The sequence below is a fragment of the Dipteris shenzhenensis genome, chromosome 14 (assembly GCF_047967505.1).
Source record: "Dipteris shenzhenensis isolate YYH24624 ecotype China chromosome 14, Dip_SZ_1.0, whole genome shotgun sequence".
Classification (NCBI taxonomy): Eukaryota; Viridiplantae; Streptophyta; class Polypodiopsida; order Gleicheniales; family Dipteridaceae; genus Dipteris; species Dipteris shenzhenensis.
This window is the reverse complement of record NC_141609.1, coordinates 22904534-22976622: the sequence shown is the minus strand read 5'-3', so window position 1 is coordinate 22976622 and position 72089 is coordinate 22904534. Positions and strand designations below refer to the sequence as shown.

At 41.1% G+C, this 72089-nt stretch overlaps 1 protein-coding gene across 1 annotated transcript; it reads right to left on the bottom strand.

Annotated features, from left to right (window-relative positions):
* Window positions 1–28892: 28892 nt before the first annotated feature.
* On the bottom strand, window positions 28893–30174 carry LOC147894345 (uncharacterized). Its single transcript, XM_087385096.1, has 2 exons — window positions 29906–30174; window positions 28893–29769 (listed from the first exon to the last, which is right to left on the bottom strand). The coding sequence occupies exons 1-2, from the start codon at window positions 30042–30044 to the stop codon at window positions 29084–29086; spliced, it is 825 nt and encodes a 274-aa protein (XP_087241222.1). The 5' UTR covers window positions 30045–30174; the 3' UTR covers window positions 28893–29083.
* Window positions 30175–72089: the final 41915 nt, after the last annotated feature.

The window sequence follows — 72089 nt, the reverse complement described above, 5'->3', positions numbered from 1 at the left end:
GCATCCTTTAGAGTGACCTCAATTTCAGCTCCATCCACTATTGTAATGACACCTTTAATCTTTGGTACTTTCAGGAGGGCTGTATATTTGTAACATGACATGTAGAATACTTTATCAAGCTATCTAGAAATTTTGCCTTCCTTACAAGCTCCACAAACAGACTCATATAGATTGGAATTAACATCATGGACTGTCAAAGAACCTATAACCTGCAACAAGTTGAGTTGAAATAACAACAAAATATCTTAGAATATTGATAGTAGCTCTAGTATATGTTGAAGCATAACTTTATTGAAAGCTGGAACAAAGGACTTAATAAAAACACTCACTTTCTTGAATGAGTACACACCTGGTTACCATAACCAATTTGCTGAATGTGTGTAAGAAAAACCCTTGATAGCCTAACTATGAGAGATGAATCTTTAATTGGAGCTATTATAGTAGCATCCAACATGTTAAGGGCAATTGGCTGTGTGTTCCTCTTGACACCCACATTTCTTAAAATAAATTGACACTCTCCAATTGTCTTAAAACGGTCAGCAACCTTTAAGTAATTTGACCTTCTATTACTCCAAAAGGTAAGCTAAGACAAGATTCATTGAATAACAAAATTCAGAATAAGGTATAACAAAAATTATACTAATACACCATCAAACAAATCAAATCACTTATTGTGATAAGATCATCAGCCAAAGCTTCGTCGCCTATTATGAGCTCATCTCTTTGCTTGAATGAAGTTCCCAACTTGATAATAGTAACAGCCAAAGTCGCTAATAGCAACTGATTTCCTTCTCCTTAGTGATCAAATCCTTGCACGTTTCCTTATGCTTAGAAATAGAATGCTCAGGAAGGAAATATGGCTCAACAACAAAGTTTGGAATTCTATGAAGATGGGTACAAGGATCAAATGTCAATGTATAATCTGATGTCCCTCCATCATTCCTAACATTCTTAACACACACGAAGAAGTTTACTACACGAACGCAATCCCCTAAATTCAAAGTCTTCACAAAATCCACATAGTAGACTTCATCTATATGGAGAGTTATGCACCCAATACCCTTCTTATCCACTAAGTCAACTTTGAGGGCTTTTGGGTAGGAGACATCTTGTAGCATATAAGTACCATACTTATTTAATACTTTCCCTTCAAAAACCCCATTCTTAATGCACAAATCTATATCCCGAACAAACAATGGCTTCTAATTGGGAGGCAAAGCAGGCAAAGGTTTCTCATCCTCAATCCAACCAACTCTAGGAAACGGGTCTACATGGCAAGTAGGATTGGATGCTTCCCCCAAAAAGGTAAGTGTTTTTGGCTTTTTATCTTCATTGACAGACTTATCTAGGGAAGGCCTCTTAACAGATTGTTTATAATTGGGAGATCCTCTCACAGATGGAGGTGGGGATGCAACTAAAAGAGATGCAACACCATGCAACATAGAGGGACTAGTACTGTGATTTGTAATAGGAGATGTTTCATTGGTCAACAAAGGAGTTGCTTTTTCCTCAACATGAACCTGATCTACTATGCAAAAAGTAAAGAGATTCAAAAACTATTCAAAAACTATTTACATTTTTTAGAAATACTTGCATATTTTATACTCTCAACAGCTACATTACAATCTTACTGTATTTTTTTAAAGAATATGTAAAACATTAAATTAACAATGCTGTAACTAACTTTACAACTGTGAACTTGAAACTTATAAAATTACAATTCTCTTTAATGTTTAGCATCAGCCATAAATTCCTTCCACTGACTTTATAGCAAAAATAGACGCTAGTAATTGCAGTTAAAATTGTCTACTGTCTTAATGAAACATGACAGTTATCCTAGTTTATACTATTTGCTGCCAAAAAATATAACAAACATCTATGTAAATAGAATGAAATATTTAAAAAGAACCACTTTGCTATCTAATCAACCCATCTTTCAATACATTTATAATTAGACACAAATTACCTATGATATATTAATCAAATTTCAGAAATGACAACCTAAATAAACTTAACAGCAGTGCTTAGAAGCACTATTTTAATGCTTAAAGAAAATAAGATATACTTCGAAAGGGAGAGATGAGAGTATCACTCTGCTCCTTCCATGCTTCATAAGTCTCATTCAAAAGACCTATGTACAATAGATTTATTAGCCAGTAGATTCCTAAAGAAAAAAGGATTTCTTTGACCACATTAAAAAGAACACTAATAGGAGATGTCAACGGATAGAGACTCTCCTTAGATGAAAGGAGTAGAGCAAACACATAAAGAAAGACAATTTCTACAAAGGACGAAAAGAGTGTTGTTGCTAAGAAAAGAAGAAGAACGCACGAAAGTGCAAGCAATACGAATGACAAGAAGAGGATTTGAAACAGAACTACGAATAGAGCGAACCTTCTGAGTCGGCCATTTCAACGTCTATGTCTTCGAAAAATGCAATAGAAAACATAAGCTGGGAATACAAGGAAGATGCAGACTATTCATATTTATAGGACTCCATAGGGATAGCATTAAACATGCATGCCCACTAGAGGAACATGTTTAGAGCACAGTTCAACATTAACTAAGGCCAAAGAACACTACTTGCATGCCTAGTTGTATAACAAATGACTCTTGTTATAGCTTAATAGACGAACTCAAGAGGTGAAGAGTAAGTGCCAGAGAGCATGAACCGAACACACAGCATAAGGAGGTACCCACGATGTCTTCCTTGCCAAGGGAGAATGGGTAAATAAATAAAATAATGCAGATAGTAAAAAGAAACAATGAAATAAAGTAACACAAACCAAGGGGAGGATTTTCGGTCTGATAGAAAGATCTCGTTGCAAGATGAAGCCATCACCATTCGGATATGTGCTCCAAAGATCTTGATGTAGAACCAAGCCATAACCGTTTGACATGCAATCATCTTCACGACGAGGCGGCACAAGGACCTGCAAAAGAATAAATAGTGTTAGTATGCTAAATAGAAAGTCCGATGTTGTAAGGGCTTCATCAGCAAGAATTAGAAGGATATAATGATTACAGATATAGCTTGCAGGAGAGGGAAAACCACCTCTTCCACCCATCAGAAGCGGTCGCCATGAACAACCAATAACGGACGGGAATAGCTCGCCACCATGCTCCAGCAAAGCAAGCATGCAGATGCTCCTGCATGCGTTGCAAGCCTTCATGCCTCATGTTAGGGTATAAGGAGAGATAAGGGAAAGTAGAGGCAAGATGCTGCCGTTAGAATCCGCAAACGACCAGAAGGGAAACAACATCGACGAGAAATGAGACAATGAGAAGGAGCGAGATAAAGACCAGAGAAAGGAGCACAAGAGCCGAAGATGCCAGACAGTGAGCAAGAGCCACACCAACACTAGAGAAAGGAGTTGGAGAGCAGGAGACAAGCAGGAGTGCTAGAGAAAGATAGAGATGGAGCTCGACGAGGAGGGAGATGGAGCTCATCGACAAAGTAGCCCGAACGGCTGACTAGGAGATAGAGTAGGAGATGGAGCTTGCCATTGACGAGAAGATGGAGCAGTAGATGGAGATCGCCATGCCAACAAGAACATGGAGCAATAGTAGGAGATGGAGCTGCATCAGATGGAGCAGGAGATGGAGCTCGCCGTTGACAAGGAGGTGGAGAAGGAGAGATCTAACATGTTAGAGATGCAACTCCTCTAAACCTAAACTAATAAAAAAAACGTAACCTAACTATACTGACAAACCTAACCACACTGATAGGCTACCTAACACACTCTACTAACGTTACCTCTAAACACTATACTAACTAAAATCATGTCTAACAACCTAATTAAACTTTATAATCAATTGCTAACCTAGTACCTAATTTTTTGCACCTGATCTTAATCTTTGGGGAACTTGCACTGGCCCCTGGACATGGCCCCATGGCCACTTGTCTGCTTTGAACTTCTTTTGCCTCTCCTCCCTTGCAACTGCCTCTTCAAACTCCTCTTCCTATGTCTGGTGGGTCCTTTGAGGTGGCTTGTCACGCCTAGGGGTCCTCTTTGTCCTTGGTCTCTTTTCCTTTTCATGAGGCTGTGAGATAGTAGGCTGAGGCTCTTGCTTAGCTCATACTAGAGGCTCCTCATATGTGATAATATTATCAAGGCACAGAGGGTTGATGGTGCTTTTCCATGCGGTCTGCTTGGTTGGAGGATTGGGACCAAGGTTCATTATATTTGCAAGCCTACCAAATATTTCCTCTTGTTGTAGCCCCTTTAATCTCTCCATCTCCTCTCTTTACCTTTCTTGCTCCCCTTGTTGGTCTAGATGCTCCATGCCAGGACCCCATGGAGGAGGGAGGGGTAGTCGATCATGATTGATTGGACTATTTTGCCCCTCTTAGGAGACCTCTCTACTTCCACAGTTAGTTGTGTGGAAGGACTGGGAGACCCCTGAATGTGCTGGGATTCCTCATGGTGCTGAGATCCCTGAGATCCCCCATGAAAGTCAGATGGTGGGGACTCACGTTGCTTGGACTCTTGATGATAAGAACCGCCTTCAGATCCTTGTTGATCATTGCCCTCTTGGCCACTGGGGCTTGCAGTGTGTTCGGAGGCCATGGAGTTGTGTGAGGAGGAGAGTAGGTAGCGTCTAAATGGCATCTAGTGGGTCTAGCAGTTTGTTTAACTAGTGCCATAGAAATGAGGGATTTTAGGGTTTTGAAGTGATTTATAGTCTTTTTTAAAGCACTTTAGGGTTTTTCTTTTAAATTAGGGTTTTCTGAGTGCACCCCCTCCACCCCCAGTCTTTTGTCGCCAGTTCGGTAATACTTAATCTTCACCACCCTCCCTCCCAACCCACTCACCCCTTTGCCCTGCCATGTTGCACATGCAATTCTCCAATTTCCAAACAAATTTGTGAATTTTGGAATCTATAATTGACTCAAAATAGTGTTAGCTTTATTCATCAAACATTTTACATTTGGGGTTCTCTTAGGACCCAATGCCTCCCCTGTCTGACTCTATGTTGCAACCAAAGTGCAACCCCTTGGCTCCATGTTGAGGACTTCCAAGCAACACATCTCCTTGTCTTCTTGACATGTTGAGCCACTTTTGCCAGACTTGAGACCTCAACACATCTCCTGGCCTCTAGACATCATAAAACCAGTCGAACATTTCGTGTAGTGCATTGCTTTGCGTGATACCACCCCCATGCCTTGTATTCTTGAAGTATGCTACCTTTGCTCTGAAGTGTGATTTCTCCATTCCTTGAGTATTCCAAATGGACAGAGGGCCCCATTGCTCCACAAACCATGGTGCATGTGCGTAAAGAATATGTTGTAAAGAAAAACATTATATTAGAAACATAAACTAACTCAAGTTTAAAGCACAAAATTTCAACCTAAGGAGGATTACCATGTAATGTGTAATATGTGACTCCCCCCATGCTTCTACCATCAATGATATGAATTCTCCCAATGCTGTCCTGAATCTCTTATAATAAAGCTCATATATTTGACCCTGTCTAAGCAACTTTATAAATGCATCAATCTTTGTCCACAGTTTTGCTCTCAAAGTAGCAATTCATGGATGTGAAGCTTGATTTGTAGTGCACTCACACAAATCTTTCTAGTACTCCCAACCTAGGGTGCTTTGACCGAATGTATGTTTTTCTTTATCAGCATTGTGGTTGGACAAGAATCTCCTTGCCTTTCCTCCACCCATGGACACTTTAGCATGAAGACACGAGAAGCTAGGGTTCATCATTCATTCCAACATAGCGTTGAACTCTGAATTCTGTAGCTGGATCATTAGATAAAACAATTGTTGAGTCTGATCCTCACTCTTCCCTGCTTCAGTCCCTCCTTTAGTTTTCTTTGATATGCTTGTACCATAATGCACTGTACTTTTTGTACTGTAAAAGAGCATCATTAAAACAATGAAGATGCACCTATTTTATAGCATATATTGCCACAAATAATTACTTAATTACATCAAGAGATAAGAAACTTACATGCACCATACATCCAGATGATAACTCCCGCTCGCGCTCGTTTATTGTCTCTCCATCACGTTCGGCTTTACGTATAGCTAGTTGTAGCCAATCAAGTGACATGTGAGTAGGGAGAAGAGCCAGATCTCGTGGATATGGTTGTGATCGCCTGTACATTACTCTGAATCTCGTCCTTGCATTTATTCTTTCTGCTTTGGCCACTTCATATCTCTCAATCCACTTCTGCATCTCAGGGCTATTGAGGATACAAAACTTATTGAATTTCTCCATTTGCTCTTCGCTCATCTTTCTTTCAATCCCTTTTCCTTGGGGGACCTCGCCAATGATGCGATCATCATCCTTGTTGTGCCAAGCTTGCGGCATATCAGGATCCGTGGATGCAAGAAACTCTGTGATATATACTAATGACTCTTGCACAAGCCATCCCTCTGCCATGCTTGCTTCTGGTCTTGCTCTTTGTCTTACAAACCCCTTTAAAGTTTTCATAAACCGCTCGAGAAAAAACATCCATCGATTATGAACGGTACCTGCTATAGCCACCTCATCAACTATGTGCACAAGCAAGTGGACTTGAGTTGTCATAATGCTTGAGGGAAAGTGCTTCTCAAGCAAGCATACGGCTTCGATGGATTCCACCCTAGCCTTCTCGATGCTCGATATAGAGATCTCTTTTTGAGATATCCACCTATTTCACATGTCCATGCATATGTAAGATATTTGAGATATCCACCTATTTCACATGTCCATGAAGAAAATAGATAATGCGAATTGATAGTAAGCATACCTCACAATACCACAGATCTTGAATATAGCATTTCTAACATCTTCTTGTAAGCACCCTTTTATTGTAATTGGAAGGATGAACTATCAAAGCAACAATGAAATCATGTCAACAATATAACATAATAATAATTACGCTAATGCATCACTATTATCGGTACACTAATTCTACTTAGAATACCTGTAAGACCTTGTGCCAATCATGGGACTCGAGGCCACTAAGCTTATTGTCCTTTGAAAATGCTCCTTTCAAGCAACGCATGTACCCTGTCGGTGTTTGAAAAGAGGCAATGTCTGCCTTGATCGCTGCCTCCTCCCTCGTAGAGAGGATCCACGTTGCTTTCGGGAGGACAACTTTTCCTGAAGCATGCACTTGGGGCCACAAACGAGACATCCTATTCATAGCACGCAAGTCTTCTCGCACTCCTCTCGAGTCCTTGGAACCAACCAAGTGTGCCCAAATGGTAGCCCCCACATTCTTAAAGATATGCATGGGATCCAAGAGATGATTGATTTGTAACTGACCCCAATAAGGAAGCTCGTGAAAGATCGATAGCCTCTTCATACCAGGAGGAGGTTCCTCTCCATTCTCCCTCCAAGCTTGAATCCAATCACTTGCTTTTAAATATGATGGTGGTGGATCAAGCTGACCTCCACGTGCGAGATGGTCGAGCGGAAGGTATCGAGCATGACCTTCATAAACATTTTTCCTCATGTGTTTGGAGTAGCGTGCAAGCGATTTCAGAGCGGGTCCACAAACAGGACAAGCATGGTACCCACTTGTAGCAAGCCCTGCACGCGTGCATGAATATGTTAGTACAAGACATGCGTGCAAAAGAGAGTAAAAAAAGCATAATCCCTCATTGTACATGTAAAGACATAACCACGTACCTGCGCACTCTCCATATCCTGGGTAGTCATGCATGGTCCACATCAAGATACCCCTGACGGAAATATCATTGGTATGCCTAGGAGCTCTGGAAATATCAAAGACCTGCACTCCTCTCCATAATATCTGTAACTCCTCTATCAAAGGTGCCATGTACACGTCCATGTTTCTTGCCTTGTACTTTCCTGGCACAAGTAGTGCAAGCATGAGGTGTCCCTTTTTTATTGTTAGCCATGGTGGGATATTGTAATTCACCACGACTATGGGCCATGTCGACCAAGATGTCGAGCGTAACCCGAAAGGATTCACGCCGTCCATGGCTAGCCCAAGATGTAAGTTGCGTGGCTCTCTCGCAAAGTCCGGCCACTGATTATCTATGTGCTTCCAAGCCGCACAATCTGCGGGAATCCTCAATGTGTGATCAGTGGACCGATGAGATGCATGCCATGTCATCAACTCCGCTATGGATTTGCATCGAAACATGTGTTGTATTCTTGCAATGATGGGAAAGTGTCTTAAGACCTTTACCGGTATCCTCTCACCCTGCAAGTCATCTCTATATCGTTGTTCCCCACACTTTGGACAACTAGCCAAATCTCCATGCTCACGACGAAAGAGAATACAATCATTACGGCAAGCATGGATGGTATCATAATCCATACCCACCATTGTTAGCATCTTTTTCGCTTCATCTCTTGATGCGGGCATGGTATTTGGTGCAGGCAACATCTTTTGGAGCAACCTATGACAAAGACACTATCCAAATGATGATTCTCAAAACAAACAATATCCAAATAATGAGTCAATCAAATTAATGCAAGGGCTAACCTCATTAAGGCCGAGACACTTGTATCCGACCACCCATACTGTACTTGTAGATTCAAGATTGAGAGACAAGCATGTAGTTTAGACATCCTGGCACCCTCGTACAATTGTGTTGATTGCAACTCTCGCATTTTCACCTCAGACTCTGACATCACGTGTACGTGGGATGTAGTGCCCCTAAAAATGGAATCCATCATGTCGACCATACCCTCGTCGTCATCTGGGAGACTATAGTCTTGTTGAAAGTGAGAAGGTATATGTGTACCCTCGTCACCCTCGTCATCCTGTCATAAGCTCATTCGTGTAAATAGAAGATCTTCTAATTCCGGGTATACAATAAGATTGCGAACTTAAATAGCTTTGACTTACCGATGATCCATCAACATGTGCAACACCAACGGGGGGTACTGGTTCCGGCTCCTCCCCATACATCCGCAAGTGGCGCATGATAATACGACGTTGATGTCGTACTTCTCGCTTGCAATGAGTGCAATGACAATATAACCTCTCCGTAAGCCACTTCGTGCTCCCGGGCGTTGGCGCATCATCGGATGAGCTTCCACTCATCCCTTCCATCTACACTTATAAAACCAAAACATAAGCATGAAGAGGAGATGTACACAATTATGAGCATAGCATGTTTAATTTGAGCTTCTCTTGAGGCTATATAAAAAGAATGACATCGCTATATAGTAAGGATTGAAACAAAAAATCTTATATAGTAAGGCTATGTAGTAAGAGGAGATATTGACAATTATAGGCATAGCATGTTTGAGTCACAAGAGGCCTCATTAAAAAACAAACAGTAAGCGTCGCTATATAGCGACGCTCTGTTCCGTCGCTATATAGCGACGATTTTAATTGAAAGCGTCGCTATATAGCGACGTTTTCAATTAAAAACGTCGCTATATAGCGACGAATAAGCGTCGCTATATAGCGACGCTGTGGGTTAAAACCCGAAACGGCGAAACCCGTGGCGTTTTGCTCAAAGCTTTCCTAATCTCTAAACTAAGCTCTCCAAAATCTCCTCCCACCTATTTTCACTGACCTCCCATCTATTCCAAGCAACCTCCTACCCTATTTCCCACTCCTCACCCTCCTCCTACCTCTTGTGCACCCTCTCTCTCCTTTTTCCCTCTTTGGTTTCCAGAAAGAAAGTTCTTCAAAAGGTGAGTTTTTTTCAACAATGCAGGTTGTTTGTTTGTTAGCTTTGGTTTTGTGAGTGTTTCTACTTGTATTGCTAAAGTTTTAAACTAGTTTTCATGCTTGATTAGAAAGGATTCAAACAAAAAACGAAATTTCAAGAAAGAAAGAAAGAAACTCACCTCTTCTTTCTGTATTTCTCTTCCTTCTCTTCCTTCTCTTCTCCTCAATCTCCTCCTTTCCTTGTCTCCTCAATCTTCTCTTTCCTTGTCTCCTTTCAAGAAGTTGCTTTTGTGATCTCCTCTTTCCACTAACATCTTATTTGAAAAAATGGGTTGTTTTCTCTCTTTTGTAGGGCCAGTCCACTACACCGAGCGGGACATAGTCTCTCTTTTGTGGGCCCAGTCCACTACACCGAGCGGGACATACTTTTACAGGTAAGTGCTTCCTCTTCTTTCCATTTAAGCTTTTTGTTATTTGCATTTGCCTGCAGCTAGCGCCTTAAGCGCTAGCTGCAGTGATGGGCGTAGGAACCCTCTCTTCCCCCTTCTCTTTTTCTCATTTTCCCCCTTCTCTTTTTTTCCTCTTCTCTTATTCTCTCTTTCCCCCTCTCTCTTTTCCCTTCTCTCTTTCCTTTCCCCCTTATTCTCTATTTCCGCATCCCTCTTATTCTCTTATGCTTATGCTTCTCTCATTCCGCATAAGCTCCTCCTCTATTTCCGCATGAGCATAAGCATGAGCTTATGCTTATGCTTATGCATAAGCATAAGCATAAGCTCATGCTTATGCTCATTCATGAGCATGAGCTTATGCGTAAGTTTCCGCAAGAGCTTATGCGGAAATAGAGAATGAGAGAAGCATACGCTTCTCTCATTCTCTTTTTCCGCATAAGCTCCTTCTCTCATTCCGCATAAGCTCCTTCTCTATTTCCGCATGAGCTTATGCTTATGCTTATGCATAAGCATAAACATAAGCTCATGCTTATGCTCATTCATCCGCAAGAGCTTATGCGTAAGTTTCCGCAAGAGCTTATCCGCAAGTTTCCGCAAGTGCTCCTTCTCTTTTTCCGCATAAGCTCCTCCTCTATTTCCGCATGAGCATAAGCATGAGCTTATGCTTATGCTTATGCATAAGCATAAGCATAAGCTCGTGCTTATGCTCATTCATGAGCATGAGCTTATGTGTAAGTTTCCGCAAGAGCTTATGCGGAAATAGAGAATGAGAGAAGCATATGCTTCTCTCATTCTCTTTTTCCGCATAAGCTCCTTCTCTCATTCCGCATAAGCTCCTTCTCTATTTCCGCATGAGCATAAGCATGAGCTTATCCTTATGCTTATGCTTATGCTTATGCATAAGCATAAGCATAAGCTCATGCTTATGCTCATTCTTCCGCATGAGCTTATGCGTGAGTTTCCGCAAGAGCTTATGCGGAAATAGAGAATGAGAGAAGCATATGCTTCTCTCATTCTCTTTTTCCGCATAAGCTCCTTCTCTCATTCCGCATAAGCTCCTTCTCTATTTCCGCATGAGCATAAGCATGAGCTTATGCTTATGCTTATGCTTATGCTTATGCATAAGCATAAGCATAAGCTCATGCTTATGCTCATTCATGAGCATGAGCTTATGCGTAAGTTTCCGCAAGAGCTTATCCGCAAGTTTCCGCAAGTGCTCCCTCTCTTTTTCCGCATAAGCTCCCTCTCTTATTCCGCATGAGCATAAGCATGAGCTTATGCTTATGCTTATGCATAAGCATAAGCATAAGCTCATGCTTATGCTCATTCTTCCGCATGAGCTTATGCGTAAGTTTCCGCAAGAGCTTATGCGGAAAGAGAGAATGAGAGAAGCATATGCTTCTCTCATTCTCTTATTCCGCATAAGCTCCTTCTCTCATTCCGCATAAGCTCCTTCTCTATTTCCGCATGAGCATAAGCATGAGCTTATGCTTATGCTTATGCATAAGCATAAGCATAAGCTCATGCTTATGCTCATTCATGAGCATGAGCTTATGCGTAAGTTTCCGCAAGAGCTTATGCGGAAATAGAGAATGAGAGAAGCATATGCTTCTCTCATTCTCTTTTTCCGCATAAGCTCCTTCTCTCATTCCGCATAAGCTCCTTCTCTATTTCCGCATGAGCATAAGCATGAGCTTATGCTTATGCTTATGCTTATGCTTATGCATAAGCATAAGCATAAGCTCATGCTTATGCTCATTCATGAGCATGAGCTTATGCGTAAGTTTCTGCAAGAGCTTATGCGGAAATAGAGAATGAGAGAAGCATATGCTTCTCTCATTCTCTTTTTCCGCATAAGCTCCTTCTCTCATTCCGCATAAGCTCCTTCTCTATTTCCGCATGAGCATAAGCATGAGCTTATGCTTATGCTTATGCATAAGCATAAGCATAAGCTCATGCTTATGCTCATTCATGAGCATGAGCTTATGCGTAAGTTTCCGCAAGAGCTTATGCGGAAATAGAGAATGAGAGAAGCATATGCTTCTCTCATTCTCTTTTTCCGCATAAGCTCCTTCTCTCATTCCGCATAAGCTCCTTCTCTATTTCCGCATGAGCTTATGCTCATTCACGAGCATGAGCTTATGCGTAAGTTTCCGCAAGAGCTTATGCGGAAATAGAGAATGAGAGAAGCATATGCTTCTCTCATTCTCTTTTTCCGCATAAGCTCCTTCTCTCATTCCGCATAAGCTCCTTCTCTATTTCCGCATGAGCATAAGCATGAGCTTATGCTTATGCTTATGCATAAGCATAAGCATAAGCTCATGCTTATGCTCATTCATCCGCAAGAGCTTATGCGTAAGTTTCCGCAAGAGCTTATCCGCAAGTTTCCGCAAGTGCTCCTTCTCTTTTTCCGCATAAGCTCCTCCTCTATTTCCGCATGAGCATAAGCATGAGCTTATGCTTATGCTTATGCATAAGCATAAGCATAAGCTCATGCTTATGCTCATTCATGAGCATGAGCTTATGCGTAAGTTTCCGCAAGAGCTTATGCGGAAATAGAGAATGAGAGAAGCATATGCTTCTCTCATTCTCTTTTTTCGCATAAGCTCCTTCTCTCATTCCGCATAAGCATAAGCATGAGCTCCTTCTCTCCTTCTCTCCGCAAAAGCTCCTTCTCTCATTCCGCATAAGCATAAGCATAAGCATAAGCTCCTTCTCTCCTTCTCTTATCCGCAAGTTTCCGCAAGTGCTCCTTCTCTTTTTCCGCATAAGCTCCCTCTCTTTTTCCGCATGAGCATAAGCATGAGCTTATGCTTATGCTTATGCTTATGCATAAGCATAAGCATAAGCTCATGCTTATGCTCATTCTTCATGCTTATGCTCATTCATGTCCATGAGCTTATGCGTAAGTTTCCGCAAGAGCTTATGCGGAAATAGAGAATGAGAGAAGCATATGCTTCTCTCATTCTCTTTTTCCGCATAAGCTCCTTCTCTTATTCCGCATGCAAGTTTCCGCAAGTTTCCTCCTTCTCTCATTCTCTTATTCCGCATAAGCTCCTTCTCTATTTCCTCATGAGCATAAGCATGAGCTTATGCTTATGCTTATGCTTATGCTTATGCATAAGCATAAGCATAAGCTCATGCTTATGCTCATTCATCCGCAAGAGCTTATGCGTAAGTTTCCGCAAGAGCTTATCCGCAAGTTTCCGCAAGTGCTCCTTCTCTTTTTCCGCATAAGCTCCTCCTCTATTTCCGCATGAGCATAAGCATGAGCTTATGCTTATGCTTATGCATAAGCATAAGCATAAGCTCATGCTTATGCTCATTCATGAGCATGAGCTTATGCGTAAGTTTCCGCAAGAGCTTATGCGGAAATAGAGAATGAGAGAAGCATATGCTTCTCTCATTCTCTTTTTCCGCATAAGCTCCTTCTCTCATTCCGCATAAGCATAAGCATGAGCTCCTTCTCTCCTTCTCTCCGCATAAGCATAAGCATAAGCATAAGCTCCTTCTCTCCTTCTCTTATCCGCAAGTTTCCGCAAGCATAAGCATAAGCTCCTTCTCTCCTTCTCTTATCCGCATAAGCTCCCTCTCTTTTTCCGCATGAGCATAAGCATGAGCTTATGCTTATGCTTATGCTTATGCATAAGCATAAGCATAAGCTCATGCTTATGCTCATTCTTCATGCTTATGCTCATTCATGTCCATGAGCTTATGCGTAAGTTTCCGCAAGAGCTTATGTGGAAATAGAGAATGAGAGAAGCATATGCTTCTCTCATTCTCTTTTTCCGCATAAGCTCCTTCTCTTATTCCGCATAAGCTCCTTCTCTTATTCCGCATGAGCATAAGCATGCGGAAACTCATCCTTCTCATGCTTATGCTCATGCATGTGCATGAGCTTATGCTTAAGTTTCCGCATAAGCTCATGCACATGCGTGAGCTTATGCGGAAATAGAGAATGAGAGAAGCATAAGCTCATTCTCTATTTCTGCATAAGCTCATTCTCTATTTCCCACTCTATTTCCCCCTTCTCTCATTCTCTATTTTCCCTCATCTTCTTTCCCTCTTTCCTTTCCCTCTTTCCTTTCCCTCTTCTTTCCTTTCCCTCTTCTTTCTTCTTGCCTATGCCTATGCCTATGAGAATGCTCATGTTTGTTTATTTGTTTTCTGTTTTCGTGTTTGTGTCTATGTTAGACATGGGATCACGTCGCTCATCGGACGAGTACGGACAGCCTCGCAGGAGGAGAGCTCACGATCTATATGCTCCAGAGGACTTTGATTCCTCTCAGGCGACTACCCCGAGGACTACCCCTGGTCCGACTCCTCTCGGTCCTAGCACTGTGACTACCCCTGGTCCGACCCCTCTTCCACGTAGCACTGCGACTACCCCTCAGGGGACTCCTTTGCTAGCCGCGCATGGCTTTGTTGGGACTCCCGACGAGTTTGTAGCGCAGATGAGCGATGAGGAGGCAGCGAGATTCTTCTCTCTGCTCTCTCAGAGGACCTCCGCAATTCCTTCCCCTACACCGACGGGTGGACGTACAGCCCAGCCATCCCCTCGCGCCCCTTCGACCGCGGGATCATCACCTGCGCATGCCTCCCGCAAGGGAAGGAAGAGTAGGATGGGCGGCTCATGTTGTGCTGACTCAGGAGATGTAGACGAGTCAGCACACTCACGCTCCTTTAGGTCTCCACTTGGTCCGGAGACACAGTATCAGTCAGGTCCCTTTCCCTCTCCTACTCCCACAGCTACTCCTCGATCCGGAAGCGGTCGCGCAGCTTCCACTCCTTCAGACTCTGCTACCGTCAGTCCCCCTTACTCATCAGGGGATCTCTCCTATCAAATCACATCTGCCGGAGAGATAATAGAAGACAAAAAGGGCAAAGCCGTGATGGCCGCCATGAGGCGGTTGATGAGTCATCACTTCAAGAGCGGCATAAATATCGATTGGCGGTATCAAGATGCCCAAAAGAAGCAGGCGGTGATCGATGAGTTAAAACTCAGATTTCCTAATCCGCCAAATGTGGAGTTTAATAACAGTTATATGCTCGAGCGCATGGGTTTGGTCCTAAAGCATCGCAGATCAACCATGCGTACTTCCATTACAAAGGGGTTGTCTAAACCCAGCTGGGCAGACAAAGCTGATTGGAAGTTCTTGAAGAAGCAGAATAGGGACCATCTTGAAATGTTCGAGGGTCAGAGGAGGGCTGCGAAGAGACGGCTGGATGTCGTAGGTACTTCGCACTTTGGTGCAGGTGGACGGTATGCGTTCGAGGCAACCGTGGTAAGTTTACTTCTTTCCATTTAATGTATTGTTCTATTTGTTTTACTTACATATTACATGCACTTTAGCTAACTCTAACTCTCGTAAATTGGATCCACAGCAAGCTGCGATGGGTCGTCTTCCTACGGATGCAGAGACGCGGCACGCATTTCGGATAGGAACCAAGCCGTGGTTCATTGAGCAAGAGGCAATGGGAGCGACAGTCGATTGGGCTGAGGTGGCTGCTCGCACGGTATAAGTTTACTCCTGCTTGTAATCTCACTTTTTAATTTAAGTTCCAATCTAATTTTTGATTTATATGGTTCAGTCTCAGGGTCAAAGCTCAAGCGTCCCATCATCAGAGACGAGCGATCAACAGGGGCAAGGATCGGACGCAGGTGCCGATGACGAAGGAGAAGACGCAGGTGTCGGGGACGAGGGAGAAGATGCAGGTGCCGAGGACCAGGGAACAGCCCAACAAGACGATTCGGATTCGGATTCGGATTAGTAGTGGTAGTAGCATTTTTCATATCCGCTCGTTAGAGCCATTTTGTATCACCCTTTCACAGGGTAATTTTGTTTCAAACACAGTTGTATATGTATATGCATTTCTTCCTCATCGTTCACAAGAACAATTTTGTATCACCCTGCAAGCAAGGGAAATTTTGTTATAAAAAACTTTCTTTTGTAATTACAAAAAAAAAAAAATGGTTAGTGGGGCTAAACAGGGCTTCCTTTTGGCCCTGTTTAGCCCCACTAACCATTTTTTTTACCTTCTGTTAATCGTCGCTATATAGCGACGTTTACCAGTGTCGCTATATAGCGACGATTAACAGAGTCGCTATATAGCGACGTTTTTATCGTCGCTATATAGCGACGTTTACATCGTCGCTATATAGCGACGATTAACAGCGTCGCTATATAGCGACGGTTTATAGCGACGCTCCTTTTCCGACGATTTTAACAACTTTTATAGCGACCTTTGCGCCCGTGAAAAAAAAAAATTTTAATGTAAAAAGCGTCGGTATTTCCGTCGGAAAATGGCCTATGCCTTGTAGTGCAAGTGCTGCTGATTTGGTGGACCAAGTTATTGTGCAGAGACACGGTGGATCACCCAACCAAGCTTGATCAAAGAGGTACTTGTAGGTAATGAATTCTGGAACATTGTATCTTAGTGTGGCACATAAGAGTGATTATCGGCAAGTATGGGCATAAATGTATTCACATACTCATGCCTTTTTTGGGTCGACCATGATTTGCAACAAGTATCTTCTATTCTTGCAAATTCACCACTCTGCATCTGGTTATAAAAGCAACCCGTACATTGTTTTATGCACACTCTCTACATAGTACCTCTGCATTGCTACTCTCCAAGAGAACCTGTGCTTTGTAATCACCAGGATTTTCCTTGTGTCAATCATGACTACCCCAGATGAAGAGAACGAACTCTCAAGAGACTGTATGGACACCAGTAGCCACCAGTTTGAGAAAGGTTTCTAGAGTTGGTCATTCAGTCATTCATATTCTTCAATGGTTTTCTGAATTCCAATTTCTCAATTTGTTCTTTCACCAATGTAACCATGTTGCAAATATGATGAGTACTGTCGAGCTTAAACCAGGCTATCCTAAAGCGACTTCTCGTCTACAAGGCTCTTCGCTAAAGAATACCATTACAAGAATGGTAAGGGATTTCACAATCGTTTTGTATATTTAACGTTTCCTTGTTGGCCCAAATTTCAGATGCCACAGAGAAGTGCAATTTACCCAATGTTATTGCGATCGAGAGGAAAGATGAAGAATCCAATATAGAGCATCGCCCTAAAGTAGAAGCTCGTAAGCTTGGTTCTGTTTATGTTTTTTCTCCTCTTGTTTGCTTGCTTCAAATTTCCCCGACAGCTACTCTAAGGTCTTTTCCATTATCTGTAGCAACACTCTAATGAAAAGTGTTCCCAACAGTTTCTCAAACACAATTCATCTCTGTCACTTTCCAAATCTATGGTTGTTGGCATCCAGTCATAGGTCCTAATGCGGGAGAGGTCCAAGCTATGGCCAACAAAGGGTTTGTAACTATTTTGGGTGCTTGTGTTGTGAAAAGCTGATCCTCCCTTGCTCCATGCATAGTAGTAAACGTTCCTATTTTGTTTACCCCACTAAAGAGATCCACCAAAGATAGCAGCTTACTAAAAAACTCGCCTATCAAGAAGCCCAATCAGAAAACCTTAAAGAACTGTTTCTCGGCAGCCACAAAGGAAGCATATAACGAGGGTGAGGCTTTCGGTGTTGTTTTGTTTGTTTTGTTTCGTGATGCAATTCTTATAGCTGTAAGCATTAACATATGATATGCTTCTCAGTCCAAAAATAGCTAAGGTGCCAAGGCTACATGATCCAAATACATTGCAAAATTGTTTTAGGCATTGAACCACCCTTCGTTGTAGAGGAGGATGACTCAAGCATTGTCACCGAATAATTTTATTAAAAACTGTGTAAACGAATGAAATGGTTAACTTGTAGAGCATTGGCCTTGCTTAAATATGTTAATTTTCAAGTTACTGTGTAGATGAACGTAATGGTTAACTTGTAGAGCATTGGCCTTGCTTAAATATGTTATTTGTCAAATTGTAGTTTAAGTTTTCAAACAACACTCGTGTATGTGTATAACTCCTGAGGAGTGGGAGGGTGCCCAAAATGTTATATAACTCCCGAAATATGGCATCCAGAAGATCATGCGAGGCTCCTGACTCGGGGGGGTCACTCATCATATGTAACCCTATCACGTGAGTTCAACAGAAGGATTTTTTTTATTTCTAAAATTTACAGAAATAAATATACATAAGGGACTATTTTAAATAGTTTTGGAAAAAATTTACAGATTTGTATAGAAAAGGGGTACATTTTATTAATGAAATTTTTTACAGATAAGGGACTTTAAATATAGGCCTTGAACGCACGTGATATAGAGGGGTTATACATAGTGACCCCCCTGAGGCTCCTGAAGAGCTTTCTTGCCACATGATGAACTGCAAAAAAGAAGAGAAGAAGATTTCCATCATGCATGCCCTCTTTTCATCATGCATGCAATCATTGGGGTAAAAGAAAAAATACAAAAAGGTAAGAGAGAAAAAGATAGTCTGACATTGAGCAAGCATTTATAGACTCCTGCCTTCTTTGAATGAGAGTGACAGAAGTCTGTATATGTTTGCTCAATGTCAAGATATTGAAGCTTTGCGTGGGTGGAAAAGAGAGAAAGAAAGAGAGGAAAAGAGAGGAGAAGAGAGGAAAAAAGAGAGGAAAAGAGAGGAAAAAAGAGAAGGAAAGAGAGGAAAAGAGAGAAAAAGATAGGAAAAGACAAGAAAAGAGAGGAGAAAAGAGAGGAAAAGAGAGGAAAAAAGAGAGGAAAGAGAGGATTTGCCCTCTTTCCACCATCAAGTGTGCAATCTTGTGATTTCCATCATGCATGCCCTCTTTCTTTATCTTGCCCTCATGCTGCAGTGCAATTCCCCTCATGCAATCACTTATTTCCATCATTCATGCAATCCCTTATTTCCTCACAAATGCTTAAGCCAACAACATAGGGGCTACTGGGAAAACAAAAGAGAGTACTGAACCCGCAGCGAACAGGTGCCATCATCAACAAAGCGCAACGTCTCTACCACCAAAAAATATTGGACACCCCAAGCTTTCTATGTGCCAACTGCAATGGCCTAACATTCCAGCAAAAGCTAAAACTGGCGAGCATCACTGACATCGAGTTCATGGACTCCTAACTACTATGGCCCAGGCAAATGGCTACTTGTTCTGCATAGCTTCACCCAAGTTACCGTAGGCAAATCAAGCATTTCATCGTCCCCACTTGCTCAAGTTCAAGGATGCAGTTCGCCCAGAAGACACGTTACACAAGCAAGCCTAACAAAGTTGAGCAATGCCAGGTGTCAATACGAATACCCTTCGCCCAAATTTGAGAGCTAGTTCATATGAAGGGTAACTAGGGCTGCATGGGAGTGTGGTCAATGTTTTCATAGACATCGAGAGAGATCAAAAGGTGTTGCCCTGCTTCATTGATGACAGCGTCTTTGTGGTGGTCACGATTAAGTGAAAGCTTCAGTACAAACACAATTACAACATAGGTTTGGTCCACCCGACAAGGACAATGCGTGCACTAGAGGAGTTGTTACCCAGCCCCCTGTATGTGGAGAACAATGCGAAATTCAACAACCTCTGGCTATAGCATATGCAAAACATATTGAAACAAAACAACACTGATGAAATCCATGTTGTGTTGGTGCAAGACAACAAAGACGAGGTTGAGGTAGAAATGGACATGTTCGTTCATGGAATTTACATGGTGCAGCAGGTGGTGGACTTCCACGACAAAACTGTAGTCATTGCCCCATTAGAGGGTTTCAAGGCATTGAGCCTTTTTTTTTACAAGCACTGTGAAGAGCTCATGTTCCCAACACTTTTCTACAACCACAAACATGCTTACGACATCGCCACATGTATGACTTACCAAGACATTGCAAAATGTGAGCTAAAACATATCGACATAAGGTTTGCTTTTTGCATAGAAAATATGTTTTTCAAAACTATGAAAATATTGGTTTGTCAGGTCATGTCCACTTGCTGGGTGTGAATGCGCAAAGCACAACTACAAGGGTTGCGATTGCAAGCACGGACAGTAGTGGTGGGCACAAACATCAAAAAACTACTCCAATCAAACATAGGATACAAAGACTTTAAATGCCTTCAGCAGACCTCGGCAAACTACAAGCACAACTACAAGCACAAACTAAAATAAAATGTGTTTGCAATGTTGCACCAACTAGGGCCCCCAACTTTTTTTGTCACAGTTTCAACAATCGAGAAATGTTGGGCCCTGCTAGCTACTTGCGTGCAAAAATTGTGCAAAACTCTAGGAGGGCCAACCAGTATTGCGTGATTGCTTCGTCAGGATGAGACCATTATCAAGCCCGTGGTTGACTTCTTCTTTGTTACAGAGTTCCAAAATAGAGGAAGCCAAATGACCACGGCTTGCTTTGGGTCGAAGGTTCCCCAAACCTTGGCCAAGCAAATGATGAGGAGATCAAGCTATTTTTGGAAAAATACATCACGACAGACAGTTCCAAGCTTCCAGAAATAATGGACATCCAAACACACAAGCATAGGAAAACATGTGCCAAGAGACATCGACAGTGCAGGTTCAACTTCCCTTGAGCACCAATGAGGCAAATGTGAGTGTTGCAACTTGTGCGTGACAAGGTGCAAAGATACCAAACCAAGGAACAATAGAAGACAATATCAAACATGCTCTTGCAACACGAAACAAAAATTTTAGACTTTGAGACATTCCTCAAAAAAACAGGAATGTTGGAAGCTCAATAAGTACTGGCATTGCGGTCCAGCATCCAGCAACCCACAATCTTTCTAAGAAGGCAACCAAAGGATATAAACACAAACAATTTCAATCAACAATTGATAGAGCTATGGGGGGCCAACGTTGGCATACAGTTTGTTCTAAACCCGCACGGTGCTGTGTCATACTACACTTCATACATGAAAAAGATAGACAAAGACACACACAATACAGTCAGGGCAGCAATCACAGAAAGGATATGAACCAACAACCCAACAAATGAAAGAATATGCAACATTGAAAACACAATAATAAATACCCAGAACATAAGCGCACAACAGGCAGTGACCTATGCTTGTCGTTGCCCCCATCATCAATCACAACAGAGTTTGTTTACATAAATGCAAGCAAACCAAAAGACCATACAATGCTTCTAAAAAGAAGGGCAACACTGCAAACCATGGACCCGTCAAACATAGAAACTTTCTACCTCGACATAATCTCGAACTACAAGCGATGTGCTCCTGCCCTTGCATGTATGTGCCTGGCTGAAAAGTGGCATGACATGTGCACTGTAAATGTTGAGACTATCTCGTTCAATGAGGTGCTCGACAACAAGATCCATTCTTGCACAGAGCCTACCATGGGTGCTAGAGTAAGCACAAAAACCTTGAGAAGCACGACAACTGTGTCAAGAAAAAACACAGGGAAGTTTGACATCCGGATGAGCTTCACGAAGAAACAACGAAGAGAACAAGATTTCAGTTTGCACAATGGCCGCATAACATAATACCAAACACAATGTATTATCGCTTGTTCCAGCAAACAAACCTCGAGCAACAAGCCATACTAGATGATATTCTTCTGAAGAAAAGGGTGAGGCCCCAAGAACAAATTAGACTCTTCTTGTGAGGGAATGTTGGTTCGGGAAAGAAATTTATTCTAATGATCAGTGTGCAAGATTTGCAATGAATCTACGCCCACAAAAAGATACAGACCCTGAACTACCAAGGGTCCTATGTAGTTTTTTTAAGATGATCCCATGTAGTTTAACAAAAATGTGTTTCAAAACTTCTCTTTTTTTGGACCAAAAGTGTGTCTCTTAAAAAAGGTGGGACTTGGGATATTCCTACTTTTCCTAATATGGTCTTAGGTAGCAAAGAGGAGTACAGGCTATGAAGAGTCTTTAAATTTGAGTTTTGAATGGAGAGATTATAATACAAATATGTACATTTTATCACATTCTCTTCCTTGCAAGATAATTTTGATGTGTTGTTAATGCAATATAAGGTAATGTTGCTTTGAATTGTAGAGTATTGAATACACCACCTCCAAGGTTGTTGTGTAAAGAGGTGAACCTTTTATATGCAAACTTGTCCCTTTTCCTTTATTGTATCCAAAGTAATTACAGATTTATGACCCCCTCAACCTGTGATTGATTTTTTAAGTTCTTCTACATTGAATTTTAATATTCGGGAAAAAATAGGGTAAAATAGTTTCCCAGTCAAATATCATAGAGCTACTCATGCTCTCGATTTTGAACTAAAAAGCTTTGCAATAGGTGTTATAGTACAAAACTTATAGCTATTTTACTATTTTCTTCATATTCCATGCAATTAAGTTCTATTAAATATATATATATATATATATATATTTGTAAAATTAATTTAGGAAAATATTATGAATATTTCAAATCAAAAAAATACTATAGACCAAGTTTGGTCATTTTGGCAAATGTAGGAGGAATTTGACCGCGGTGGAGAAGGCAAAATTCATCAAGATGTCATGGGGTGTCCAAAAATGCCAAAACCCGCCATGGCACAAATTTGGCCATTTGGAGGATGTCCATTTGGACATCCTCCAAATGGCCAAATTTGTGCCATGGCGGGTTTTGGCATTTTTGGACACCCCATGATATCTTGATGAACTTTGCTTTTTGTGCCATGGTCAAATTCCTCCTACATTTGCCGAAAATGGACATTGAAATGATCGAATTTCTCAAATTCCTTCATCTACCCCTTCAAAATCTATATTTCTTCATAGAAAATCATGAAATGCATCACTCCTTCACAAGGTAATGTAGTAGCTAACCTAAAAATTAGAATAAAATATACATGGACATAGCCAACCTCCATGACCAAGAAAACATAGAAAATTGAATTTTTAGATTCCTCTTCAAAAAATATATTTTCTCATGTAATGTATCAAACTATTTCAAGGTGATTTAGTGATATTAAATAATAATTACATTGACATAGCCAACCTAAAAGGTGGCTCCAAAGGCAAGATAAACAAGAAAATGAAAATTGACAAGATGATGTAGTGGAAGATCAAAGTCTTTTGGATTAAATAAAAAATTACATTGACATAGCCAAACCTACAAGGTTCCTCCAAGGGCAAGAAATTATATAGAAAAAATATTGCCTAAGGGTCTTACCAAAACTGCTCTACAAGGTATATAAGTTGTCATATTGAACAACATTCATTTACTAAGTTACTTTGTAAATATGTTTATCTATGTTGAAGTTGATGTAGCCCCCCATGAATTTCTATGAAGAAACATGAATTTCAAACACGTAGATGAAGGAATTTGACAATTTGGGCCATTCCAATGTCCATTTTTGGCAAATATAGAAGTAATTTTAGTGCAGCATAGAAGACCAAGTTGGTCGAGGCATCATGGGGTGTCTAAAAATGCCCAAATCCACCACGGCACAAAATTTTCCATTTGGAGGGTGTCCAAATGGCCAAATTCACGCCATGGTGGGTTTTGGCATTTTTGGACACCCCATGATGTCTCGACCAACTTTGCCTTCTGCACAACAGTCAAATTCCTTCTACATTTGCCAAAAATGGACATTGAAATGACTGAAGTTGTCAAATTCCTTCGTCTACCCCTTCAAAGTCTATATTTCTTCATTAAAAATCATGAAATGCATCAATCCTTTACAAGGTGATGCAGGAAAAGCTCAAAATTGGGTTTTCTAACACTCCATCTTATCAATTTGGTGCCATGGTCAAATCTCTTCTACATATATATTGGAATGGCCAAACTTGGCAAACAACATTTTATTGACTTGTAAGTTACATCAAAATGTGATATAACTTTTGTGTGCAAGATGCTATAAAAAAAGATGCAATATAAAAAACAAAAGACAATTAAAATAGCCATAACAAAAGATTCACCATTTGGCCATAGATACATGAAAAATTTTAGCTTTAGATAGATGAACATTATTAGAAATAGGTATTTGTATTTCAAATTATATTACAAAGAGGCTTCATAGCCTGTTTCTCTTCTTCTTTAGCTCTAATACACCAATAATAGGGTCTTTGAATCCTTTAATAAGTCCTTAGAAACTCTGCTATGCTATATGGAATCTCACATTCAACTCGTAAGTTTTTATAATCTCATGTACAACACATTGGAATGGGGATCAGGATCATCTCACCGCTACGGGTATGAGAGGGCAATGCCTGGTTTTCCATCTGGGAAAGTACATAGGTAGCATTGGATCAATACTATGAATTCTCCATGCCTTCTTGTTCCAAATGGATAGATTCCCCATTCCTTCTTGCTACTGCACACATGAAGAAACATCATTTAAGAAATTTAAATTTAAATAGATATAATGCATCATGTGAATTCTTCTTCTTGAATCAACTTCTGAGTTGGTTTAAAAAGAGAAAGGTGTTGAGCTTCAAGACTTACATGAGCAGCATCACAAGCTCTAGGCATCTCCTTTGCATCACCATTCCCTTTGAGTCCTGCATCACTCCCAAAACAACTTGCTCATGCATGACTTTGTGTCGATATGAAGACTCCATGACCACCTTTCTCATCTCATCCTCCATGAAGTTCCTGAAAGAACAACAAAGGGAACCTTAGCAAAAACAATGCATGACTGTGGATAATACAAAGTAGGAAATTTCATTGAAAAACTATGGAATTAACCTTTTAGCTCATATTGTCCTCTTTAGAGCACCTCTAGTGGCTCAAGATGCTTCTTTTTCTGAAAACAAAGACCATGGATCACATATTGATCCTACAATTGTATGTTTATATGGTAACATGGTAACATGGTAACCTCTAATAGTGCCATCAATAGTCACTGATTTTATAGAGAGTGTGATAGGCCATGATAGCTCCATGATAGAAGGTAGATCCTATTTGAAGAGGAGGGATGAGAAGGATATGAATGATTACGAGGGAGGAGAAGCAAGTGGAGGACTAGGTGTGAGGATGAGGGCAGATGAATAGGCATGAGTAGGAGGGAGGAGAAGCAATAGGAGCAAGCGTGATCATGACATAAGAGGAGCACACATGAGTAGGAGGAAGGAGAAGCAAAAGGAGGAGCAGGGATAAGGATGAGGGTAGAGGAGAATGGATGAGCATGAAAGAGGAGGAGGAGTAGGAAAAAGGAGCAGGGGGAGGACAAGGAGGAGGATGCATGTGGGAGGAGGGAGGAGGCGTGTGAACAAAGGGAGGAGGAGAGGGGAGGGAGGGAGGAGGGAGGAGAAGGAGGAGGAGGAGAAATGGGATGTGTGGAAGAGGAGGAGGGAGGAGGGAGACAGGGAGGAGGAGGGAATTCAAATTCAAAATTCAAAATTTTGACTTTGGAGGATGGGGGGAGGAGGGAAACAAAGGGAATTCAAATACAAAATTTGACATTTTGACTTTGAATGAAGTGCCCCCTCCTTGGTGTAAGAGGTGTAAGAGGAGGCCCCCTCCTAGTTGTAAGAGGTGGGCTCAATTGGGCTTAACCCACCTAGGTAGGGGGGGTTAGGACTCCCTTGATAGGGCTTACATTAGGCCTAATCCATTTCTTAACCCATTCTTTATGAGGCCCTTTTGAGACCTTGATTCTCCCCTAATGGTTTCCTACCAACTATAAACCGAACTGGACATCTCATAGAAGATAAAAGCTACCTCAAATAGTTTGTCAGCCTTTGCTTAGCAGTCATTTTGACAAGGCCACAATTTCATTTACAAAGAATTGAGAGCAAACCTGCTTCCTCAAGGGCAACAACATGTCTCTTATTTTACCCTCTTCTACCCCTCTCTTGATATAGATCATCAAAGGGAAATAAGTACATATGGAAGACAACAATAGACCTAAGGGGAAACCCTACAAAATAGATCTATAGAGATCAAATCTTTTGACCACTCCCCCATGGATGCAAACATAACAATAGCAGGTTAAGGGGTGCCCTTAACTAATCCCGTATCTAATTGATCTATAGAAATCAAAATCTTCCTATTACCATCCCCCACCATTCATATATAACAAAGTAGAGGCATTACCAAACAGCTTTCTTACGATTCTCAGAAAAGCATTACCAATCTCTTGAAGTGCTCCAATACTTTGTACACTGTGTAGTCCCATCTAATTTTGTCATAGATTTATCCAAATCAAACCCAAACAAGCTGCATCTGGGATTGCACCCTTGAACCAATCATAGACATAGTCCAAACCAAGTGATACATTTAAGATGTTCTCAAAGATATGGCTTTTTTTAATAAACCTATTATGTTCCTTTTCCACCACAAACATACTACCTCCCACAGTTCCATCTTTGCCAATGGATATTGGTTCCTCAAGATGTCAGAGCTTCATATAGTGACTCTTTAAACCCTCTCTAAAGTCCACCATCTTCCCGACACTCCTAAGTCTCTATACTCCCTATCCCATTTAATAGCACAAGTAATCACTCCCCTAATTACCCTATCCCATCAGAGACACGAATCATCTACATTCAGACAATAGTCCATCCACGCTCTTGAAAAGAGCTCACAAAACTCCATGTTGGTCAAATGCTTCTTGTTTAACTTGAACAAAATATCATAAAACCTCTTGCAGCTTCCCACTGGAAAGGAAAACACTATTTGACTTGAACATGACCACATAAATCAAAGGCATATAGATAAATTCCCCCCATGGGAGCTCCCTAGGATCTCTCATCTACCATCCATCCCCTAATGCATAAAATAAATTAATTGTACTAGTATGGAAGTCCTACCCCTTCCACTTGTTATTTCAAACAAAAACTCACTTAGACCATTAGGATCTAACTTTGCATAATCAACCAATTTTGATTCATCTCAAATAGGCTTCTCTTGGCATGAGACCTATATCTGAGGCTCCCTCTAGCATATCATAGTTGGCCCCCAATAACCAACTCACCCCAAATATCCTATCTTTTAGAGGATTCCAATAGTCAACCCGCTCCTAGGAAGCGTTCAAAGATATAGAAACAAAATTTTGAGCACAAACCTGAGAAGTGAAACTTCTAAGGCTAAAAGGTGTCCCTCACAATCCTTAAAAATTTCCTAAGGCCGACCCAATTTTTACCAATATTGCAGTGACCCCTTTACCCCTGCACAAGCAATTCATAAAAACATTAAAATCCCAATTCCAAAAATATTGCCAAAAGAAGTCCCCTTCATCACACTTAATCTCTTGTAACAAAACTATCAACATTGGTAATTAATATCCACATACAAAGGTGCCATGCACCTTGTTGTCCATTTCCCAAGCTACTAACTGAACATCTTGTTTCTTCTTATCAACACCTTCATACATTGGATCTTCCAACATGCATACCTCGATGGCCAAGCCATCACTTTCCTAGCGAGCAAGGTTGGTTACCCCTCATACCACAAGCTAGAGTGGAGCCATCACTACTACCCTTCCCTAGAGGCTCACACATGCACTTTCAAAACATGAAGCTCCCCATTGGTAATTCTAAGAGCCTTGACTATTTTTATTTGTAAGTCAGAATACAAATGCACACGAAATCTTAAGCAATTCAAGTCAATATGATCCTTATGATATATAAGCTAAACATAAGCCAATCACTTTTTGGCTTATGACTAGGCTAGAAGGTTTAATTCATACATTTCTTCTCAAGGTGTGGCACATTAAAGTGGTTAGTTTAAATCTAACTTTCTCAAACTCCCATAAATGGACTTTATACTTCACTATACTTTTTATCACTACCAAGTCTTGAGATAATAAATGCAAAAACATCCCTTTATGATGTGGGTCCATCATTGGATTCATGATTTCACATGGGTTGATATGGTCGATGTTTGTAATAAGGCAACATTGTTATTTCCTTTGTCAATTCAGAGTCATTTTTACCCTTTACGTTGCTATGGCTTGGAGCTAACGTTATGCAACCAAGGTGGATGTTTTGTCATGTCTAATGTCATAGGGTCCTAGAATGAGTCATTAACTAGGTCGATGCATGGTTGGACCAGTAGTTGGTTCACGGGTCTAACCATAATAATGAAGTTAGGTAGCATGGTTATCTAGCTACAAATGCTTCTATAGAGCCACTTGTAAAGGAGACCTCACCACATGGACATGTTGATGAGCTAGATCACACCAATGTTATGGTAGGTGGTTCATGACATGATGAAGTGGCAGGTAAGAAATCTCCATAATTGAGCTTATTTACCTGACATTGGAGACTTCCCCCTTTCTAGGAGCTGTCTCCTTGATTGTAAGTCACTCAGACTTACCCTGGCCACCGACCTCCAAATTGCATTGTCAGATCCGGCTGCTACCTTGAAATGAAATGAAGCTTGTATTGCATTGTACATCCTCACTTAAGGGATTTGGTAGATGGAGTAGGGATCTTTTAGAATCCACCAGGATCTTTTAGAATCCACCAAACTCAGAGTGCTACAATCTAAGATTTGGTGAGACATGTGGTATCTAAGTGTGGAGGAGGATACTACCCACCTTGAGTCTATATTAGTGCCCTCTCACCTTGAGGGATTCTGAGAGATAGTTGACTTCAGATTGGAGTGGAAGGGGACATCAAAGCTTTGGCTTTATGCAAGGTTATCCTTTAATTTCATTGCTGCATGATGTTAGACCCACTTTAGAATAACGTCATGTCTCTTGAAATCAACGTGCGACGTAGCTCTATCAAGACTGGTTAGGGTGCATGTTGTGCAGGCTAGAAATGCCTCATTGCTGTATATCCACATGAGAATAGACGAATTTTAGTGACTGATCCAAACGAAGCTCAAGCTACACCATCTGGGCAACACGAATGTGTAAAAGACACGGTCAGAGGAGAGCACACTTTTCACGATCATGCTGCCAAGACTCACCCGCATTAACAAAAGAAAAACAGGGAAAGACCAGGCTGTCGAAGATGCCTTGTGTCAAGCACACAGAGAGAACGAGAGAACAGAAGGGTTCAAACCATTACACGCTGCAACTCAAATATATTACATAGAATCACGAACCAGATCTTACAAGAAACTTCGAGGTAATGTGCAACCATCGGTCCCCATCGACCAAACTAAAGCAGCAGCACAATACAAACGATGACAGAGATCATAGGAGAAACTTCGAGGTAATCATGTGCAAGCAATGATCTCCAACGAGCGAAATTCTTAGAGAAGAAGCACCAGCCCACTGCAGAGGGTCACAGAAGCAACGGTCCATCTTCGCAGGCCAGGGGACGACGCTGCACTGGGAGGTGAAGGCTGCAACGCAGGCACTGGTGCTGGAGGGCCAGGCGGGGTAGCTGAGCTACCAGGTCCTGGAGCTTGTAGACTAGTAGCAGGGCCAGGGAGAGATAGGGAAGCTGGACTGGATGCAATAGTTGGCGTGTTGGCAGTGGGAGTACTGGGGAGCCCGCTTGCAGGCGTGGATGCAGGGGCCGCTGTAGGTGTCGTTGAAGCGGAAGGTGTACTAGCTGAAACGGGAGCAGAGGAAGATATGGTGGGAGCAGGAACTGATGCTGTAGTTATAGGAGCTGGAGCTGCAATCAAAGGAGCTGGGCTTGCAACTGTAGGAGCTGGAGTTGCAACGTTTGGTGATGGTGTAGCGACCGATGGAGTTGATGCAGACATTGGGGATGGACCCGGTGAGGTCGCCAGGACAACCACAATAAGCTTCCTTCCCGCCATGCACTGACTTTTCACGCCGCTGATAAAATAATATGTGGATTCTTCGTTCAGATCAGCAACATTGTGGCCATCTTTGTATGTTTCGATGGGAATTCTCGTGTGGCAAGCTTTGTAATCCTCTTTGCTGACTTGATACACAGCAGCGCTTCGGGTATGGTAGGAGAACGCTGGCAAAGCGACAACACTAGAACGGTTAGAGATTTCGACGCAGCAACTCGTTGCAAAGAGCAGGAGAGGGTTAGAGATGATGGGCATCAACTTCAACGGTCGAATACGAGAAATAAACTCGAACGGGATTATTACAAAGGGAGTCGCCGACTGCGAAGTAGTTTTCTGCTCCCCATTTGCCGTTGATGTCGCCTACGTTGTAGAGAGCTGCAAAGGTGCAGGGAAGGTGGAAGAAGGAGCAGAGGAGAGCAAGGAGGGCTTTGCGGCATGACATTATCTCTACAACGAGAGGAAGGCCTTAGCAAGGAGCTGCAAGATAGGATAGGAGGAAGAAGCTGAAGAGAGAGGAGCGTGACTATCTAAAGAAAGGTGACAAAGTACTGGTGGCGTTGAAACTAAGCTTACGACAGAAAACAAATATATTTCACATGAGAGTGTGTGTGTGTGTGTGAGAGAGAGAGACAGACAGACAGACAGACACAGAGAGAGAGAGAGTACTTTTCTGACAGGCCAATGGACAATTCTGCTGTCACGCAGAGACGCTCTAAGGACTGAATTGAAAGTGTAGGGTTGTGATCACTACTGGTATTCTGCTTGGTACCCTGTATCTGCAGATGCACCTGTTCCATGGGAGCCTTTTCCCAGAGTTTGTAAGCATCCCTCTGTTCCATGGGAGCCTTTTCCCAGAGTTTGTAAGCATCCCTCTGTCCTCCTTGTGTCATCTTTGCACATGTGAACATCCAAAACTGTTCCCCCACTTTGAAATTGCAAATTTTAGAACATTAACCTTCAAAATTTGAAAATAGAAGCCCCACCCACCCACAAACTCACACACAACATGAGGGGCACGAGTCTCCCCGTGGTCTATGCTCCTAGGCAACATAGAGGCATCCCGAAGGATTCGAACATGGGCAACTAGCACAGGTGGGCAAACACCCTATCACCTGAGTTGACGCTCTTCCACTCTTCAGCTTTGCACGTTTTAAAACCTACTACAAATTTCTATTTATATTTAAAACCTACAAGATTTCAAGAAAAGCCTTTTAAAATTTTCAATTTCAAGTTTTGTATATGTTAAGATAAATGTTTTTGTGAACACTAGCTTCCCCTGCCGGGGTTTCTATTGCCCTTTTGCTTGCTTATGCATTAGATTATCAACATATATTGTTGGAGGGCTAGTTTTCATGAGTAGAAATTTTCTACAATGAGTTTTCTCTAAGTTCACGTAAAGGAAACTCAGACTCTAGGGATTTTAGTGTGCCTAAGATTTCTTACTAGAGGTCTGGAAAGCCTTACAATGTGCTAAATGGCCATGAATTTTTAAAATCACCTTGAGTAGAGTCTACCTTCATAAATCAAAATCTTTAACCTTGGTTAAAGTTGATTGTGGGAAGTCCATAATCCTCCTCACCCTTGGTTTCATACCAAGGGTTAACATTACTCTTTATTGGGAGTCAAAGGTGTATGTGATGATTGTGCCTTTGAATCAATGAGTGCTTCTCTCTAAAAGAACCCATTTGGAACCACTTCATATGAGAAAGAATCTAGATCTAAGCATTGCAATTGTTGGAATGTCGTAGATTTTCCAGCTGAGATGAATTGACAATAGAGTTTTACATTCAGTTATGGGATTGCATTCAAGAATGTATTTGGACATGGTGGTTAGCAACTTGCAAGGAGGGGAGTCTCTCTAAAGTTGTGAACATTTGCTTGGTAACTCTGATCCTAAGAAAAAAGATTGGTGGTGTCGATTGCAGACCCATTTTGCCAAATATTTGTTAAGGCCTTAGCATGGATGGTGAAGTAGCTGTTTTCAAATTTGGTCTCCAAGGAGCACCTGGTTTTTTGTTTAAAAGAAATATCTATGAAACTTTTTAGAATGTTAATCTCACCCTAGATAATGCATTAGCCTCGGGGGTTTCACCAAAAAAAAATTTAATGTACCACGTGCATTCAAAAGGAGGGGTATTTTAATCCAACTTTTTGAAAAAATTTAACAGAATTACAATAACAAGGGGGTTTTAAAATTCAATTTTTGAAAAAATTCACTTAGTTCATAAGTAAAGAGGAGTGTTTTTATTGTGGGAGAAATTTTAGTTGAGGGGTTTTTTTAATACCCTTTGAACGCACTTGATACTTAGGATTTCTTAGTAGTGCACCCCCCAAGGCATTAGCTTGTAAGCAAAGATACATTTTCCTTAGCCTAGATTTAGATAAAGCTTCACTGAAATAAGGTGGGATTTCTTAGGTTAAGGTGTTAGTAAAGATAGGGACATTGGTAGTAGGTACCAGGTCTTGCAAGATGATCCGAGCGTTGTTTTCTCAAGTTAGGGACGTGGTTGTAGTGAATGGTGGAGTGGGTGAGTTTACTCTAAAAGGGTCAGTTAGGGCAAGATGCTCTATTGTTTGCTTTGCTAACAGAAGTGCTCATAGCTAACCACACAACCTTGCCTGAGATGGGAATAGTTTTTTGTATTATTCTTTCATGAAGCAACCAAGTGGGTCTTCAATTGTGCACTAATGACCTCATTTCCATTTTTAAAGCTTGCAAAGAAAATATGGACCACTCTAAGTGCTGGTTGATAGATTCAACAAAAACCTTAGGTTTGGTTTTCAATCAAGGGAAGATCTTTGCATTCTGGGATGAAAGACCATAGTGGTGGCTGGACAATCAGGCTATCTTTGGGGTTGGCTAGAGTGTTACTTAGGGGTGGTGATGGTGACAAAGGTTTGACTAGATGTTATATAAGATTTTGGAGAAGCCAACTCTTTGGAGGTCATGTTTCCTTGGGTGGAATGTGAGGGTTTTCATACTTAAGCATATCTTGTCAACTTATCATATATTTATCTCATCTTTGTGGTGTTTAGGTGCCACTTTTGAGAAGAAGCAAGAAGAAGCTAGGGAAAGAACTCTAGAGTTTTTTGTGCAATAAATGGGATTGAATTCAAACATTTCATATCATTCCATGGAGTCCTATCATGGCTCAAAATGGGAGCTAGATTTAAAACTCAAATCACTAGCCTAGACCTACTAGTTGATTTATCCAAATATTCACAAATTTGGATTTTTTGGTGCAATGCATGATGTGAGAAGATGATGTCATGATTCTCATTTAAACTTCAATCTAATGCAAAGTCTTTTAGGGTGCTAGGGTGCATCCTTCATAGGAAGCTATCTTGAAGGGTAACGATTGGTTGACAGGGGACTCTAGTTTGGAGGATTCAATCTTGTGGTTCAATGCTAAATGGAAAGCCTCCAAATTCCATAAAATCAGGTGAACGATATGAAAGGACAAAAAAATTGGTGAAGAAAATGATGCCATGTCACATTTTTTTGAGAATTCACCACGTCATTGAACATTATTTGTAAAAATGCTTTTTATTTGTATGAATACTTATTACTAGTATGAATAAGTTATTCATACAAATCAAATATTAGCATTAATATCACTAGTACAGAGGCTCACAGATGAGCGTGCATTGCTCATATCGTGCTTGGTTCTCTAGTCAAGTAAAAGAGATCGAAGAAGCAAAAGAAAATAAGGAAGGCCTCATAGGTTGCTCAAGAAATCTCGAAGGTTTGACCTAAAATGGAATTTGTTTTTTTTGCTTGTGTGAGTTCTAAGGATCTCTCTTTTGAGATTGTAAGATCTCATGTGAATTATGTTTTTTGTTCTTTTTTTATAGAGGTCTTTGGATCTCATTTATTGAGTTCCTTAGGTCTCTATATACGTCCTTTACTTGATTTTGTAAGATTTATTATTGAAATTTTCTTATTTTTTATAAGTTTCTATGTTTGTGAATTTGTTTTCTAAGACTTGTATTAAAATATTCTTAATTTTTTTGCATGTAATATGGTGAATTTTCAAAATATATATTATAAGTTATAATTGGCATGCTTACACTTGTTCTTGAGATAATATATTTTACTATTTCAATATTATGTGAATGACCTTTGTTAAATATGGTCAATTTTAAAACATATTCATTTATAATACGGCATTCTTACAGTTATTAGTAAGAAAATATATTTAGTCCTTCAATTTTATGTGTATGAATTTTTAAATTTTCTTTAAATAATATTGTTAATTTTCAAAATACTTTTTTAAATAATTGACATTCTTGCACTTATTTTTGAGAGAATATATTTTATGCTTTCAATTTAATTGTTTTGCACCTTTGTAAACTTTGAGTATTTGCACTTACTATTGAAAGAATATATATGTATTGTTGCAATTTTATGTGGATGAACCTTTAAGTATTGGCATTCTTACACTTATTTTTGAACGAATATTTTCTATTCTTTCAATAGTATGTGAATGTTTTACAATTTATATTATTTCATTTGGTAAAAGTTACATTCTTACACTTACTCTTGAAGGAATATATTTATTCTTTTAATACAATGTGAATGAATGCGTAACTATTTTCACTCTTAAAATTTAAGTTCTTACACTTAATATTTATGTATTCTTTCAATTTCATGTGGATGTACACTTACTATTGAAAGAATATTTATGTATTCTTTTAATTTTGTGGATGAAATTTTCAAAATTAGCATTATTACACTTACTTTTGAATGGATATTTTTTATTCTTTCAATAGTATGTGAATGAATGTTTTACAATTTGCATTTTTACATTTGAAAAACTTACCCTCTTACACTTACTCTTGAAGGAATATATTTATTATTTCAATTCAATGCGAATGAATGCATAACTATTCGTACTCTTAAAATTCGAGTTCTTACACACTTACTATTGAAATAATATATATGTATTCTTTTGATTTTGTATGGATGAAAATTTAATTATTAGCATTCTTACACTTACTTTTGAATGAATTTTTTCTTTCTTTCAATAGTATGTGAATGAATGTTTTACAATTTGCATTCTGACATTTGATATAGGTTACATTCTTACACTTACTATTGAGGGAACATATTCTTTCAATTGGTTGTGATTGACTGTAGAACTATTTGCACAACCAATGGAACTATAGTCCACTGTGTTAGTCTCTTGGTGATGACGAGTATCGGAAGACACACAGGAGAGAGAGAGAGTCCTCTCGGTGATAGTATGTCAAGAGGAGTAGACAATCAATGGCAAGTGAACACACAACCCATGTCCTACAATGAAACACACATCAATGGACAATATCACCTCACACAAGAATGATATCAATGTAACAATGAAACACACATCAATGGACCATATCACCTCACACAAAAATGATATCAATGTAACACTAGAAAGAAATATGCCAACATACACGGGAACACCTACACTATGTGAGATAAGGAGAGAGATCCCAATAAGAAAAGATTCATGCTCTATGGTTGTCGATAAGAATACACCAAGCTCTAAGGCACTCAGGCTTGTTGCATGCATAGAGGAGCCCAAGCACACAGCTACACTCCCTCATTGTCACCAACCAAGACTCTTGAGTTCTCGTGTCTCTTGAATCTCTCCCACAACTCTAGACTTGAGCTCCAAGAAGCCGTGTTCTTTCTCTCACACTTAGCCACATTGATCTCATTGGAACCCTCCACATCTGTATCAAGGGTACTCCCCCCACTCTTCATGACCGTTGCAATCTTGGTCTTCCACTTGGAGAGTGAATGGGACACCTAAAAAACCCAAGATGTGGGCACATGGGCCTCTATCAAGCCATGCACATATGGGCCTCAACCATTCCTCAAACATGTACAACATGAAATCAACTAAAGATAAGACCTTGAAACCCATGTACAATTGCCCCATGAAAAAACCATTCTCTGTCCTCAGTGAATCGAGCATGGGGTATGCCCATTACACAAAAATAGGACTAAAATTAAAGAAATACAATATGTCCCAACATGTATAGACATCAACATGAGAATAAAAACTAAATGGTCCCATGAAGGACCATATCATGGACAAAACTGAAGTGGAAATCAAATGCATACAATGAAATATCTAGAGTGCCATATGATGCAAATCCATCCAATGCCTTAGATCCATCATGGGACCTCCTCAGGTCCATTTGATGCCTCCAAACTATGAGGAATCTGTGTATCATCCTCACCACCATGAGAGCCCTCATCATCACTACCCTGAGAGCTGGAGTCATCTATGCTCTCATCCTTATCCTCATAATCTAGATCATCCTGGTCATGTGAGGAAAGTGATGGAGAGTGAGATGGAGGTCGAGGAATGTGAGAATGTGCAGCAGTGAGCCGAGGGTATGAGCATGGTGGTGGAAGAACATTCTCAGGTATGACTCATGTAATAAAATCCTCTAATTGCTGGATTCTATCCTCTGCATGACGAAGCTGTAAAATAAGATAGAACTTCTTTTGATGTGCATAAGAAGTGTCTACATGTTGAAGTCTCTTTGTGAGACTAGTGATGATCGGTGCATGTGCCTCAGCCAATGCTGTCTCACCTATGAGTCCTCTAGTTTGACTACCAGAAATCTCATGATAAGTGAGTCCATGAGGTGCTAGGGGGTGGATGGAAGGGGTGGCGATAGAGAGGATGAAGCTCTTGGAGGGGACAGAGAAGGGAATAATGGAGGAGAGAATGGTTATGGTATCTAGAATCAGAGGGGGTGTTGTTGATTAGGATAGAGGAGGTGTCGATGATGAGGGTGGAAGGGATGTTGATGATGAGTGTGGATGGGTTGTCAATAATGAGGGTGGAGATGATCCTATATTGTGGTGCACCTACATATATAACTGCTCATAGAGGGACTTGAAGGTTGTTGCCTCCACAACACACTCTCCTCATTAGGCCTCCATATAATGCTACATGGTGAGTGCATCTTGAAGAGTGGGACTGAGAAACTCTCTCATGAAGTTGGTTAATACCAACAATGCACAAAGGCGAGTGTCAACCCTAGTGTCAGCAGCAATGTCATGTGTAAGATGGTTCAGAGACTCAAGTAGGATCCTCAACTCTTGATTTATGGCAGGGTCTCGGGGATGTGCCTGGGGGGTTCACCTCAAAACATTTAGTGTACCACATGCATTCAAAAGGAGTGGTATTTAATTGAACTTCCAAAAAAATTTAAACAGAATTAAAATAACAAGTGTGGTTTTTTAATGCAACTTTCCTAAAACCTCCATTAGTTCATAAGGTAAAGAGGGGTGGTATTACTAGGAGAAGTATTTTACTTAAGGGGTTTCTAAAATACCCCTCTAACGCACGTGATATATAGGTTTTCTTAGTAGTGCACCCCCTAAGGTATGCGGCATGAGAAAATATTTGAAAGTGGCATGCCATGCCCATAGTTTGCCTTGCATTTCCTTCTCGATAGTTGTGGTGAGGCCACGTAGAAGATTAGGCGGGTACCAAAGAGATGATGCCTCTTGCAAGGTGTAACACTAAATGGCATCCTTAATTACCTTATTTTGTGTGTGAAGGCAATGGTTGAGGTATGTGATATAAGTATTAGGCAGATCTACTTCTATCCATTAATCTATGGGAGAGAAGGAAGATGAGGCCTGCAATAGAGGTACTGGTACTAGATCAAGAGATGTGGGATGGCAAATAGTGTTGTAGGTGAGTGGGGTGACACAACCATGGTGTCTTGTAGGAAAATAGAGAGGAAATGTAGGTGGAACCTATGGGGATGGCATGGGTAGAGACACCAAGCATAGAACTCAAGATGAAGTAGGGGGGGAATGATTCAATGTGCCCACTACCTTTGCTTGGTAATGTTGACAAGGAGCTTGTGAGGAAGATGGAGAAATGAGATTTGGTGGTGAGAGATTAGAGGTGCATCTAATAGGTTGTGTGGACTTGGGGGCTAGCATCTTTATGGAGGGGGAGGACTGCACAAGAGGGGGAGGTGTGGAAGAAGTATCTTTCTAGGTGAGCAAGGGGGAAGGGGAGGCATTTTAGAGAGAGCATGGAAAAGAAATGGTGATTGGGAGGAAGACGGTGTATGGGATGGAGTTGGTGTGTCAAAAGTGAGAGACGGTGGTGCTAGTGAGAGAGTAGTAGGGATAGGGGTAATAGTTGGTGTTGGGGATTGAGAGGAAATGGCTGGTGTTGGGGTTTTAGAGAGGGGTAGAATAATTGGGGAGCCTAATGTGGATGGAAGGAGATGAGATTGTGTTAAAAGTAGCAAGCGTGTGTTTAAGGGAGTTGTAGGGGGCAAGAGAGCAATGATTAGGGGCCCAAGATATGTGGTTGTGCGAATACTATGGATGGTGGTGCTGAGATGGGTGGATATAAGTTCAGCAAAAGGATAGGGTTTCCGATGGCCAAGCCATAAGAGACCATTAAAGTATGGGGTTGAGAGAGGTCTAAGGCACATAGTGAGGTATTGAAAGAGACAATAGAGGGAGGAATCTGTCTTGTTCTTATTGATTTTGATGGCATGGAGATCCCAAGGAGTGGCATTGGGATACAATCTCAAAATATGTGTGGGGAGATCATGGAGTGGAAAGCCACTATATCCAAAATTGGTAGGTGCCAAGGGTAGTATGTGGAAGTGAAGGCAGACTCAATTTGAGATGGCGAGAGTGGCAAGATAGTGGAAGAAAAAGAGGAAATGAAAGTGCAATAAGCTGTAACCTCATCAACATGCTGAAATGGTAGAGAATCAAAAAATTCTAAACCCAATTGTGCAAGAGATGTAGCATCAAAATAGAAGATAGAGGTGAGCATGCCAACACCTTTATAAATGTAAGCATAAGAAGCGGTGGCGCTTGGGAAGATGGCACGATCTTGGATCAAGGTGGCCTTTTGTGTCGAGCGGTCATGTGGCCAAGCTGTGTTCCCTCCTCTTCTTCTCCTGAAATGAGGCCCTCCTTTTCTTCTCTTGAACTAAGGTGCACAAGAGTAGAGAAGGGGGGAAGAGAGAATGGAGGGAGTTTCAATGACAAGGGAGCAATGGGATCTAATGGAGAGGATGGGGGAAGAGATATTGGAGAGGGTGTCAACGTTGAGGGAGCAATGGAATATAATGGAGATCCTATGAGGATAGGTGGAATTGAAGGAGCGGCTAGCATGGATGGAGATGTAGAGATTAAAGAGCTTAGAGATGGACGTGGTGTTGATGGTGAGGCGACCGAAGGAATGGATAGAGGGTTGGTGTTTGAGTATAGGTACCAAGGAGATCAACACATGATGAGTATCCAAGAGTTGATGTAATCTTGGATACTCATGATGAGTATCCAAGAGTTGATGTAACCTTGCGACTCTAGTATCATCCATAGATGAAGGTATGTTGGAATGAGGGGGAGTCGATAAAGAGGAATAGGGTATGATGGAAGGATGGGGAGTCGATGAAGAGGAAGAACTCACGGGGTAGAAGAAAAAAAGAATTATTTTGTTATTTTTTGGTGGAGAGAGTGTCAAAACTCTAGGTCCATGGAGAGAGCTGAAGTTAAATGTGGAAAATCCATAAACTTGGACACATACAAAATCTAAGTTTTCCAAATCCACAAGGTGTGATGAGACTCCAAATCTAGAATGTATGATGAAACTGGAGGAGCTGTGACATAGACTCAAATCTAGGAACATGGTCAAATCCTCCACAAGCTGTGATCGAATCCATGAGCTATGACCAAATTCACGAGTTGTGATCAAGCTAGAAGAGGCTGCTCCACGGCTGTGATGAATCCACAAGCTAGAAGATCCTCAATACCTTTGTGGAGAACGAGGATGAGCTAGAGAATGAGGACAAGCTATGACAAATCCATGAGCTCAAGACCTTCATGAATTAAGATAGTGTTGCTTTGCTGAGCTAAATGGCATAGCTTAGAAAATGGGACTAGTGTCAATCTCCACAACCCCATAGGTAATATCACACTAGTGCCAATCTCCAATGATTTATGAGGGGTTGTGGAGATTGGCACCAATTTCATTTTCCATAACCCCACATGGAAAATTGCAGTATCACTAATCTCCACCACAACCCCACATTCAAGGTGGCACAAGTGCCAATGCCTAGTAGATGAAGTTTCAACCTTTCTTGGAAAATATTTGGGGCAACCAGATCTACAAACTACACCTTGTGTGACACCTTGGGTGCCATTTCTTGCTTAGCTAACTTCATCAAAGGCGCCTCTTCCACCACCAAATCTCGAGCCTAACATCGCACTTGCTCCAATCCATTGGTAGCACCCCCCGGTGATGTTATTCCTATGATTCTTGTTGAGCTTTTAATCTCCCTTGGAGCCTTGTCAAATTCCTCCTCCATGGTGGCTTGAGTGAAGGAACTCCATGGCTTCATCTCTCCATCCATGGCTAGCTTGAACAAGCTAGAGGAGGTTGCATTGAGAAGAGTGGCACGACAAGAAGAGCTGACGTGACAAGAAGGGTTGGAGGAGGTGGAGTTGAGAAGAGATGGCATGACAAGAAGAGCTGGCGTTCTAGCGTCTTGACAATCTAGGACTTTCAAGCAAGATGGACGTAGATAGATGCTTGAAAAAGGTTTGGAACAAGGGATGGACTCTCGAGCAAGATGGACGCAAATGGATGCTTGAAAAAGGTTTGGAGCAAGGGATGGACTCTCGAGCAAGATGGACGCAAGTTTGGAACAAGGGATGGACTCTATTGGATTCTTATCTTGCTCATAGATGGATGCTTGAAAATTCTTATCTTGCTCATAGATGGATGCTTGAAAATGCTTATCTTACTTGCAAATTCTTGACAAAGGAGAGTGTGACCAGATGGGCAATGAAGAAGAGGAATGACAAGGTTGGAGTGGTAACGATGTGGAATTGGTGTGATTAGAGGTGGGAGTGGTGATGCATGGGATGTCACACAAGAGGTGGGAGTGGTGATGGATGGGATGGGTGGTGACAGAGGAGGCGGGAATGGTGACGATGGGTGGTCAAGGGGCAGTTTTGTGATAGGCACAACCTCTTTGTCTGTTCTGCGCCATTTTTGCAATGCTACTCACCTCAGTCACTTACCTTGCAATTCCTCTGAGCCAAGATTTCTCTACAACTAGAGCTACCCTCTATAGAAATTTGGAGTGATTTGGTCCAGAGATGAGGGAGTACTTAGCAAAAAACCAGTCGACTTTTGAGAAGATAGAGTTTCCTTAACTGATGAAGATGTTGCTGCCCTGGGGGATATAATGCGCCATTTCAACTGTGGTTTGTTCTGAGCCTTCCTTGCATATAGATCTATGATTATGCAGCAAAATCCCCTAGCTTGGTGATGCTTGAATTGAGGTATCAAGCCTCCAAAGTTTCCATGTACTCTGCAAGCATTTCTAGTGTATTTTTTGGAGTTTTTTATGCTACACTAAATGCTTAAGGAGTAAACATTCAGTTCAGATATTGTTCTTCTGAATTTTAGATCAAAGTGTGCCCTTTCAGTTCAGATAATGTTCTTCCAAGTTCGAGTGGTGTTAATCTCTTGACAACATGCCAACTTCAAGCTCTCAAAGCTCTTCAAATGTCAAGAAGACTACAAAGACAAAGTACAATATGAAAAAGACTCTAGTTAAGAGGTTGTGGGAGAAGCCAACGGGTTATGAATATACCAAACAATTAGGATTTTTAGAATTCTTTGTTGAAGAAGTGAAAGGAAAGCATGAAGCTTAACACAAAACAAGAGAATGCTTATAGAATGAAGAAGGGTGAGGTCCATATGTAGGCACCTCTACATGAGCCACCAAGCTCCATAATCATCTCCTCAATCAACTCCTAGAATCTCTCAATTAGCCTATGTGGCATCTACCACCACCTAACAGTGCTTATGGGCACCTAACTGTGCCTCTAGCACACACACATAGAACCCAAGGTGTGCCTGGGGCATAGTGTGCCTGGGGCATACACCTTGAGATATATCCCATCAAACCCCCCCTCAAGAGAATGCCTTAGGCTATGTCAAGAATACATCTAGTCACATAGTGTCTCAAGCCATCTCATGGTGGTCAAGGATAAATCTATGGCTAGGATCTCATGCTAGCAAGGGTTCCCAAGGGTGTGAAGTCAAACAAAGGGATACATAAGACCCTCCAATGGTTATCTCCCCTACATGTACATGCACACAATGTCTACAGGAGGTACCATGGAGTTAGACACATACACATGTCCTACATCATATGGTGACCAGAGGTGTTTACAAAGAACACAATAGCTTATTCCATTCATTTTGGAGGACTATCCAGGCAGAGTACCTTGACCCAACATAAAAGAGAGATCTGGAGCATATGTGGAGCTAGTTCAAAAAGCATAATCATCATAGGAGGCCTCATCTTGTGGAGGCACATCAATCGAAAGTAAATTGGTAGTTTCTGGTTTTGTAGTTGCTTCCTTTTTGGCCTTATAAAACTTTTCATGGTGATTGTTTTTGCCACAATATTTGCAAGGATTGATCTTGAAGCAATCTTTTGAGAGGTGATTAGTCTTCCCACAATGTTTGCAAGGTGGAAACTTGCCCATTTGACTTTTTATGGCATAGGCTGTGTCATTGCTTCTTTGGAGTTCCTTGTGCCTTTCTTCTTCTTGAAGGGCAATAATAAGACCTTCAAGAGTAGGATTAGGAAGATTTTTCAATGTGGTGACAACATGATCATAATCTAGTCAATTGCCCTTGGTGGTTAGATTTTTCAGGTGGTAATGTGCTTACACAAGAGCTTGATTTTGTACAAGCAATATTCTACAACAAAGAAGACCATAGAAATAAGCAAGGATCAGGATAATCCAAGAAGAACAACATAAAAAATAGAGAAGAAAGACTGTAAGGAAGGTTGGTTTATTTGGTGTGTTTGAAACATGCTACAGGGGGGTAGGGTCAGTCAAACTAGTTGTAAATCAAAAGAATTTTGAGCTCGTTTTTCCTTTTTTTCTTAACAGCCAAGGATGTGGAGAGGACACCATCTCCACTGCCTATGGAGCCTTATATTGATGTTGGTGATGGGATAGATGGTATTATTTCAATTCCATCAATCTTTGAGTTTTTTTATTTGAAGTGCATAAGACTTGGGATGAGCTTCTTGCATATGTTCAGCAATGGATTGTTTTTGTCAATAGGAAAAAAGATAGTGAAAGTTGTCAATCCATTTATCTTCTGTCCACCACTATCGCTTGAACATGCTATGCATTATGGATGGTTGGCTACATATGGATGCTTTGTGGGAGACTATATTTTGATGGGCCACGACTTTGCATGTGCTAGAAAAAATGATATGCATGCTAAGATCCATGAGTTCTTTTTGTCCGCATGTGACCCTTCTATGGAATACAAGAAAAAGGGGAGAAAAGTTAAATGGGCAGCAGATTTTATTTTCCTAGACTTGCCCACAGGACAAAACTTGGGTGTCAGTAATCCATTACCTCCTTGGAATATTCTTTCTGAGGACCATGTGAACTATGGTTTGGCCATAGCCGCAGCCACCATAGGAGACAATGGATGGCTTGCCATGCTTTGTCCCATTGCAGGTGGTGTAAGATGTTAGTAGGATTCTTGATATGTATGTGTGCATTTGTTAAGCTTTCTACTATGATTTGAACTAATGCAATGAATTTCCAAGCCCTTGCTTGACATGGATAGAGAGGTATGTCAAAGTTGAAGACCTTCAGATAGCAAGAAGAGTGATGGTGTTGGACAAGAATGAGTATGGCTTCGTTAAACAATCAGGCAAGGACATGCTGGTATATGCTTCATCTACTTTTTAAAAAGCCTTTCACAATTGGAAAAGTGAACAATGAAGCTGATTTAAGTATTTTTATGTAGATTCGTACTTCCATGCTGGTATTTGCATGTCACAATGGAGCCTCCACACCCATTTTCAAGGCCGAGAGCCATTCTCTATTTGATATGCATGGGGTGCGAGTGAGCAATGACATGTGGACCCACTACATGCTTGAGACAAAGCGGACTCGTGGTGCCTCATCTTCCAGCTCGTAGCTTCACAGTGCTAGGGGTGCTCTCGAGCACTCCTCAAGATTTGTCTCTATGATTTTGGCTTTGCTATGTGTGCCAAGAGGTCTGGTTCTAGAGATAAGATGTGGCGCAGGCCCTTTCATGAGGGCATGCCTAGATACAATCATGGTGGATACATATGTGCTGCCGCTAGTGCAGGCATCCCTAGCAAAGAGGCCTCATAGGGATGAGAAGGATAAAGGGGAGGATGAATATTCTTCAAATCCCACTTATAATCCCTTTGATGACTAGTGAGACACTTTGCTTTCCTATTGTCATGCTTTACATTGGCTAGTGGCACACTTTTTATATTTTGTGCATTGGCTAGTGGCACACTTTTTATATTTTGTGCTTGAAAATTACATTTTCAGAGCTTATGTCATCCTTGAAGTTAGACGTTTGATTTTCGTTGGCATGGTGGAATGGTTGACTTGTCTTCATTATCTTGTTATTCTGTGGTCAATGTTATGCAGTTCCAACTTACTCTCTATTAATTTTTCCCCTGTAGTGCTTTGCCTACATATGCTGAAGGAATGGCTAGAGCCATGGCGAAGGACGAGCAGTTTGATCAACTTGGAACACAATGTTCACATATTTGTAGTCCTTTTGTAGATGATGAGTGTGAAGATAGTGGTTGAAGTGTTTTGTGAATCTTTGTGCCTTTTGGAGTATTGAGTATATTGTAGGCCCCAAAGCCATATGCATTGTATAACGTAGAATGACATAAATTGAATGAATGAATGGATTTATATTGTATTAAAAGCTACTCTTCATTTTGTGTTAAAGAGTATGTTGTTGTCTTGGACTCCATTGTGAAACCCGCACTATAGAACACCATGGAGTTATAAACCCCAAATGCATATTGAGCCATTTGAGTGCATGGAAATAACCACTTGTCATGCTATGTGGTATCATTGAGATTTCTTGTTGGAATCATGTCCACCTCTCAATAAAATAAACTTCAAGAATGCAATCTGTTTCCATATAATCAATGTGTTAAAAGAATGAATTGGAACCATGGTTTTAAACAAAGCAAAATTCCATTTTCATTCTTCCTTTCTAAAATCCTTTAACTTTCCCTCCTACAATTCGCCCTCCCCTCCTAAAACCCTTGTTAAAATTACATTTTGTTTTCATTAGCTCATCAAACCATAAGTCAAAATTCCTACAAGTAGTGGGTCAAGGCCATTGAGGCCATAGGAGGTGATATGATAGATATAGTAGAAGGTCAAAAGGGGCCTTGTGATATTAATCTCTCAACTCCCTTAATGTGTCCTATGTCCCATAACATTGGGTGGAAGCACTCTTAGGTGGCCTAGCTTTTGCGCTAAATAGCATCTTTAACTTAGCACCTCATGAGCTGCTAACACGTGCCAAATATCATGACAAACTTACTGTTCATAGTCCCACCTCATGACGACTCCTCTCCTTTTTCGTCACAAGCATCGCTCGAACTCTGGACTCGCTCGAACGCGATGGCTCGATGTTTTGACTTACCCGCTGAAAGTTGAGGTTGCTAAATAGAATACCGCTGGATTGCTCAATCTAAAAATCCCTAGTGCTGTACTTCAATTGTCCAAACCAGAAAGTGTATTCGTTCTGGTATCGAACCATTTCTTCAGCAAGATACAAGTTTTGATATTGATCCGTTTCGAGACAAAATCTACTTGGAGCATAAGAAGTTGAGTTCTCGCTCGCCTACAACCACGTCTCCCTCAACGTAGTCGTCGAACGTGGTAAAGATAGAATTGCCAGGACCCCCTCACACAGCAAAACAATAGTGTCAGTGATAAATTGAAAGCTTTGCGAGACCATAATGTTGCTGGAATTGGTGAGCACTAGATTTCCTGTGTCTAGCAACTCAGCGTAGGAAACACTCTGCTTGCTAGTATTACTGCTCCAAACCACAGACCTTCCAGAACTCAAAAGCTCAATGTTTCCTACTGCTGTGAAATTGAAGCTCACACCTACGTCTACCACTGGATTCTCCCCAAAACTCGCCCACCAGAGCGCTGTTCTATTTGGATCTTTCGAGTACCAGATGGACAACAAGTAATGATTTGCAACGACTTCTACGAAACTGAAAATGAAGGTTCCATTTGTGGAGGACCAGTACTGGTTACTTTGATGGGGGGTAAAGGAGGAACCGGTTTAAAAAAGAGTAGCATGAGTGGTTACGAGAGTGCGAAGGCGAAGGCGAGAAGGAAGCAGCAGCGAGCAAAGATGTGGTGTGGCAAAGCCATGGGGGCTGGAAGAAATGTTTGATGCGACTTTGCAGAGAGGTGAAGGAAGAAGAGGAATGAGGTGACGAATTTGTTTTGTGAATCGTGGAAGTAACGTTTCATGTGGGATTGCAGTTAGTACACACGAGCAGGTAATGCGCCTCTCGTGGAACATGGAGATTTCGTTGAAATTCGTTCACACACTAAAATGGTGAAGAAGAGTCAAGCATTTAATAAGGGACAGAGGTGTTGAAATCGAGGTCTGACTCATTGGAGGGAGCCCTGCATCTAAGAGCTGGCATCTTTGAATTGGCTGGCAGAGTCAGATCAGCACCCGTTTTCCTCATTCAAGGTAGTTTACTCCAAAGCCAGCTCCAGATGTCATCTCCTTATTGGTTGGGCAAGGAATGGCGCCCTGATTTCAAAAGTGGAGACCCAAAAAATGAAGGTGCGCATCCCAGCTCCAATGGCACTTCAAAATACCTTTGAAACTTGTGCCAGACTCAAAAAACCAGCATTAGCTTCGCATTTCTTTACACGTTTGGAAATACCCTTGTTTTGGAGCGGTGATGCACTTGCTTCTGTTGTTGCATTACTCTCAAGTACTTGCTGTAGAGCTTTATTTCAGACCTGTGCTTGATTAGGCCAGCTCATTGGCTTTGCAATCATTCTTGGTGCATCTCTAAGGCCTGGCATGGGCTTTGTACCTTTAGATCTGGTCACTACTAGTGCATGTATATTACCGTGATTCCTTTGATTTTGTTGATTGTAATCCTCATTTATAGGATCCAAGTACACCATATGAACACTTGGTGGTGGCTATTGCTGCTAATTTTGGTTACCTCTTGTATTATAATTGATTATGGGGATTCCTCTTTCTCCTCTGTGCTTGCACCAAAGCTCACATTGAGGACCTTGTCTATGGCCTTCCATGCCACAATATGTGCATGCTTGATCTTGGTTTTGGCCTTGTTGATTTCCCCAATTTTGCTGATTGGGTTTTCTTGGTGGTGCATTATTGAATCTTTGTTGTCCTTGCCAGCCTACTGCAATCTGATTGGCTGCCACGGGTGGGGCTTGATTGTTTGAATTTTGCACATGAGGAGGGACTCTCCCCCTATAATTTGTATTATATGAGCATATTTCTTTCTTATGATTGTCCTTCCCACAAAATGCACAAGCAACTTTGGGCGGGGGTGGGGGTGTTTTAAAAGTTTCCAATTGCTCCTTAATCATTTGCTCTAACTTAGAGATCTTGTCTGTTTTCTTCTTGCCTTTTGATTTCTCTTTGTTCTTGCTCTGTCTTTTCTTTTTCTTTGAGGTCTCTTCCTCTTCACTCTCATCATTTGATGTGTCATCTTCTATATCGTCACTTTCCTTGTCTTCAGCATCAGTGTCTATCTCTATTTTAGAATCTGTGTCAGAGTCAGAATGCCTTTTCTTCTTTTGTTTTTTAAACCTTGACTTTGTGCCTAGTCTTTGTTCGGCTCTTTGTGCCGCATCAACCATGTTGTTAAATCATTTACTCCTCCAAGATGATCTCTGCTACCTACTGCTATCCATAATTCTTTGTTTAGTCCCTTACAAAAATAATCTCCTAACTGCTCATCCAGTGGGTTGTTGATTGTTTCTCATCATTGAGAGTTGTTGATTGTTTGTCAACCTTCTATTCAGATTTTTGAACATTTGTGCATAGTCTTCAACTATAAGATGTTTTTGCTTCATATTCCGAAGCTTCTTAAGTATGTCTTTTGGAGTTTTTTCTTTACAAAAATGGCTTAAAAATGCAGTTTTCAATTCATCATAAGAGGAAAAATGAGCTACACCATATTGCATAAGCCAAATCATTGCCTTACCATTAAAAGTTACTGCAAACTGCTCTTTTTTTGTGAGGTCCAGGAGTTGTCCAAATCTGCTTGCAACCCACCTTGTTTCAAATTGTCCGACATGACTTATCTAGATCTTGTCGTTTCTTGCCGGTGAAGTTGGTTGACTTCACCAAAGGATTCTGCATTCTTGGTTGTTGTTGTTGTCTTTGAATTGGAGCTTGTACTTTCTTTTTTGGAGGTGGAGGTAGTAGATTGAAGTCAAGTTTCCTTTGAGCTTAAACAAATAAGCATGCTGCAAAATTTGTTGCAATACTCCTCTTGATTAATTCTTCAATAGATGATTGCACCATCAATTTGCTAAGTTCGATTTGAACTTCACTTATTTTTGTGTCATGCACATAATTATCAGAAGAACTTGTTCCACTCGGTGTGTAATCTAGATCATGGAAAATGTCATCTTGATCATCTGTTTGTGTGCCCGCTTCCAGTCTAGCACGATTTCTTGTAGAATAGGCGTAGCCAATTCAGCGAGGTGACATTTTCTACTAAAAATTATCCGACATGGACCAAGGTACTCGCCATGTAAGAGAGAAATAGAGCACTATAGTCACTGGCTACTGTTAAGTTGCCTATGGTGCAGTTTGACAACGAATCTGCTTGCACTTTGCTGGAGCTTGTTGCCTTGAGTATTTGATTATGCTTGTTGTGTAGTCAAATGATTGTCCGTTGGTAATTTGATGATTACATGCTGGCTTGTCTTATTCTTGTTGCACACTTGTATGGTCGAAAAGGAGTCGGAGTACAATCCACTTCTTGTTGATTGTGCTGACTCTGAGCCACAACTTCGACTTCTCACTCGTCGCAGTAGTGTGTTCCCTCATTCAAAGTGTTGTGGTGGCTATCCAACTGACTTTTGTCGTGAGGAAGTCGTTTTCAGAAGTCTTGAAGGAATTTCGAAAGTGTCCAGCTTCAAGTGATTTCTAAATGACTTCGCTCATTGAATGTGGTAATATGCCATTTTTGCTTTGCTAGAAGTTGTCTTTGCAACAATACATCATTGTTGATTTGATTTTCTTGGGAGTTTTTGCGTCTTCTAGTCTCTTTTTACTAGTCATTGTAGATCATATGTTTTCGCCGACGAGGGCTCCTGCGAGGCAGCTCGCTCCTACAACATCTATGGCTCAACGTTTGCTTGAGTGTAGCCATCACGGAGATGTTTTTGGGGCCATTTTGGGGCGACGACGTGATGCATTGGTGGGGGAGATTTTGAATTTTGCATGGACCTACACTCTCACCGAAAGTTTTTTCGACATCATGATTGCCGAACTGGCGTAATAATGAGACACAATCTTATCATTGTCAGCACAACGCAGAGCTCCACACATGGCACTGCATGCATTTACTCGCCTCATGAGCACAGAGACTGTTGCTCTTCCCTCCTTTGCATAGCGTAGTCTCTGGCCTAACTACATCACACAGCTTTTGCCTTACCACCTGCCATTATGCAGCTTTGCCATCTGTCATTGTGCAACATAATATTTTGTTACGCTGACCAACGTGCTGGTTCAAGCAATTATGTTGGCATGCAGCAACCACCACGTTGGCCGGACTACATCACATAACTTTTGCCTTGCCACCTGTCATTGCGTAGCTTTGCCATCTATTGTTGTACACAACACAATCTTTTGTTGCACTAACCGCCGTGCTGGTTTGAGCAATGATGTTGGCATGGAGAGACCACCACATTGGCATGAAGACTGGTCACCATGGCATGTCAATCCCTAAAGAGGACCCCTCAAGGTCCATATCTATAACCACTGTGCTAGTTGTTGAAGCTATTTTAGTCCTATTAGTCCTTGTGTAACAATTTCTCAACCATCGCACTAGTTCTTATAGCTATTTTAGTTCCAAGCTAAGGAAAATATTGACATTTGGAATTTATGATAGTTTCCTTGCAACCACCACGCTGGTTATTCGAGTTATTATAGTTTTAAACCAAGGAAAATATACTCATGTTTTGAAGCTACGTATTTTAGTCCTACTAGTCCTTGTGGAACAATTTTTGCTAGTTCCTAGAGCTATTTTAGTTCCAAGATAAGGAAAATGTAGTCCTGTTTTAAAGCTATTTTAAACCTTCTGCAATAATTGCGTGTGCAACAATCACACCAGTTGCATTGGTTGCAGTAAATCCTAAATGAGGGCATTTGTGAACCACTTTCACTACAGTAACAATAATTTTTCCAACAGTTTCTTATGCAACGATCCTTATGGTTGTAGTAAAATATAAACGAGGGCATAAATATGCCATTTGTGCTTCTTTAGAGCCACTTTCACTATCAAAGTAACAGTAACAATAGTCTTTGCGATAATGGTACTTCATTGAAATTGAAACAAAAGAAATTATATCTGATACTTTTTGCGATATTAGTATTACATCGAAATTGAAACAAAAGAAATTACTTCCGAAGCAAAAATTTCACAAAAGATATCGCATCCAAAGATGCTAGCATTGTCTTTGTGACACTTCTTTAAAAACTTTTAGCACTTGTCAACACCACCGTTGTGGCAGGATCTGGTGTCATTTTTTGCCCTTGTTAGCACTTTCTTACACTTTTGACCTGGTGCCTTGTATGTAGGGGACAATACGAGCACCTTGCACTTATCACTTTCTTACACTTTTGACCAAAAACTCCTCGCATGAAGGGCACAATACGAGCACCTCATAATTGAACATAACCTTCTTCATACCAACTTCCTTTAAGGCACTGGGAGAGAGAACTCAACTTGGTGGTGAGCTCCCTGTAATCGAGCACAACCTTTGAGAGTGGGCAAGAGAACTCAATATAGTGGTGTGTTGAGAGACCACGCTCAACATCATGTGATTACATGTGCATAGCACTAACACATATAGAGTGCTATAAAGCAAAGATGTTAGATGCCCTAGCCCTAACCTTAAATTGGTTTGTATATATTCTACATTTTCAATTAAATCTAGTGTACAGTTAGTCATTTGTGGTGTGCTCTCTAGCTGTGCCCTCTCTCCTTATCTCCACTCTTCTCCTCTCCCCTCTTCATATTTTGTCATGGTATCAGAGCATGGTTCTGCCTTCCACTGAGGTGCCATCCTTGTGAGAGAGATTGAGCGATCGAGAGATTGAACGATCGATTGTTTCACCTTTCATTCCGATGATGAAAGATTTCCTTTGAGAGAAATTTCCAGAGAGAGCTTGTGAGAAAGAGAGTCTATGAGTATTCTTAATCCCTGAGAGAGAGAGAGTATCTTAATCTCTGAAAGAGAGAGAGTGTTTCTCATGTCTATCTTGAGTGAGAGCTTTGATGATTTGAGAGGAGAGCCCAACAAACAGGGAGGAGAGTCTAGACTTCGAATGCCACCTGCAAAGTAAACTCTTCAACAAAGCTTCAAGCAGCGACCTCCTCCACAAGCGACTCCTACAACTTGGTCTACCAGCAGCATCAAGAATCAATGAGCCCACCTTCAAAGGCTCCAAAACGGCTACCTCACCAACACCTGCAGCCCACTCCTCCAACGATTTGGCACCTCGCCTCTCCAATCTAAGGCTCTAGCAAAACTACCTCTCCAACGACGAAACACAGCCACTTCACAACCAGTAGCACCATGTGACGGCAGCAAATCGAGGTCCAAAGAGCTCCTAGCTCCATTGCAGCTACCTCGACAGCTCACGACAGCTAGCGCCTACTACTCCATCTACAACTGCAACGTGCCTTCTCCATCGCCGACGGCCAAGCTTCCATAGCCAAGAAGCTCCGAAGGGCTTGAGAAGCCAAGTGCCATAGCCACGGGCTGCAACAGCCGACTACCAAGCTCCATACGCGAGCTCCTCCACCGACGTGGAGCTATGCCTCATCAAGTCCTAAGCTACTACAAACGACCGAAGCTCTTGCGACGCGGACTCACAGCGCCTCCTAAGGACGAGCTACCTACAACACGCCCATCAATGCAAATCTCCTTCTTGCAACACCGGTTGCATGCAACATGCCATCAACGACCTGCCTCCATGCCTAAGCAGATAGCTAGCCCCGGCAGCCTCTACGGTGCCATCCTCTAGCTCCCAGCTACCGACAGCAACGAAGGCTCCTCCAGCAACCTTCATCTCAATTGGCTACAAGGCCAGCCACGAGCTCACGGACGAAATGCCTTGTGGTTCCCTCTATACCATAGCGCAACTTCCACGAGCTCACGGACGAAGCTCCACAAGGCGACAACAAAATTCCGACGATGGCTAAGGTGATGAAATCACGTTGGTTCTAGATGGAATCTTTGTGGATTCTATCTCACCCTATCCTTGTGATCACCACACACAGGTGTGGTTAAGAATCTGCCATGTGGCAGATCAGTCTAGGACATCATCAACCATAGCTTCTTGACACATCATCGACTACCACATCAGCCTTATCACTAGACACGTGGTAGTCCTATCTACCAGGTCAACTGCCTCAAAAGTTGACACGTGGCATGATTGCCACATCATCTTATCTCCAAGTGCCATGTCATGTAACACGTTGCAATCGCCTGCCACATCAACCTCATTGCTATGTCATCAATTGACCCTAGTCAACCTGACCCTAGGTTAGTCAACCACACCTTGGGGTAGTCAACCTGACCATGGTTAGGTCAACATGACCTTGGGTAGGTTAGCCAGTGCCACCTCAGCTGTCCAATCATCACTTACCCCCTGTAGGCACAGTTATCCCTCTACAAGCACACTGTGCACTGCATGTGCACCCAATTACCACATCATCATTGCTCCACTGGCACATCCCTTAACAGGCACACCCCTACATGTGACCGTGAGTGCCACATCATCATTGAGCACATTTGCACTCCTTTTGCCCCTCCACCTAGATCAAGCCATAACTCTTGATCTTGAAAGAATTTGAGGGTGCTCTAAAAAGAAAAATCACTCAATTTTTTGTGCTCCATGCGCTCGTCACATCATGCGCACATTTTGGCACATGTATCACTCACTTTTGAGCCTCGCCGACAAATCCACTTCCTACATGCACATCAGCCTGTACATCGACGCATTTAACCCAGCACATAGAAAGAACCAAAGAAAAGAAATTATTTGATGTTCTTTTCATTGATCGATGGTTGGTATAGATCTAGATCAGAGCAGACTAAATCACCATAGAGGAGACGATTTGAATTTCTCCAAGTTGCCAATCTAAGCCATGCCCAAAATTCGCAACTAGTTCCTACTCGAAGTCAGTCCCTATGCTCACATACGATTTCACATCATCACATTACTTGAAACCTGACGTTCATTAATTCAGTGAGTAGTCTTCAATGGTATTGGCACATTGTTCAGTGGGCAGATAGTACATGATTTGATTTCACACACATATGCCATCATTGTAGAGCATATTTGACTATTTCACAGCATTATGCACCTTCTTCCAGCCTTGTAAAGCCTCTTGGCTATTCCTAGCATCATTTTCCACAAGCCTTGTAATTTAGATCGGACTATATATTGCAGTTCTACCTTCACCAACAGTTCATATTTCACTTGCTACAGTCAATGTTTTGCAGTTGATTCAGACAGTGATTTTCACGACACTTTGAGTACATTTCTTGCACCATGTCTACATCTAGCAACCTCAATCTAAAGGCATCTGCTAAGCTAGACAACTCCAATTATGGCACATGGAAATACTGAATGGAGACCATTCTTGTAATTCAAGACAAATGGGAGTATGTTGATGGATCTACACCTAGACCATTGGATGATCCACCTATTGTCACAGCAATATCTCTACTCCACCTATTGTCACAGCACCAGTATTGGGATCTACAGTGGGATCTCCAGCTACACAAATAGTTTTCACACCTGTATAGCAGATCCTGCCATTGCCAGAGCACAGGCAGAATGGGATAAGAAAGATAAGTATGCATATCATCTGATCAAGCAGAATGTGCAAGATGTCATGCTAGGATAGCTCAACACCATCAAGACATCAAAAGAAGCATGGGATATGGTCGCAACTCTCTACGAGTCAAAGAACACTTCCAAGATTCTCACACTGAAAAACCAATTCAACTAGAGTTTCCACAACAGTAACGAAACTGGTCATCCTTACATATTTAGGATCAAAGACTATAACAATCAACTCACAGCAGTAGGAGAGACCATGAATCCAACAGAAATGGTTCAAGTCATCCTCAATGGACTAGGAGAGGGATACAAGAATCTAGTCTAGAGTATTGCCATCCAACAGCAAATTCCGACACTGGAAGAACTTCAGTCAGTCTTACTTGGTGAAGAGCTCAGGCCATTCATGCATGCAAAGGTCATTCCAATGATCAAGCATTCACACCTTTAGACAGAAGCAGAGGCAGAGGCAGAGGTAGATCATTCTAGCGAAGTGGTCATCATCAGCAGCAGCAACAAAATCAGCATCAAAATTAGAATTAGCATCAGCATCATCCTCAACTATCAAGTTGACCAAGCAAATCAAGATCTTTGGAACATCGATAGCGGTGCATCATCTCATATGACAAACCATCAAGAATGGTTCACAAAGATGAAACCATTAGAAGGTCAAAAAAATATCATCTACACATCAAATAACACACCGAATCCAATTCAAGGGACAGGCATTCTCCCTATGAACAATTTCACTGGTACGAAAGGATTGGTGAAAGATGTACTCTATGTTTCGAATCTCAGCAAGAACCTCTTGTCAATAGGTCAAATGACGAAACACAACTACCGAGTCATCTTCGACAAAGATGAATGCACTATCAGAGACAAATCCAAAAGATTTCAGCTAGTAGGAAAAGGAGTCAAGGAAGGACGCTTTTACAAAATGCTAGCCACAGTACTAGATTTACATGCCATGTCAGCTCAACCACAACAGATGCCACTATCCACAAAATGGCACAAGAGATATGGACATGTCAATTTCAAGAGCTTGATAGCTCTCAGGAATTAGAAAATGGCAATTGGGATTCCTAAGCTATAGTTTCTTGAAAAATTTTGCAAAGCATGCTACTTCGGCAAACAAAAGCAAACCAACTTTGGTAGAAGCACCTCTCGAGCAAGATGTATTCTTGATTTGATACATACAGATGTATGGGGTTATGCCCAGACCCACAGCATCAATGGCTCACTTTACTACTTGACTTTCATTGACGACTACAGCTTACTTTATGAAAGAGATATCTGAAGTCTTTTCCAAATTTCAAGAATTCAAAGCCATGGTAGAAAACCAAACAGGCAAAAAGATCAAAGTCATGAGATTAGATAGAGGAGGTGAATACATGTCTTGCAGAAGTCATGGCATTCAAAGACAATTCACTTGTTCACATACTTGTCAGCAGAATGCAAGAGCTAAAAGAAAGAATGGTACTTTAGTGAACAAGGCTAGAGCAATGCTTAGTGAGAAGCATCTTCCAAATCAGTATTGGGCAAAAAGAATAGCCACTGCAAACTACTTGCTTAATCAGCTTCCGACCGAACTGATACAGGGTATGACACCTTACGAAGCATTCACTAGAAACAAGCCACGCATTGGGCATCTCTGCATATTTGGTTGCATAGCATATGCCCACATACATGATGATCATCGTAGGGAATTGGATGTGATGTCACATAAATGCATCATGGTTGGCTACAGTGAAGAAAGCAAAGCATACAAGTTGTATCGTCCCATCAACCGCAAGGTCGTTATCTCTAGAGATGTAATCTTTGATGAGGAATTAGAATGGAAAACCTCAAACACACAGGATATAGATATACAGAGTTCACAGTCATCTACAGAAATGGTTGATGAAGAAGAGCATGAATTACTAGAAGCACTTCAAGCAGAGCCACAGCAACTCAAATGGTCTACTAGGGAAAGTAGACCTCCAGCCAGATTGACATATGATCAGAAAGGCAAAGCAATTCAGGTTGAAACCACCAACTATGCTCTTATGACTACCATCTTGGCTACAAAAGAGCCAGTATACTTTGAAGATGCAGTAGATAAGCCAGAATGGCAAACTTCTATGAATGAAGAAATGGATACTTTGTACAAGAATAATACTTGGTAATTATGTGACCTTCCACCAGGAAAGAAGGCCATAGCAAACAAATGGGTATACAAAGTGAAGTATAATCTAGATGGAAGCATTCAAAGATACAAAGCCATACTAGTTGCAAAAGGATTTGCATAGCAATATGGTCAAGACTATGATGGGACTTATGCTCCAGTAGCAAAGATGGATTCCATACGGTCCTTGATATTACTAGTGACACTCAACAGATGGAATCTGTATCAACTTAATGTCAAGAATGCATTTCTCAATGGTTATCTAGACGAGGAAGTCTACATGCAACAACCAGCAATGTTGAACCAAGAAAGGAGAATCAGGTTTGCCATCTGAAGAAAAGTCTCTACGACTTAAAACAAGCACCCAAAAGTTGGTACAATGGAATTGACAAGTATTTTGCTGATATGGGATACATGAAATCCAATGCAAATCATACTCTCTACTACAAAGTTCAAGGGGAAGACATTACTATTGCACTTTTATACGAAGATGATCTGTAGAGTTCCCAAGAGTGACATTCACAAGATGGTCACATTACAGGAGGAACTGTGGTCCAAGGCCTTGAATATTATAAGAACCCACAGTTTGTAAAGTGTGTTGCTGAAGGCTCCCACTATGCAAAGTGTCGAGCCCTTGTCTTGGAATCTTGTCTTGGAATCGTTGCATAAATATAAAGTCCTTCAAAGATCTCAGTCTTGATCTCTTGTAATCTTTGATATATATTACCCAAAACATTTTTAGGGGCTAACCACCCCTCTAATATAGTTAGCTTTTCAATAGAACTTGAGTTAAGTAGTAAATTGTCTTCTTTGGAAAAAAAATTAGTAAATTGTCTTTGTATTTATCCAACCTTAGATATGATGGTGGTCTCTTTTCAAAACGTAGAAGAGTAAAACTTGGTTGTATAGTCCCCAGGTATATAACTTTAGGGGTTGACTATACATTTAGCATTTCTATATAACTTCAATTTTAAAGTAATAATTTGCCATTTATCCGTCGTTGGATACCTCTTTTATGACTGCTTCACTCAACTGGACTTTATAATTTGAAAATATTTCCCTGAGGGGACTTTATAATTTGATGGATGTTTTCTAATAATACAATCCGATTCTATAGCTTGTAATTCATTTAGGATTTGTGGTCACCAGCCCGGTGGCTGAAATCGAGAAATAGATAAAGAGAACCAGCCTAAAGGGGACTATTTTAGTATAGCACTTTGCAACAATACGATCCGTTTTAGGATAGCAAGGTAGTAGTGTAGGATAAGTGCTTGCCAGCACGGTGGTTAGTTGCACTGGTTAGTTGCACACTAGGATATTAATTGCCACCAGTGTGGTCATTTGCTTCTATTATTACAAGATGAATTCATTGGTTGCACACTAGAGTATTAAATGCCACCACCACGGTGGTTTGCTTCTATTATTACAAGATTAATTGGTTGGTTGCATACTAGCATATTAACTGCCACCACAGCGGTGGTTTGCTTCTATTATTACAAGATGAATGGCATGCAATTAATTCATTTAGGATTTGTGGTCACCCGTGGATTTGTGGTCATAGCCCAATTGTGAAATTTGATAATAGTTAAAGAGAACCAACCTAAATGGGATGCCATAAGCAAATGCATTTTTCTAATATTTCACCATCCCAGTGGTTGAAATTTGACAATAGTTAAGGAGAACCAGCCTATTTGTGGGAGCTATTTTCCTTGTGTTCAACCAAGGAAAATGCAATTGGATCCCATGATGTGCGATTAGATGACTAAAGACAAGCACGGTGGTTGTTTGGGATATACTTAAAATAAGAGTGGAGTTAATCTATCATTTGGGATTTACAAAAGCAAGCATGGTGGTTGTTTGGGATATATGATGAGGATCTAGGTGGCCTACATGCTGCCCATTCATCGGGGAGACATGGCCATCGATCCCCATGGAGCAATGCTCCAATACAACTAGATCTCAAGTCATTTGTAGCTTTCTTGCACAAGTTAAAGCCTATGTGTGTTTGGTAAATTGGCAACAAAAAGCATTCCTGTCTTTGAGTGTCTTGACGTACCAAGTCTTCCAATGCTCAAAGCTCCTCTGCCCAATTGAAATGTCAAGATTTTGATCCATAAAATTGAGATACACTCCATCTGCTGACCCAACATGCAGACCCCCTTTTTGCACTACGATGAGAAAAACAAAACAAAATATAGTATGTGCAAAAGCACGGTCTAATTAAACTAATTAGCCTATGGGAAAAGAAAACAATTTCAACCCTCAGGCTATGGATAATATGCTGGAACCACCTTATGGAAATCATTCATGACACCAAGAACCTATTCAGATTTCATGTTCCACCATTTTGGATCAAGAAGGTATCCAACAACATGCAATGTACTATGAGATTTATCCCACCACTTCCTTAAAAAAATCCATGGCTCTCTTTATTTGACTAAAATTGAAGGGTCTTCTTAAATTTTTATTGTTTGGTTACATTGGAGGAATTGTAGCAATGAGTGCTTGCTCTACACTCCAAAAGTACATACTGTGTTTGTCAATATGGCCCTTGAGGGGTCCCCTTTAGGGGCAAGGGCCATATTGACAAACCCAAGCCTTTCTAACAATTGGGGCCTTTGAGTCCAAAGTTCTCAATGCAACCATGACCAGAAATGTTATCCTCATGCCATCCTTAAAAGACACCCATGATCATGGTGACAATATCTTATCTTTGGAAAATGTCACAATAGAATGTCTCAATATAAAAAATTTATTTTTAATCAATGATTGGAATGTGTAAAAACGTATGCAAAATCTTACTCCTATAGGCAATTGCAACATTGTAGAACCATCCCATGAACATTGAATGCATCAATGGATCAATGAATTGGGATCAAGAGGTGCCCCTCATATGAGGGGTCACCTGTTTGGCTCTGTAAAAAGACATGTTGTGATATACTATGGTGTTGGGACAATGACAACTACTCAATAAGTAAGAGATAAACTATAGTCAAGTATAATAAGGAAAAAAGAGTATTTTGCCAATGTATAAGCGATAGTTCCAATGTTGCATCTACCACCATTCCAATAAAATCCCAGACTTCAACCATATAAGTTTCCACAAGTAGAGAGGCTACTCAAGCCCATCTCAGTAGTTTTGGTGTAAGCATGCCTACTAATCAGGAAAATAAGAAACACAAGCATCTACATAGCATAGAACCAAAGTTAGTAGTGGAATGTAAAGCAAACCATGAGTTGCAGAGAGTATTTGGAACCAAGACCTAGAGATGGCTCTTTACCTCCTTGATCAATTAATTTTTCATTCTGGTTATCCATTCAGTATGTTTGATAATATTGACATGCAAGATGCATGGAATCGCATCATGCAACTACACAAAGCATATGCCAAGTAGAAAGATCACATCAACATAGTATTTTTCAGCATTTGCATAACATAGAATGCACAATTATTTTAAATTAGATGGATGGACAAATATAAAAATTCCTATTGTTGAATGTGATGACTTTGTCACCAAGAGGAGAGGCATTTGATAAGTCCATCAATTCAAAAAATGAAAAAAAGTATTAGGCTAACATAACAAGTATTTTGGTAGAAACCATAAGGGAGATATGCCCAAACAAAGTTGTTTATATTGTCATGGGGACAATGCAAAGAGTTGTAAAAAGACTAGTAGAGTACTATAAAGAGTGTTTGCCAATCTTATGCATCAATGTGATGCACTCAAACCTTGAACTTAGTGTTGAAAGATTCGTATAAGCATGTAGCATGGTTCAAGGAGCTTATACATGATGCTCATGAAATTGTGAAAGTTGTTTGAATGCATCAGTGGATCCAGACATTGAAAAGGGAAAAACAATGAGCTGAAAGAAGACTCCTTGTAGAGCAGTAGCAGCAGGAAGCAGTTGGCCAATGCATGCATTCGATCATTGCCATTAGAGTGAAGAACACGAGTTGTGATGTCACGATTGGTGGTACTAATTAGAGGAAGCAATATCAGGACATTCAAGTGAATACTAGTCTCAAGTCTTCACAAGCTTTATCCTGCATCCTAAAGTTGATAGAGTGACATCCCTACAAACACCTCGGGAAATGTACGCAAAGCAGAAGCAATGCCGGATCCTTCTAATCTGAGTAGTCTATGGACTTTACCAGAATGCAAGAAAAGGAGAGACAACCTTAGTGTAGAAGTCATTGCAATAGTGACAAAGTTTTGGCACAGAAATACGAGAGTTTCTCCAAATATCAAGGAGATCTATAGAAAGCGGACGGGATGCAAGATGTTTGATGAGAACATCATACACATGCTTGACACAATGCATGTTAGTGGTTGCCTAAACCATCCTGGTGGTTGTCTGTGATTGAGCTTTGGGATAGTTTACTTGTTTCATTTCTTGATACATCATAGGTTAGTGGTTGCCTACACTAGCTGAGTGGTTGTTTGTATTTGAGCTTTGGGAGAGTTTACTAGGGTGACTTGGAATTAATGTGATTGTCCTAAACCAGCTCAATGGTTGGAAAATCATGCAACCATGGGTTCATCTCAAATATGAGTTTTGTGATTGTCCTAAACCAGTGTGGTTGAACAGAAACTAAAAACAATTTATTTCGCAACAAAACAACAATATATTATTATTTAACCAGCCTGGTGGTTGGAATGTCCTACAACCATGGCTAGTTTAACTCAAACACCAGTGTGGTTGAACAGACATTAATTGTTAACCAACTCAGTGGTGGTTGAAATTATTGTGTTTCTTAGTACTTAAATTAGTTAAATTTAGTTTCCTACAGTTCGGGTCATATACCACTTAATTTCTATATTGGGATGGCTTGGACTTAATGTGATTGTCCTAAGCCATCCCGGTGTTATTTCAAGTCAAACAGCAATCTCTGATTGAAATTGTGATTGAATTGAAATAAAGAAATGAAAAGCAATATATTGGTATAGAAATGAAAAGAAATATATTATTATTTTCTAATTGTGAAATTCAAAAATAAAAATCAATAAACTTGTTATTGTCTAATTGTGACCATCAGGCTAAACTAGCCCGGTAGTTGAAATAGTATTGTCCTAAACCAACCCGGTCGTTGAAATTGTGACCGTGTCCTAAACCAGCCCAGTGGTTGAAATTGTGACTGTCCTAAACCAACACGGTGGTTGAAATTGTTTTGTTTTGCTAGTACCTTATTATATATGATTGTATTAAACTAGGATGTTGCATCTACTCGAGATAATAATGATTTAGGTAAGTCTAATGCAAGGATGGTTTATTTTCATCACCTAATGGACAAGCACTAGCCAAAAGTAGACATGCATGGAAATGTTGTATGATTAATGATGTGTTGAGATATCGAGCTCCACTCGCGATATGCCAGGGTGACCGTTGTGCATTTATGTCACCGACTTGTTAGCTACAGATGCGGTTGGTACACCGCCTATGAATAATAGCTGGATGACAGCTATCTTTATCTACTCTAGTTCGTGGCTCAGTTAGTATGCCACCTTAGTTAGTTGAGTTTGGTTTGAGACCCACATATAGGGTTCTTCTATTTCTTTGTACTTGAGTTCTTTTGGCTTACACAACTAAGAAGAGAAAAACTGTTTTTAGCCTCCACCTTTGTGTGTATTCCCCCATTGTGTATGTAAGAAAGCCACAAGTGAGACTCCTTCCCTCTCTCCCACTATCTTCACATGGTATCAGAGCCTTGTTCGTGGTAAGGAGCTCAAGAAAGCAAACCAAGTTCGTGGTGTCCTGGTAAGAGGACCAGTGTTGCTTTCCTAGTTCGAGTTTGGGAGCAAATCTCTGCAGGTAGCATAGCTAGAAGTGCAAGAGTGCACAGTCTCAGATTGAGATGCCCTTCGCGGTGTGGCGAGAGCACAGTATATGCTGCGGGTGTAGGTGAAGCCCTCGGTGACTTTATTTTTCTGATTCGAGGCCATTTCGGGGCCCGTTTTGAAGGCGGAAGTTCTTCGCAGGCACTCAGAAAAAAGGCCCTGTTTTTGCTGTGCAACCACTGCTCGGCTGGTCGGTGAAAAGTTGCCGCAGAAATTGCATCGTATGCCTGTGTGTAGAGATATTGGGAGTTGCAGAATCATGCTTGTTGCCTGTTGATGTGAAATCATCACTAGGAAGTGACTGTGTGGTCAAATACCACATTCGTCAGTTTTGCAGATCTGCCCGTGTGAGGCAAAAGCTGTGTTTTTTATAGTGATAGAATATTTTGCAGTGTTTTGTAATGGCGTCTGATTCTCTTTCGCAGATTGTCACTGAAAAGCTTGACAAGAACAACTTCCAGGCATGGAAGTTTAAAATGATGAATTTCGTTATGGGAAAAGGCTATTGGGAGTTCATTACAGGAAATGAAGAAGAACCAGTTCTTCCTAATGTTCCCAATCAACAGGAAATGCAGGCATTTAAAGGATGGCATGAGAGAGCCAGAAAAGTTCTGTATTGGCTGTCTATCAGTATTTCAGACTCTATGATTGTGCATATTCAGGATGCAAGTACGCCAAAGGAGGCATGGGACACTTTGGCAAAAATGTACAGCACAAATACACAAGCCAGGAAAATGCAGCTCAAACAGGAGTTGCACAATGTGCAGAGAGAAAATTTGAGCATAAATGACTACCACATGAAGGTGAAGAAAATTGCAGATGCACTTGCTTCCATTGGGTCGCCAGTGGAAGATGATGATCTAGTTTTTGTGACCTTGAACGGTCTAGGAAAGGATTATGCACAGTTCCGGACATCCATTGCCGTCCATGAAAAATTTCCTGATTTTGAAGAGTTGGTTGCTCTTCTAATTTCTGAAGAGCAGAGAAATGGGGGTGCATCTTCTTCAAGCGGAACTTCAAAAGAAATTGTCTTCTAGTCAAATGCTGGAAGAGGTCGAGGCAGAGGTAGAGGAGGCCGATCTGCAGGCCATGGTAGAAATCAAAATATGCAGCAAACTCAAGAAAACCAGTCCTATGCAGGAGGACGTGGTAACTCTAGAGGCAGGGGGAGCCAAAGAGGCCGTGGTGGATGGCAGAGAGGCCAAAATGCAAACAGCAATGTTGAATGCTACTACTGTGGAAAAATGGGACATATGGCTAAAGACTACTACAAAAAGCAGAATGACATTATGAATGGAAAATTGCAGCAAGGCAATTATGCATCTTCCAGTAGACAGGGTAATGACAGAAATGAGCATCTATTTATGGTGCAGCATATGACCAATTCTGTGACAAGTGCAGAAGAACGAAATGATGTGTGGTATGTTGACTCAGGTGCATCAAACCACATGACAGGTCATGCAAAATGGATGCAGGATGTAAGGAAAATGGAAAAACCAGGATTTGTGGAGACTGGTGATGATACTGCACATCCTATTGTGCAGATTGGTAAAATTCCTTTGTTTATGCAGGATGGGAAAAAGAAATAACTGTCTGATGTATTTCATGTCCCAAACATCACCAAGAACCTGGTTTCTGTTGGTCAAATGGTTGAGCAGGGCTTGCAGGTCAGATTTAATCCTCATGGATGCTTTGTTGAGGATATGAAAAATAACGGTCGCTTGATAGCAAAAGGAAAGAAGAAGGGCAGGATGTTTACATTGGAAGCAGACATGCCTGAATTGAGTGCAGCAATATTTGCACATGGGACCAGTGTAGTTGCAGATATTGATATCTGGCATAAACGCATTGGTCATGTTAATATACAGCGACTTAAATCAATGCAAGCCCAAAATATTCTTGCAGGATTGCCTAAATTCAAACTTGTAGAAATGCATAAGGTTTGTGAAGCCTGTCAATTTGGAAAATAGGCAAGGAGACCATTTCCTAGGCATGTTCAAGAGAGTAAAAAGCCATTGGAATTAATCCACTCTGATGTGTGGACTACTAAAGCTGCATCTATTGGAGGCTGTCACTATTTTGTCACATTTATTGATGACTTCAGCAGAAAACTTTGGGTGTATTTTATGAAAAAGAAAAGTGAAGTGTTTGGGCATTTCAAAGCTTTTAAAGCTATGGTTGAAAAAGAAACAGGCCTGCAAATAAAATGCCTAAGGTCAAATGGAGGGGGAGAGTACCTCTCAAATGAGTTTGCAAGGTTCTTGCAGGAGCATGGCATAAAGCAGCAATATTCATGTAGTCATGCACCACAGCAAAATGGAATTGCAGAAAGGAAAAACAGGCATATTGGAGAGGTATCTCGGGCCATGCTAAATGAAAAAGATCTACCAGATTATTATTGGGCTGAAGCAATTGCTACAGTAGTTTATATAATGAACAGGACTCCCACTGTAGTAATACATGGCATGACGCTAGAGGAGATGTATATTGGTAGGAAACCAGACATTTCTCATTTGAAAATTTTTGGTTGCATTGCCTATGTCCATGTGCCAGATGAGTTGAGGTCCAAGTTGGATCCAAAGGCTGACAAGTGCGTCTTTATTGGTTATTCTCTGTAGCAAAAAGGGTATAGATGCTATAACCCTTCTACACGTAAGTTCACAGTGAGCAGAGATGTTGTTTTTGATGAGAGAGCCATGGGAAATGAAAAATGGAAGAAAGCCATGGATGAAGAAATGGATGCCTTGGAAGCAAATGCTACATGGGAATTGGTGCCTTTGCCTAAAGATAAGAATGCAATTGGCTGTAAGTGGGTTTATAAGATCAAGCACAATGCAGATGGTTCTGTGAACACATACAAGGCAAGATTAGTTGTCAAGGGGTATGCACAGACATACGGCATTGATTATGAAGAAACATTCAGTCCGGTTGCAAGGATAGCAATTGTAAGAGCAGTCATTGCTATGGCTGCATCAAAGGGATGGTCTTTACATCAGATGGATGTAAAGAATGTCTTCTTGCATGGTGATTTGCAAGAAGAGGTCTTTATGGAGCAGCCAGCAAGTTATGTTCATGCTATTCATCCTGAGTTTGTTTGCAGGTTGAAGAAAGCCTTGTATGGCTTGAAGCAAGCAGCTAGAGCATGGTCTGACAAGATAGGACAGTATCTTGTCACTATTGGCTTTCAGATTTCCAAGGCAGATTTCTCACTCTATGTGAGAAAAACAGAGAAAGGTATTATGCTGCTTGTCATCTATGTTGATGATTTGATCATCACAAGTGATAGTGATGAAGATATCCTTCATGTGAAAATGCTATTGAAGCAGAAGTTTGAGATGAAGGATTTGGGAGAGCTGCGTTATTTCTTGGGCATTGAGGTGATTAGATCACCAAGTGGGATACAGCTCTTGCAGAGGCAGTATGGATTGGACATGCTGTCCAAATATGGGATGACAGGCTGTAAGCCTATTTCAGTTCCTTTGGAGCAGAATGTGAAGCTGAGCAAGGATGCAGATGAGCTTCTGGAAGACCCTACTATGTACAGACGCATAGTAGGAAGTTTGATTTATATGACTATTACCAGGCCATATTTAAGCTATGCTGTTGGATTGGTAAGTCAGTTTATGCAGGCTCCAAGGAAACCGCATTTGGATGTGGCTAGACGCATACTCAGGTATGTGAAGTCCACATTGCAGTATGGACTATTTTATGAGGCTGGGGTTCAGATACAATTGCATGGATACACTGATGCTGATTGGGCTGGTAGTATTTCTGATAGACAATCTACCAGTGGATATGTGTTCTCTTTTGGGAGTGCTGCAGTCACTTGGAGTAGCAAGAAACAGCCTATAGTTGCCTTGTCGAGCACAGAGGCTGAGTACAGGGGTGCAGCAATGGCTGCATGTGAGGTAGCTTGGTTGCATAAGCTACTCTATGATATGCATCAGTCTACAGATGGGCCAGTTGTCATTTATTGTGACAACATGAGCAGCATACACTTGGCAAATAACCCAGTCTATCATGCTAGAACAAAGCACATTGAGGTGCATTATCACTATGTGTGGGAGAAGGTTTTACTAGGTCTTATTGATCTAGTTTATGTCAGCACAGAGGATCAGGTAGCTGACATATTCACGAAAGCATGGGGCGCAGAGAAGCTGCGCAAGTTCAGAGACCTGCTTGGTGTGCAGGATTTGGGATTGAGCTCGAGGGGGAGTGTTGAGATATCGAGCTCCACTCGCGATATGCCAGGGTGACCGTTGTGCATTTATGTCACCGACTTGTTAGCTACAGATGCGGTTGGTACACCGCCCACGATGGATGATAGCTATCTTTATCTACTCTAGTTCGTGGCTCAGTTAGTATGCCACCTTAGTTAGTTGAGTTTGGTTTGAGACCCACATATAGGGTTCTTCTATTTCTTTGTACTTGAGTTCTTTTGGCTTACACAACTAAGAAGAGGAAAACTATTTTTAGCCTCCACCTTTGTGTGTATTCCCCCATTGTGTATGTAAGAAAGCCGCAAGTGAGACTCCTTCCCTCTCTCCCACTATCTTCACATGGTGCTACTTGTGAACTCCAACATCCACTTACCATGACAATTCCAGCACATCCATGCTCCAACTCATGGTTTTCAACAAATTAAAAAAAAGTTATGGAGTGTTCCCTCAAATGGGTGTTCATCACTTTAGCACAACATTGGAGGACCATTAACCCATACCTAATGTTCTCATTTAGGTGTGTCCTAGTGGATCCTAATTGTGAGGGGATGGTGGGGGAGATAACTCTTGGTCTATGTGCTTAGCTTGCTTTGGGAGAGAAGAGGAACATGACTCATGCTCAGCTTGCTTAGGGGGAGAAGAGGGAGGAGTGGGCTCAGCTTCCTTGTCCCCCCCCCCTCTCTGTCCCACCTTGCCACCACACCACCCCGTCCACCCACCGATCCACACTAAGATAGTTTGAAGAAATTGACAAAAATTTAGAAGAACAAATTGAGGTCCAAATATGCACTTTATTAATCATAGAGCCATGTACACTCAGACAATATGGAAGGTAAAGTGATTCTCGAGAGCTAATCAATGGGAGCCAAGTCAAGCCTTACCATAGTGCCACAATAAGTTTAATAATAGTGGACAATACATAAAGGCTTAATTAAATTCCACATGGCATTGATTCTATTAAACTCACCACTATTGGCAATAATTATGAGGGCTATAGCCAATTGGGTTTTGGCCAAGGAGTCACATGGAGGCTTGAATTACAACACATCATTAGCAAAATGATTCATTGGCTCATGCAGCACATTGTACTGCATCACCTTCACCTTGCTCATTCTTGATCTTTGTGCCTACAGCTTCCCTCACAGCTCCCTTGGCAAGCTCGATTACCATGTACTCCCTATCTTCCCTTTTTCCCCATTCCCACCATAGCCATGGCCTCGTCCATGTCTAGTAGGACTGAATGAGCTACAAAGAGATAATGAGTGTGGCCCTCTTTAGGAACTTCATGGAGGATGTGAAGGGTGCAATGCACACAGATGACGTTCAGACTTCTTACCTTCTACAAAGTTTATTGAAGCCATGCGATGTCATTGGAATGCTAAAGGATCCAAGACACAAATGCTTGCATGAACAAGTTGCTCAAGAGGTGCTGCAAGATTTTTTAGTGGCACAATTACTTGGAAGAGTTTTTAAAAAAACAAGGGTCCAAACCTTCGAGATGAACTCCATGGGCAAGCATCATAAAGGCCCTACAATTTTGTAGCCTGCCACATTATCGGGCACCAAGTGGCTATAGCCACATGACAACAGAACAGCTCTCTCGTGCTAACCAAATGGAGAAGAACTTATTCGAAGCAATGGCATAGCTCCCACTGGTGGCACATACAATTCTCCAAAGGAGGCAAGAACACGCCTCACAACTCTCAGCAACTCTCGCACAGGCACAGCTCTCCACGCACGACAGCCACCCTCATGGTCATCGCCCAATCCATGGGGCAAATGGCCCTAGATCAAGCAAACTCGATGAGAAGAGGCCAAGACCACAGTCAATAGCAAGGCAAGCACAGTTGCAAAATTTCTCTTTGATCAAATTTGTTCATGCTTTGGTTGTCCTTTGGAAATTCTTACTGATGGAGAAACATCTTTTAGGAATGAACTAAAATTTGGCAGTTTGTGATTCCAGAGTCTCGAGTTTAGAGTGAGACATTGCACTACTAACTTGCCCAAAAGGGCTCTGCTTTGCATGTTTGAGTCAATGATGTCAAGTCCTCCCTCCACTTGGGGCAGTATCACCATTTGTGCCAAGAGACCAATAATGTTTCTCGTGTTGTCCAATCGTGCTCACAAGAAATTGTGCACTAAATGCTTGAGTTGTCGCATGCATCCCCTGCATGCATCCCCTATGAAACAACTCACTACTGATACCATGATTATCCTTACTGAAGGAAAGATAAATAAATCGCATGGCATCTATCTAAGCACCTTTGAACTACTCACTATCCCTAAACTCATTGTGGCAACTCAGTTTGGCTTAACTCAGCTTCCATCCATCAACTCGGTAGTTATGCGACCATTACTATGCACATCAATTAGCATGTATAATGGTCCATTCCATTCAAGTTTGAGATTATCTTTTAGTAGCCCTAAATTTGCATTGTACATAAGTACCAGCATTCCCTTCTTAAGGTTCTTTTGAACAATATGCCCATCATGCCGAGATTTTCTCCTCCTTTGTAGCACTTGGTACGACCACACACCTCAAATGTGCAACTCATCCAACTCGTCTAGCTACTGCAGTCGTTTTGGTTCTCCTAGAAGAAAAGAGCTGCAACTTGCAAAATCAAATATATGAGTTTGATAGGGAAAAACGAATTCGAAATCCATCTGAAATGGAGATAAATTTATAGTGACCTTATAAGTTTTCTCTGGTAATCCCATAATGCGGTAGGAAGCTTTGAATCCCGATCTTGACAATGCATATTGATAGTCCTTATGAGCACCAAATTGAGAGGTTTGTTGGTCCGCTTGGCCTATCTATTACACCACAAATAGTAAGTAGTTTCTACTAGGTGTATGACCATAAATTCCTTGGTCAATAGCTCAAATACTTCATTCTCAAAATGAGTTCCCTAGCCATTGACAAATTCTATAAGGCAGTCGTCTGCAAATTATATTTTCCAAAATAAACGTAACGATAGTCCAAGCTGAGTTGTTCCTTAAGGCTTTATCCTTGGCCCACTTGTTAGCATAATCTATGGCTACTAGAATATATTTATTTTGTGTATATTGGGTTGAATTCTTAAATGCACCCCATGTAATTGAGACATCAACATTGGAATTCTTCCCATGGTTGACTCATTTGCAAAAAATGGCATGTCGTCTAGGAAAAGTAGTCTTCCTATTTGTTTGCAAACATCACACTCAACACTTCGAGCATGTGCATGCATAAAGAGAGTCCTCTTCGGCACCCTAGCTTGTAAACCTTCTGAGCAATAAGCTTGCCACCAAAGTGACTTCCTACAAGACCAATATGTACCTCATTGAGTACATCAATCTGCTCATGTGGTGGCAGAAGCCATCATCACCTTGGTGATACAATTTTCCACCAATTAAGCTATACTTCTAGGCCTTCAAGGCCAATTCCCTATGCTTATCCTTTGGCATGTGATCGAGAAAAGTTCCTTTGGATAAATCATATAGCACCTCATTAGAACCAGTTTTTGTAACTTCAATAGCAAATAGATAAGCATCTTGCAACTCAGTATTGAAAACTTTACTGTCATATGAGGTTGGCAATCAAGATAAACAGTCAGCTCCTACATGAGATTTTCCTAGTTTATGAATAATTTTGAAATTGAATTCGTGTTGCGATAGCATCCATCTTACTAATCTTCCTTGGATCATTGTTAATGAGGTAAAGCAAAGCTTGATGATCAACATAGAAAACAAACTAATTTAATGGCCTACACACTATATACCATGCCAAGAGCTTCACACTCAATAGTGTTGAGTTGTAATTGCACTTGAGTTGAGTCATCAATCGGCTTGCATAATACACTGGATAATCCAAATTCCCATTTGGTTGGGCTATAATTACCTATAGCATACCCAAAAGAATCCACATGTGCTTGAAAAATAACATCCCACCTCACTTGTCTAAGAATGGTTGTTTCATATGTGCAACAAATAATTTAGTAGTCCATTGAAAATCAATGTCCTTCTTGGCAAAATATTTGATAAACCTTCTATAAAAGTTGATAAATACCCACCACTAAAGATCTTAACTAAGTTAGAGTCTCAGGTTCCATGATTTTTCCTGGCTTAGTCCTGATTCTGTCTTGAGAGATGACGTGACCAAGAAAAATGCCAACTCAGATAGAAAAAGCACTTTGGTAGTATTTAAAGAAATGCTTGTTGTTTGCGGATCTCTTAAAGACTTTTCCAAGATAAGTCAGATGCACCAAGATAGCCAAGTAAACAAAAGTCATCCAAACAAATAGCAATAAACTCTATCAAATAGACCTTGAACGTTTCCACCATGAACCTTTGAAAGGTAGAAGGTGCATTTCTGAGCCCAAATGGCTTAACCTTTTTGGCATAATCATCCCATTCATTAATAAAAGAAGTTTGAATAATCCTTGGGTGCAAGAGAAATTTGATTGTGGCCACTATAACCATGTAAGATTATCTATCTTGTAATCCCTAGTTGTTTTGCCAGGCTTTCCTATGTCACGTAGGATACAAAAAAAACTAATAATCAGAGTGTGTGCTATGTGGTAAAATGTATGCAGATAGGTGAATAGACACTCAAGTGCAATACAGGTAAAGCACAAAATATAAGAAGTACTAACCCAACAATGTACCACACTTGTATCAATTGATAGGTATGTTGAACTACAAATGGCCATAGTTACATAACTAGTCCTCAAACGCTCTAATGACTCTCACTCTCACTTGCCTCGGCTTGAGGCACAAGACTCTATGAAACCTGACTCAATCTTGCTAGCCTATGCCAACAAAGACTAGGAATCGCACAAGGAATATCCCATTACAATCTACATTCAATTTTTGTATATTAACAATCTAGACTTGTACTTAGGTAGCCAAGCTATGCCACCTTTCTAACTCTTAACCCATTGAACAGCTTTCCTAGCCTTTTGCCTTTCTTGGTAACTTGGAAATGCATGGCTTGGCTATTGGTGCTGGCCAAACCCCAATTCACCCCACCTATGTGGTCTCAATCCGATCTGGTCCAACCCAAGTCCCTGTGACCTGACTCGAGTAACTGTGTTAACCAACACTTAACATAATCCTTTAGAAGTGTGATCACCAAGTGCACCAAGACTCAAGTATAGCATATGAGATACAAGTATAAGTTTTTGCACTTGGGGATTAAAGATTCAGATGTGGTGAAAGTGGTTGGGCAATAGAAAGAAGAATGGCTTCTGCATTGGGAATAGGTCCCAATGGGCATCAATGTCCTCTATCCTTGGCCACTTACAATGATACAAGGAATTGAGGATCCAATTCAGATTTATGTGTTGCCATATTTCGGGTCAAGTGCCTAGAGCCTCTGTAGGCCTTCCATCTTGTCCGCCACCCATGTCCCTCTAACACCAAAGGCTAGCTCCTAAACGCCACAATACTTCATGAACACCTCAATGGCACTCGGGGATAGTTTGGCCTCCAAGTTTTGAAGATTGGCTCATTTGCGCTAGCGCATGACCTTGTCCACATCTATGTGGACATGGATGACTCGCACTAACCCAAGTTCCATTTGACCAGACACCCAAGTCCCACCCTCCGGGTACTCAAGCGGTAAGTTCCTGAATAGCTAGTGTAAGCACCAAAAGGCAATGCAGGGGGACGATTTAATATCAGCGGTCCATAGGAGATCCCAAGTAGAATTTAGGAATGCCGAGTCTGAATTAGAACAGGTTCACTCTTTTTCTCTAGCTTCTACTATTGTAACTCAATTTTCTGAGCGGAGAGAGTCTTGTTGTTGTTCTCAAAGGGTCTTGTGCTTTGAGCCAAGGCAACAGATTGTGAGCCACACACACTTGGTTGTTGTAAAATCAATATTGCAGCTACACCTGTTTGTAACAGAATGATGCCTTTTCCTCAATACAAGTATTGGTTGTGACTTGTTGTGTAACTTGGTGTTGTCACAATTATTGCACACATTTGTACTTGCTTTTCCTCTCATCTTCATATGGTTTCGCCCAGGCAGCACAAACCCCCACAATAGTTCCTTGACGTCTAACTTCTGCACCCAAGTATGTAGACTCCATGTATGGAAAACACCAGAGTGCAAGGGAGGGCATCTTCCATCTAAGCACTAACACTATTTTCATTCGAGCATAGGGTTCATTGGTCAATTGAGGGATGCATGGAAAAGACCATCACACACCTTCCTGACCCTAGACTCAAATCCCTTTCTCTATTAAATTTAGTAGCATTACAAAAGAACTTACAAGG

What these genes read in the sequence shown, in the direction of transcription:
- LOC147894345 (XM_087385096.1), bottom strand. Translation starts at nt 30,044, where the DNA reads ATGTCATGCCGCAAAGCCCTCCTTGCTCTCCTCTGCTCCTTCTTCCAC. An exon ending in CGCAGTCGGCGACTCCCTTT is followed by an intron (nt 29,770 to 29,905) that starts GTAATAATCCCG and finishes TCGCTTTGCCAG; the next exon opens with CGTTCTCCTACCATACCCGA.